The 68,441-nt window shown below is 38.8% G+C and overlaps 3 protein-coding genes across 3 annotated transcripts in view; 1 reads left to right on the top strand and 2 right to left on the bottom strand.

Moving 5' to 3' along the window:
- Positions 1-7,726: 7,726 nt before the first annotated feature.
- On the bottom strand, positions 7,727-30,036 carry LOC139740876 (dynein regulatory complex subunit 7-like). The gene is made up of 14 exons (XM_071651461.1): positions 29,858-30,036; positions 27,378-27,672; positions 26,461-26,655; positions 25,470-25,628; positions 24,539-24,757; positions 24,143-24,262; positions 22,670-22,874; positions 21,747-21,875; positions 20,872-21,095; positions 20,058-20,384; positions 18,756-18,866; positions 17,650-17,844; positions 8,848-8,987; positions 7,727-7,836 (listed from the first exon to the last, which is right to left on the bottom strand). Exons 1-14 carry the CDS (start codon positions 30,034-30,036, stop codon positions 7,755-7,757), a joined length of 2,580 nt encoding a protein of 859 aa, XP_071507562.1. The 3' UTR covers positions 7,727-7,754.
- Positions 30,037-31,675: 1,639 nt separating this feature from the next.
- Positions 31,676-58,166, top strand: LOC139740899 (tetratricopeptide repeat protein 27-like). The gene is made up of 21 exons (XM_071651484.1): positions 31,676-31,760; positions 32,230-32,413; positions 32,927-33,053; positions 34,213-34,353; positions 35,222-35,324; positions 41,554-41,718; positions 45,676-45,812; positions 46,379-46,491; positions 47,210-47,276; positions 49,291-49,404; positions 50,109-50,204; positions 50,839-50,961; positions 51,772-51,999; positions 52,631-52,729; positions 53,159-53,211; positions 53,544-53,622; positions 54,254-54,401; positions 54,970-55,106; positions 56,182-56,293; positions 57,551-57,651; positions 58,044-58,166. Exons 1-21 carry the CDS (start codon positions 31,676-31,678, stop codon positions 58,164-58,166), a joined length of 2,535 nt encoding a protein of 844 aa, XP_071507585.1.
- Positions 58,167-65,327: 7,161 nt separating this feature from the next.
- LOC139740898 (uncharacterized) overlaps positions 65,328-68,441 on the bottom strand; it is a 14,644-nt gene continuing 11,530 nt past the window's right edge. The window contains exons 9-11 of the mRNA XM_071651483.1: positions 66,980-68,266; positions 66,380-66,466; positions 65,328-65,704 (exon numbers count right to left, since the gene is read on the bottom strand). Of these exons, the coding sequence (XP_071507584.1) occupies positions 65,328-65,704; positions 66,380-66,466; positions 66,980-68,266 (1,751 nt within the window). The remainder of the gene's footprint in view (positions 65,705-66,379; positions 66,467-66,979; positions 68,267-68,441) is intronic.

The following is a 68,441-nucleotide window of genomic DNA, read 5'->3' as shown; positions in this document are numbered from 1 at the left end:
TGAGTAGATGAGACTCAAACTCCATCTTATACTTCTTTAAGGCACACGTGGGTGTCAATTTAAGCACTTTAAAATGTTAGGATGGGATTGAGGTAGCAATACAACAGTTTGGCCGTGTCAGGCAGAACATGTGGAGTGGCGGCCATGTCTTGCAAGCGCTGGCAAAGCCTGCCAGCTGCACTTCAAGATGAACAGTGACCGCTGTGTGTGAATGTTTTGCCTGCATGATTGAACATGGCACACTGACGGTGTGGTCGCCTAAAAATGAAAGCTGTACTTCCTTCGAAGGTTGGCACTAAACTGTCCCACCCATGTCCTTTCTCTCTAATCTAGGACCAAAATAAGTCCTTTAAAGCGGCATTAAGGGGCCTGGAGGTGTTATTTGGATTTTTTTATGTACTGCTGCAAGGAGTCATATAGCATACAGAAATGTTACACATGCACGAGAGGCATGGCATTATGAATTACTGTAGAGATCCCAAGGACAGAGGAAATGCTTCGTCAAAACTGGTGCAACAAAGTAGAAGGTCCTCCCACGCTCTTTTGGCGTACGGCAGGAGCAGCGGCAGCTGTCGGAAGTAGAGCTCCTATGGGTTTGTGCATGACAAGCGTCTCGACTGTTTCTCCAATTAAGGAGGTCGCGGAGGGTTGCTGATATTACGGGGAAAGTTACCTCGCAGAGAAAGTTTAATCGAGTGAAAGTATCAGATTTAGGAATGTTTGAGATAAATCGGACAGGTGGTGAGAGGAACGACAGTTTGAATATCAGTAACTCAGTCCGCATGTGGTCTTATGGAAACCCAGAAAGAGCTGTATTTGTCACATCACTGCTGCATCGTTTGTTTAAAATCCACTTCATCATGTCCACAGAAAGACTGAAGATTTTCTTTTTGTACAAAAATTTATGTTTTTTTTCAGAGTTTGTCTCATATTAAGTCAATTGCCTTGATGAGTCTTAAATGAACCCTAACTAGGCCGGGGGGGGGGGGGGGGGGGGGGGGGGGGGGGGGGGGGGCCTCCGAGGCCCCCCCCCCCTCGACGTTCCGCGCGATGTATCACTAACGCGAAAAGCTATCGCCGCGACGTTTCATGACTTTTTTCTTTCGAGTCTCCCGCATCTTTTGATACCAAATTTACGATGCCCAGGCGCAAGGTTCCGAAGTTGCGCATAAATATGTACGTGCATGTCGGACCAAAAATTGCTCAAAAACGTGAATTTGTGTACAATTTCAATGCAAACTGTGCTTACAGGCAAATTTCATAAAAGCATGATTATTTGGGAGTTTTATTGATTAAAAGCAATTGATGACATATTTTCTTGTTCGCAACAATGTCGCGGACAAGTTTCATCAAAAAAACTATGAGAAACATAAAGTTGAAGAAACAAGGAAATACGTAAGAAATTCCAAAAACAATAAAATACTTAAGAAATTTTTTTTAATGTCACAATTTTTTTCTCTTATGTTTGCTCAGGACTCTAAAAAGAATAATTACACAAAAAATGAGCCCATTTTGAGCTTTATTTAGTGATTTATACCAAATTGTCTGATTTCACGCATCATTATGCATAAATTAGCATAATTTAGCATAAACGATAATCTTTTGAAAATTTAACTTTGTGGTACTTTAGATTACATCATAGGCAATGTGTGTGCCAATTTTTGTCGCGATCGCACGGTCGACGGCCGAGATCTGGAGGGGGGGCCTGGGAGGCCCCCCCCCCCGGCTCTATGAACTACCTAAATAACCCGGCCTAGTTAGGGTTAAGCAGAGTAGTGGACAAAATTTACCTTTCGGGTAGTTAGAAAGTTGTGATGTCAGCACTTTGCAAAGATTTGGCCAGTTAGTAACCACTGATCATTTTCTTTGCTTTCGCTTCCTGCATCCCCCTTTCTGGCATGGTTTCCATGAAGCACTTCAAAGTAAACAATTTGTGTTAGCCTCCCTGTTTCCATGTATGGTATCTCCCTGGCAACTGTTGGTAACTGACAATAGACTGGTCTGGAGTCGGACAGCATTGGTTTCATATCAAACCATGGCAGACAGTATAGAATGAAATAGAACCATGTATATTTGTAACATACTCTCTGAAATATTTTGAATGATGTGGGACATGACATATATGATAAATTTTTTTTTTAAACTATGACCCTTCAATTATTTTGGTAAAAGTTGAGGATGATAATTCTTCACAAGATTTGAGTTATACTGAAAGAAATCAAGCTTGTAATTATAGCAAAAACCTTGTAAATCATCATGAAAGAAATTCATGAATGGCTGTTAACTGGATATGTGACCAACAGATATATATTATCTTCTTCACCGTAATAAGACCAAAGAGTCATTTTTAGTTGGCATTTTAATACTTTACTGCCAACTGGTATGAAAATATTAATAACTGCATTGCAGGTTCTGGTTGTGCTATCAACTATCAAAGCATGGAGTCATTTAGATTTGATATGTACACGAGAGCTATGCAAGGGTTATTGTAAATGCTGCTCCTATGTCCAAATCATGCTTTGCTTGCCATTGCAAAGAACACACCAAAGCTAGTTTTCACATACAGGTATTTATAAACAGAAGATACAATAATCATTACAAATCCGAAAGAGAGCTATATCATGCAGTTTTTGGCATTATACATGTGTATGTACATCATAGACAACTACTGTATACGCCATATATTTGGCGAGTCTAAATTTTTGTGAAACGGGAATTCCAGACGATTTCACAAGTGGTTAAATTCGCGATTGTTTAGTCCTGTACTGAACGGAGAAGTGTACACACATACGTCACATTCACATCGGGATCAGAGTCAATATTTTCACGTGTCTTTAATTTCGCGAATAGCACCTGACTCGCAAAATTCGCGAAAATTAAAAACCTCGCGAAATGTTCGGCATATACAGTATTTCATTTGGGTCAGTGCAATCTTATTTAGTATGCAATAAGTCATGTGAGGCTTTGCAACAGCTGTTTGTGACAAGACAGTGTCAGATTTATATTTTTTCTGTTGTGTCGTAAATGTGTTCTATATTGTATTGTGTTATTTAACTCGCTTGTTGTCTGTAAATTATCTTGTTGAGTGATTGTTGGTCTGGTTTCCCTTGGTAATGGGAGCTCTACATGGCACGAGTAGAAAAATTGAAAGTTTTTCTTTTCTTTTTCTTTTAAATACACTATATCTAGTGCAAAGATACGAGGGGCGACTGAAAAGTTTTGAGCCTTCAAGAGATGGTAAGAGGCAGAAGTACTTTATTGCTCTATTTTTCTACATAGTCCCCTTGTGAGTCCACACACTTCCTCCAGCGGTGACGTAGTGCCTCTATGCCACTGCAGTAGAAGTTCTTTGGTTGGTCCTCCAGGTAGGAGTCAACAGCATCAATGACCTCCTCATCAGTGGTGAAGCGTTGTCCAGCCAATTCTTTTTTGAGGTTCGGAAAGAGATGGAAGTCAGATGGGGCTAGATCTGGTGAACATACGGTGGGTGCGGAACTAGTTGGAACCCACAGCCATGAATGGTTGCCATTGCAACCGCTTATGAATGCGCTGGAGCATTGTCCTGGTGAAACAAGACACCTTTTGTGATCATTTTGTCCATTTTTTATGAATCACCTGATACAGAAAGTTCAAGAACATGTAAAATACAGATAAAAATTGTTATGACCAAGAAATTTGGTTGGTAGGATTGAGATATAATGAAGACTTCATGGACCAAATTTGGCCTTCATATCTTAATCCTTTCTATGTTAGGCTCAAAACTTTTCATTCGCCCCTCGTATTTGTTTTGTAATGTCTGGTGAAACTTTCCGTCAGGTTTCTATGTTGGTTTGCTGGTACAGTGATTTTGGGAAATACTATCTCACTTTTGACTATTCTTTTGTGTCGTTTTACAAATGTTAAACAATCCGTCAATTTAATGGCAGTCAATTTATGAATTTCATTTAAAAGTTCCAAGACATGTTCCAAGTTTACAGTCTTTCATAGCAATTTCTACGTGCCCATGTGAAGAAGACGTTTTGAAGGAGGAATATTTTTCTTGCATATTTTTGTACATGAATAAATGTATGCAGTGATACCACATACAATGGAAAATCATTGTCCCATGAGTGTTACCTGTTTTTATTGCAATTTTTTACTGTTCCATAGTATACAAATAATGAATGCTTGAGTGCAGTGGACAGAATATTTCATGAGGTGAAAGATGAAATGATCCATTCAACAAGGTGCAGTTAAATGGATCAAAGATTTCATCTTTCACTGAATGAAATATTCTGTCCATTGCACAAATAAAAAACATTTATTATTTGTTTTATATAACACCTAAAATAGATCATTCTCAATTGATGTTTTATTATTGTAGAAACAAGAGATAATCGGAGATCGAGAGAGTGCTCACCGAGTGCTTTACGCTAGCGCGCTGTCGCATGCACACACAAACGCAAGTGTTTTACACACCGTAGTGTGCCAGGCTCTCAGTGTGCGTGCAGTGGAGAAAATCGTATGGATCCAAAATTGCACGGTAAATGGAGCCACAATTGCACGGATGATGATGTCATAGTGAAATGGGATGACTGATCAATGTTAAACAACCAAATGACAAGGATCTATTTAGGCATTATGTAATACAGGATATGGTATTCAACTGTTTGTGTGTCACGTTCAGGTGCTCGGCTCAGTTGACGTCTTACCAACTTTGCATATTTTTGCTCAACCACACATCACGCATAAACCAATCTGTTTTAAACACTGGCCATTTGCAAGAGAAATAGCCATTTTAACTTTGTCATAAGACATATACCACAAAGCCTGCAATTTCCTCTGCAATTTGATTAATTGTATTTCTAGCATGACCGCTTCTATAAAAGGTTTATATGGCTTTGAAAAACAGCATGTTCTCCAAAAAGCACTCGTGCGTTGCTGTCTCATAATAATGTGGCACGCAGGGGCTTTACACCATGGTACACAAAGACCCAAATTCACAAAGGTGGTACAAATTTAAACCATGGTTTATGCAAATTTCTTCTGAATAAATACGATTGACAGATTGCGTACACCAGCTGACGTCCAGTAACAAACGCGCATTGATACGCACATATCAAAGGTACGCTTATTTCTAAATTTGTACGATGGTCTAGGTTTGAACTAGGTTTAAACCACCTTCATGAATTCAATACGAGTAAATCCTTTGGTACCCACAGGTTGTGTACCAGGTCAAACACTTTAACTGACCAGAGTAGGGTGATACAAGGAGGACATAAACCTAGCCAAAACAACACACATCTTTACACACCTACAGACACGAACACGTACACAAACACCTACATAAGGCAGGGCTGCAGAAAAACCCTTTTTTTTTTCTACTGGTCCAACCTGTCTGTCGGACCAGTAGGTACCCAGTTTTTCAATTTTTTACTGGTCCATTCCTGAAAAAGTTACTGGTCCGACAGTGATTTTAACTGGTCCTGGACCGTCGGACCAGTAGTGCCAGTGTGTAGCGATGCATAAGGGTTGTAGGTGGCTCTGGTGCTATGGAGATACACAGCAGTGTACACAATGTATACATTGGTCAGTAACCTCAAAATTTATTTCATGCCATTCTTCATAGTATACAACATATCCTGACTTTATATATCTCATACAAATACTTTTCGTTTACCATTTTCATAGCACTATGGCTTGTTATGTACATTGATAATATAAAATACAATAGCATGTATGTCTTGCATAATTTAGTATGTGAGTATCAAGGTATTAAGAACTGTGCAGTTTCCCAGCACACCTTAAATGGATAGCATAGTACTTGTGGAGATGAGGATTGGACTTGTAACTTTTTGCAAGATACCAAGAAACCACTTATGAAATGATACAGAGCATACCATTCTAAGAGAAATGCAAAGTTTATTTGATAAAAATTGATTTTGGAATGGCTGAGACATCCAAAAACAAAGTAAAACAAAGTGATAATAATAAAAGGTGGGTCCCACCTTTTATTATGATTGCTCTGTTTGGATATCTCGGCCATTTCAATACCAATTTTCATGAAATAAACATTGAATTCCTCATGGAATTACGTGTTCATTCACATTTCATAAGAGGTTTCTCTTTATCTCATCAAAAAACGTTAGAACCCTGAAGTTAGGTCTCGACCAGAACTACATGTATACAAACCCTTTAACTCCTAGTATATACCTAAGTGGCAGGCTTTGCAAGGCAGTCACTATCGTTCAGAAGCAAGGTTTGACTGGGACATAATGGTTGATGATTCTGAGTCAGTTTCCACATTTGATATCACCAATGAGCAAATCTCTCTCCTTCCCTTTTAAATCAATAATGACAAAGCTCAAATGGGCTTTGGCTTTTATACTCCCTTTATGCTCGGCAAATTTTAGCAAAATACAACCTGGTGCACCCCAACGAATGTCAAAGGTCATATTTTGTTTCTGGTTGTTAACAAATTTTTCACTTTTTTTTTGTTTTTTTTGTCAGTACTGGCATGCACCTTCTTTTGGGAGCAACAAACCAGTATATCAACAATGTCTAGTGTGCAAGAAATAAGCATTTCACACATGCACCCTAAATACATGTATATGCCTGCCTGCTGAAGAGCAGACTGGAGAAATTCAGCCGGGAGTTCAATCACGAGTGTGAAAGAAATTCTTCCCAAGTGTTACCGTTTGATTCCCTGGCAATTCCCTGAGTGACGAGCATGAAAGGGGTATTAGTCAGCTTCTGCGTTTAATGTCATGCAGATCTCCCTTTCTGCTTTAAAGAAACAAAATTCTAGAGTGACAAAGCTCAAAAGAAATTTGTCAAAAAAGGTATTAAGAGAGAAGCAAGCAATCTTGATGTTTACTTCAAACAACCTGTTTGTCTTGATCTTGTTTCCAAGTGAAGGCAATTGTTTATGGGCATTCTGGCACTGACGGGCTGGAAACTTTGAACACCTTTTGACACTTTAAATGTCAAACATAGTATACACATTTTTTCCTTGATAAGTTTTCTTTCCTGATGAAACTCACATAACGCTTTCTGGTCACTTTTACTTCAAAGACTAATAAAGGTTACGTGAAAGACTTACGGAGTTTAGCTACACAGTTTGTATGACAATACACTGGTAGCCAAACTATGGAATAGATACCACAGGTGCATCAAGAGACCACAGTGCTTATCTAGTTCAATATGTCACACATACAGCATTCATCTAAGGAATATGCAGATGTGCTATTTCACATAAACTGACATTTTCCATGACACACAAGTTGACAGTGCTTAGGAATTCAATTTAGGTAAAGCAATGACACACGTTTTTAGTGAATTGCAAGAAATGTAAAAACATTTTCTTGATACCAATGTATTACAGCTATTATTTGAGTGATGTTTTTTTGGTCTTGGCTTCATATCACTTATGTTCTCAAAATACATCCAACAGAAAACTCTTAATAGTTTTTACCAGACATTTTTCCTTTCTGGTTTCCAAAGTACGAAGTAGATGTAATGAATGCCTAGGATCGTCTCTGTCATATCGGATTTATACAGCTCCACATTGTATCACACACTGTTGCAGAGTCTGCCTTGGACGGAACTTATTACACACTGCCAGAGGACCATTTCACAGGAGTTCCTTGACACAAGTCACAGGACCTTCACATTTGAGGAACCCTCAAAGTTCTTGCAAACATTCCCAGATCCCACAGTGACCTGCTCTCCCTGTCACGACTTCTCATCGCCATGGAAACCTCTCACTCCAGTGTTTAGAAGAACTCCGACAGTCTTGGATCCGTCTTGAGTTTCTGGTCCAGAGCCATGTACTTGTGTGGGGCCATTTCTTTGTGCCTGGTTAATGGGTGTGATGATAACAATGGGGAAGAGGAGTAACAGAATACACAATTATTGATATAAAAAGGAAATGGTAGACAAACTAGAAATCAGAGCAAACATATGATTACAAGACATATCACATATTGTTATATTCATGGTCGACAAACTACAAATCAGAACAAACATATGATTTCAAGACTTACCACATATTCTTATATTCCAAAGAAATATGATTTTATTTTTCTGATATAAATGTGTGTGTGATCTTGAGGCTGTGGTTGGAGATACTTTTATTCCTATCAGAGTCATGAAAGGATCAAAATTAGCTCTTACCCCATTGAGCCCTGGGGAGCTTACTGCAGATATCATCCTGCGATTTTTAAATTGGCAACTCTGAATTTCACTGCACATCTTTTACTCAGCAGAATGTGTACTATTTAGCAGTAGTAGTTACAAAGCAACCCCATGTCCATAACTGTAAATTTGTCATTGTCATTCTCATCAACATTATCATCATCATCACCACAATCAACACTGATTATCATTTATCACTCTAAAACAAGTACTACAAATATCAGATCAAAGATATTATTGCTGTGAGCATCATATTAGATATATCATATTAATGACATTTTCTGTTGTCATCTTGTGCAGATCTTACAGCCTGGGTCATATGATCACCAGAAGCAAAAGTCATTATTGAACTGTAAGGGTGGAAATATTCTCTGCATAAAATTTTCGCGAATTGCAGCTGACAGCCTATTTTTGGGAATGAAATTTTTGCAAATTGCCACTGGCATCAATGCATACAGTGTAAACAAGAACTTCAAACTAAAATGCACATGGTAATTTCTTGTTTTACAGTCTGGGTGTGTGTGTAACTGCGTGTGCATTGATGATGGTTGGGGGTGGTAGGGGAGGGGGAGGGGGAGGGGGAGGGGGAGGGGGAGGGGGAGGGGGAGGGGGAGGGGGAGGGGGAGGGGGAGGGGGAGGGGGAGGGGGAGGGGGAGGGGGTGAGAGGCCCACCTGTTTAGTCTCAGCTCCAGGATGTGGATACGGAACATGGCCTCACTGCAGTACTCCAGGTATTCCTCCTCATCCTCTTTCTGCATGTTGATCTGGTTCTGCTGATACCACTGCTGCTTCTTCTGTAGCTCCACCGTTTCCTAGCAACAACAAATAAAATACACACAAAGCAGTGAGTTACATGTCATACAACACACCAACTGTTAAAGTGCAGGCAATGCGGGAACATGGTTTTACATGGTCTTCTTCATCCAGGGTAACCCCTTCAGTGGTAGCATTGCTCTTCCACAGGGCCCTGCCATTATCCTTACCCCAGCATTGGCTGGTACCCATTTTGAGACCTTGATCGAAAGGGACATGGTAGTTGAAAACATTTTGTCCACAAACTCAAGCACTTGGCGGGATTTGAACTTGGGACCTCCACTTTAAAGTCAGCAGTTTAATTCCCTTAACCACAGTGCCCAGACTAAAAATGATAGTACACTGAATTACACAAGCTATCAAGCAAGTAAGCAACAGACCTAATTTAAACTATGGTAATCAAAAAAAAAAAAATGAAACAGAAAACCAACATATAGATGAAGAAGAATAAGAGCAAAGCTAGCTATGACATCAGTTTAGCTTGTTTATCTGGAATATCATCAGTTTTCTTTGTCTGGTACTAACTCAAAATAATCAGTAATGAGCAATACAGCCAATTCCCCAGGATATATTATACATGTATGTAATCCTGTGCAGGATGTTCACACTGGCCTACTAGCTGGCTGATGACTGGGGATTATTACCAGCAGCATGATCTCAATATCAGCTATCCCTACATGGTAGTAACAGTATTCCTCCAAGTAAACAAATTCCTGATCCTTTGGTTGCTCAGATAGTTTTGAAAAATAATGCAGTCTTGAAAACTGCCCCTTATTTTGAAACTGACAAGTGGTGTGACCAAGTCCTGTCATGCCAGACAAATAACTAATTTTTTTTTTGGTAAGTTCTTGCAATAAAAATCAGCTTTATCCAAGTTTTTGAAATAGAACATTAAAACATCAAGTACTTCCTGGGATGTTTATTGCCATGTAAAGTATGCTAAGATTCATGCAGTATAAACAGGAATGGTATGCAACAACACTTAGACTAGACCACTTTTCTTTGCTTTTATCACCTTTTGCTGAAATTTCACAAATTTGATCTCCTGGGGTATGTACACAGTCACTGAGAATATTAACATGGGTGAGCAAATTACATTGTTTACTGCATGTAGATTTGCTTGTTTAGTATACTTTTCCTTTCAACATCACTGCTAGATTACAAAACAATGACCTGATATTTGAAATATGAAAAACCTCTAGAATAAAAGAAAAGTGCTGTAGCAAAATTTAACCCATTCCATACTGAATTCTGACATCCCCATAGACTTAATACACAGGCCACCAGGTTCCCGTAAGCAACGGATTAACAGGGACACAAGCACAATCTGTGACTTGTAAATGTCAAGGTCTTCTGACCTAATAGAGAGGTCTACCATCATTTCCTTTGTCACATTGCTAGTTTGATTCATGTTCCATTCCTTTATACCATCGTGAATCACCACAAAATTGTTTTAAGTCACCGTTATCGGGCAAAATCACACTGCACTATCACATGCTAAGTATGTCACCAACCATGCCAACCACACGTAGGATCTCCATGGTCTCTGTCTTCTGATATCACACAGACATCAATAAACCCACATAATGACCAGTCCCCCCCCCCCCACACACACACACATGTTAAAGAGGGAAAAAAATGTAAACAGACAACCAGGTGAAATCAGTTTTTAGTAGCTGTGTTGAGATTTTACTGAGAGTCAATCTATAGACTCAGACCTGAGTGTTCGTCTCACTTCTTGGCTATACAGCAATGAGTCAGGGAGAGAAAAAAAAAATCCATTGACACAAGCATCATCATGTTGTGAGTGTGTGTGTTTAGACCCCATGTCCTTGAGAAACAACTGGTGCTGTATCGAACACTGCCTGTCAAGGGTGTGTTTCCATCGTTGCTAAAGATGTTAAAGGGGAAGTCCGGACGATTATCAGCCGTTTCGTGTGTAAAGAACAATATTTCATGAACCTATTACCCTTTTCCCGACGAGAAAAGACCATCAGATACATTTACTATGATTTTTTTTTTAAATAAGGTAATTCTTCATGTTCGAATCCGTCGCGAGCTGCCCTTCGTACTATCTGTCCCAGGATGCATTGCGCGTGACATATCGGGCGCAGTTTCCTCAGCTGAGAGCACCGCGAGCGAAGCCCAGCTACGCATCGATCTCCCATTGCACTGCTGACTGCGGGCGGTATCTGCATGTGTGCCTTGTCGGCGCTACTGCAGGAGACCGTACACCGATTTAGGAGTGCTGTTGCCAAACGCTGTACTCCTTTATTCAAATAATCTTCGTTATATATCTATATAAAATCTTCAAAGATTAATGTAAAATAGTTGCAATGCTATAACATTTTCGTTTAAATTGAAATATGTATGTATTATAATACTGCCGTACTTATTAGTGTCCACCCCATCACTTACAATGCATTAGCTGTTGTCGGGCTGTGCAGGCATACATTTACGTCTGCTGCTGCCAAGTGCTATCACAATCCGCGATCGTTTTTTCGACTTCTGAGTGTGAACAATCTGAAATCAGTCTGTCAATGTCAGAATTATTGCCTCTTTTGTTGTCCGAGACTGTTGAAAAGTGTGTCTGACGGTGATAAAATACGACAGTATACATGTAACTTGAACCGAGGAAGAAACGCCAGCGCCAGCTTGGTACCGCCGCCGCGCCGCTCCGGTAACTACGACCAGCAGCCCAATACACACAGCGTAATCGGGCTGCGTGTTGTAGCATTCAGGATCATGTAAAGGTAGTATCGTGGATAGATATCAGGCCCGTAGCCAGGGGGGGTGCGTCGGGTGCGTACGCACCCCCCCAAATTCTGAAAGGTCCACTTTTTCATAATAACGGTTTTTAGCAATTCTCAAGATAACAATCCAAATAAATATAAAGACACATTATATGCTACGTAAATGTGGAAGAGTACGTTTAACAATGTTAAAAATAATTGTACGAAACCCTTTTGTTGTATGAACCATCGGATCGTCCCCATGCACACAAACACAAATGTGTATTAATTTGTGCGAGCTATTATTATATTGGCACTGCATGCCATGGCCCTTGGCGCGTGTGACCGGTGTTTTTTTTTCCACTGGCCGCCCGAGTACGTGCGATTCGTGGATGACATTGAGGTTGACACTTGCATTTTTTCACAGGAACAGAGGTAAGTGGATGAAAATCTAATAGCCTCAAGTTTACATATATGATAAAAATTAAAGAAATTTCCTCGAAATTACTATAATCGAAAACCTGAGACATTTTATATCTACGTCTCACAAAGATATAGTACATAAGTACATGTTGGCATGATAATGCCTGGGGATAGATTATCATGTCAACTATTTTCCATTATGAATGCATGCTCCAATCAAATTGTGAAAAGGTGGTCATGAATTAGCATTTCTTACGAACGATCAGGAGAGACAAAACAAAATGAAAGGCCTGTCTTACTCCAGTTCTCTTGTAACACTCATTGGGCCATTATGCATGCCTAACGAATTATAATAGCTGCTTTTTCTAACCCTTTTGCTAGTACCAACATTCGAGAAAAGATCATCTATCAAGTAACTGTACGATCTTCGTGCATAATCTAATGCTTTTAAACACACTTGCCTACTCGCCTTCAGCTGGCATATGCTTACGGTTCTAACAAAAGAATTCACCCGACCCGTAAGAGGGTATGAGAGAGAATGGAAAGTGCTGAGCTATGAAGTAAAATGGTAAAGTAAAAAGTTTGTCAGATAGTATTACAAAAGAAACTCATTCTTTTTTGTTTGTTTATTTTATCATTATTTACTTATCTCTCTTCTAACTTAAAGGTAGTGGATCTCTTTGCAGCCCAAATTCGAAAATGCCTAGAGACAGCTAGTAACCAAATATGCTACTATAATTTAATAAATAAGAAATAACCATTCCAGTATGTATCTTAGTGTGCACAGTAAGACAGATCAAATCAAATAGGAAAACATCTGAGCACTAAGCCTGAGGTCTGAATTTGCACTCAACTTCTTCCAATGGCTAACGGATGTTTAATTTTTGAATTTCACTGACCTCCAAATTTCACAAAGAAAACCTTCTTAGCATGATGGTTAATATGACATTTGACTGATATTGGAGATGTTTGCGAATCGGATCTACTACCTTATATATTATTAAATCTAAAATGATTATTTGAAAGTTCGGAAATGCTGGAAATATCCTACCACAAGGAGGCAAAATATAAATGGTTCACATTTACAATTCATTTTGTTTTAAAAATTTTCTTATTCATTTTCGTTCTTGACAAACTCGCATACCAACGGCTGATATACAAAGTGAATGTTTCATCTTCCAAACAGCATCCAATGGGATGGAAAACTCCAACTGAAAGGTGGACACCGTGACCATACTCGCTAAAGAAAACGCGTAATAGGGGTCGTTTTTTTCTCACGGATTAGATGGAAAGTGTGATGTACGAGCGTATATAATCAAAGGGTATCAAAAAGGCCGAAATTTGGGAAAATGGTGTATTGTTCAATCATGATGAAGTACTTCTTTAGGGTGCAGGAAACATTTAAGGAATACTTGTTTTTAAGGCCCGAAAAAAATCATATGATCATTACTCGTTTAGGGGCCATTTTGAAAGTCCATGTATGAGCATGGTGTCCACCTTTTAATTGTCGCTACCCCTCCCGGGACAGTATCAAAGGACCGTTTTGTTAATTAACGCAATCCCCCCTTCCTTTAAAAATCCTGGCTTCAGGCCTGCTAACGCGGGTATACAATAGAAAAAATAAAAGTTAAAACAACACCAAGAAAATCACTATTCTCAATTTTGCGGCGCGCTACGCGCGCAGAGTCTCGAACACAATTAAACTTTGCAACTTCCTGGCAAAATGAGTTTTTACTGTTTCCTAGATGAAATACCGTAACGCGATTGCATGCAACAGACAAAAATACAAATTTCCTCGAGACTTTAAAACGTCATTAAAACAGTCAAAATTCACAATTTGCGGCGCGCTTCGCGCGCAAATTATACAACTTTTGTAGTTCGGTCGTCCAAAGAATATATATATATATATATATATATATATATATATATATATATATATATATATATATATATATATAATATTGTGCGTGTGTGCGTGTGTGTGTGTGTGTGTGTGTGTCATCATTGGTATTGGTACCGAAGGTCCGTTTTTTTAGTGACCGCACCCCCCCCCTTGAAAAATCCTGGCTACGGGCCTGGATATCAATTTAAAATCGAAATATTTCTTCAATTTGAAGACTTACTAGTAAAGTTGAAGTATTGACAACACCCTAACACTTGACACATCGGCATTTTTTTAATGAAGCAATAGATCATGCCGCGTGCATCAGCTGAGTGGTCAGAGACTGTTGAGCGGTACGCTACTACCGCTTGCTTGGCCCGTATCACCGTTGCTCAAGCAGGGCTCCCCCGAGCCAGCTGACGCTCCAGGCAAAAAGCAATGTGAGGATGAAACGTCACGCTGTCACGTGATCTTTCTCGCCGGCGTACAGAAATCGAACGGTTACGATTCAAAATTAGTGATGCTAAAAAATCGATTGTGGCGAGTTGGGAGGGTCTTTTTCAATGAAACTTAGTCATTATGGTCCTTTATTTATGTAGATTTTGGTTAATTTTTTTCAAAATCGTCCGGACTTCTCCTTTAAGACTCACACAGAGTACTACACTAGACAAGTCATGAATCTGCAGTCCTGCAAAAAACAACCATTAGCTTGTTGTACCCACTTTTTATCACTTCATGGCAAACTGCAGCCCGAGAAAGTTACACATCTACAGATCATGCACAAAGCTATAACCTGATAGTAAATATCAAATATGACAGAGGATTGAACACCATATCAAAATTGCTACAATATACACTGGAAAACTGACATTTAGTCGCCTGACATGTGAATCCAGACAGTGTTAAAAAGTTGCAGTTTCCATTCACAATTGGTACAAGTTTAACAAATCTTTGAATATATCTATCCATGCACTCATGGATTTAGAATTACGAAAGCACAGATTACAGACCTATTCACAGTTAGCACAAGTTTAACAATCTTTGAATATAATTATAGCATGCACCTGTGGTTTTAGAATTAGGTATCACAGATACATGCAGATACTGTCTACCCCATATATTTCGCGAGTCTAAATTTTCGCGAATCGGGACTTCCCGACAACTTCGCGAGTGGTTAAATTCGCGATCGTGGAGTCCTGTACTGAACAGAGAATGTATGTACGCGTATGTCACATTCATATGGGCATCAGAGTCAATATTTTTGCATATTTTTAATTTCGCGAATAGCAGCTGACTCCAAAATCTGCGAAAATAAAAAACCTCGCGAAATATTTGGCGTATACAGTACCTAACTGCAAAGAAGGCAGTACAGAAATCTTTCCCTTTGTTTGTGATTGGATGGTTTAAGGTCAAATTAGGTAATATCTTCTCTTATGACAACTTCATCTGGAAATGCTACTGCCTTGTAAAACACTGACTGCGTTGAAGCAATTAGTCATTTGAGTTAACATGTATTTTTTTCTCTCTCCCATTAAAAATCTACTTGCTAATTTCGTCTATCATTACTTCTAGTTCTACTAATGATTTTTTTTTGTGTTTTTGGCAGCACTACTTTTCCTTAGTTCCTTCCTCTTATGTCAGATAGAGGCATATCCTGTATGAAAGGAGAATGAGGGGTGGATCTTACTGTCACAATAAATCACTTAACTGCCTCCCCTTGGCACCCCCCCCCCCTTCGAGCAACAGCCATAGAGCTAATTGCATCCTCTGATTTAGGTTCCCTTTCCTCGATGGCAATGCACTATTTTCCTGAATCAGCGAGGGTCACTAGCAAATGGTTCATGCTAAGTTCATGTGAGGAAGTTACACTGAGCGCAGTGCACCAGTCATAGATGTGTAAATGGGGCTAGACAGAGGGAAATCACTCATATTGCACACTTACCTGAAATAGTTGAATAGCTTACTAGTAGTCTATATCTTTCAAAATTAACCTACCCCCTCCCATCATAACACAGGCAGCCCTGCAAAGCTTATGAATAACTAAACCGCGCATGCCCCTTCTCAGTAGCAATGACATAAAGTACTTTCAATATGCCATATAGTACACTTTCACTCTAACCTTCCCACTATTGAGAGAAAAGAAATGACGTCTAATGGTAACTACAGCATTCTCACACTGAGTCATCTGTGCATATAGTCAACATGTCTGTTCTGGGGTCTGTTTAAAATTCACATTATTTTTTCCATTACGTGTAGGTTTGGGACTTCTGCAGCGGGCCCAAACTATCTAGCTCTCAGCACACAGACCCTATCCCCACATAATCCTTCTCATTAACGATTCCTTCCATCTTTAATCTCCTCTAATCCCTGCTGTCGACCACCCAGACATATTTTTTTCTTCAGAGCGCTAAATGTGCACATGATAGCTGGAATGATATGAGATCTCTGGCCTGAAAAATCCATATCCAATGTAACGATGAGGGAATGGCATGATATCTCAAATCTCATACTCTAAATCAAAGTGAGAAATTGATAAAGCTTTGAAAGTGAGTCAATGGTTCACTGTGATGTGAATCTATTTGTTTATAGGCAGGGTTGTGAGAGTACTTGCAGAAAAAGAGTCAGAATAAAATCTGAAACTTACGGGAAAAAAGCCCAAAGTGCCTTAATCTGTACATATTTCAATGCATCTAAACTGCAAAAAAAATCTGAAAAGAGGAGTTTGGGGCAGAGTAAAAAAAGTTTGAAATCATATTAAACTCTGAGCTCTCACAGCCCTGTACAGTGATACAAATGTTTTTTATTTACAAACATACATATCTATATTCATTCCAGCATTGTCCCTCATAATTCAGAAAAATGTCAGGTAATGTACTTCAGATGGTCAATAAAGCACAATAAAAGTAATAATAAAACAATTGAAACAACTATTTTATGAACGACTGCAGCAAAGAAAATGTAGGAAGACGGAGAGCTACACTGGGTTCCATTTCATTTAGCTCATTACAACTGCAACAAGCTAAGACAGCAAATTACTGTAGCATTAGCAGGTAACCATGCAGCTAAAAACTCTTTTGAGTTGTTATGGTAGTAATCATATTATCACTGGAACTCACAAAACTTGTACCCCTGTTCATAAGATGGGCATGAGATTCTATAAATGTCACTATCCTGTTTGTGACATCAATCCAATTGTACGCTGGCTCCACACATTGAAGAATGATGATAGTACAGTCTGTCATACAGACTTCCATGCAGCATCCTACACACTCCTGGTAATAACCTCAAAGTGGGTCTGAATGAGGTTATTGTAGTGTTGCCTATGAGTTTCATATGCTCTTGGTATGTGATAACCTTTTTAAAGCAGGTTTGAGTGAGGTTAGTCTGGCCTACGAGTCTCATACACTCCTGGTACTAACCTTCTCAAAGCGGGCCTGAGTGAGGTTATTAGTCTGGCGTAGAAGTCTCATACACTCCCAGTACTAACCTTCTCAAAGCGGGCCTGAGTGAGGTTATTAGTCTGGCCTACAAGTCTCATACACTCCTGGTACTAACCTTCTCAAAGCGGGGCTAGCTGAGTGAGGTTAGTCTGGCCTACAAGTCTTATACACTCCCAGTACTAACCTTCTCAAAGCGTGCCTGAATGAGGTTGGCCTTGTCGATGAGTCTCATCTTGAGGTCCGCAAGGCAGTCCTCCTTCAGCTTGAGGGCCTGTTGCCGAGTCAGCTTCTCGGGGTCCCCGATCTGGGCCAGGAATGGAGCCAGGTAGTCCAGCTCCATCTCCTCACGACGCTTCTTCTCCTCCATCTGAAGCCGCTCCTGTGTGAACATTAGAGTCAAGATGATGACGATAATGATAGAGAAAATGATGGACATCGGTGACAACAATTGTTCATGATTTTGATGTTCATGACGATTATACAGTCACACCTGTCTACAGCAGCTACCCATGGCAGACAAAAAAGGTGACTATTATAGACAGGTGGCCGCTACAGACATGGTCATTAACATGGCTTCTTCGGGGGGGTGGGGGGATTGTTTTCAGTGGCCATATATGGCAGGTGGTCACTACAGATAGGTGGACGCTAAGGCAGGTGTGACTGTATTATTGCCTCTGCTGCTACTGTCAATAATAATTGCTCATATGGGGGTTATAATGAGAATAATGTTCTTATTGCTGATGACGGCAATAAGGAAATGATGTACGTAATGGTGATACTATTGATAAGCAATAATGATGATGATGGTGGGGGGGGGGGGGTAATCTTGATTATACACTTGCAACTGTCTTGGTCTTGGTTCTATGGCTCCATACCTCTCTGATGCTATGCCAATTGAGATATCGAGCTAATTTGCATGTAATCTGATTTTGCTTTAGATATAAAGCAAATCTAAATTACATTCTATGTTTCTTGCAAAGAAAGCATCTGAGTTTGATAAGTTTGAAATGATACATTTGGACAGAATTGAACAGTGAACACTCGTCAAACAGCAGATGCTACTCTCATTAGCACAGCTTGAAGTTCTGAAGGTTTAATGGAAGTTGATACACCTAAAATATGAAAATAACTCAGTCTAACTTGTATTTAGGCATAAATATATTCTGTAATGGAAGAAAGATAACCTTTGTGATATCTATAAGATGCACAAGAATAATAAAAAAAGATATCAGATATGCTACAATCATTCCTAAGTATAAGCAGGAAGCCTATCATCAATCAGTTGTTTACCCTTTCAATGCGATGTTGCTTGGCCTTCTCATTACGCTCCGTGTCATACACCGATATGTCCAGCTCGGATCGCTCCTCCTCCTCCTTTCTCTCAACGAGGATCTCCTTCACCTAGCAACCGGAATCAACGAGGGAGAAACGTGAGTCAACTGATCCAGCCACTACTCCTCGTAGAGGCCATAGACGGGCTGCTCTCTGATGGAATGGAGCGAGGGACTGATAAACAGGCTTTGAGGCAATCCTCTGGAGCAATACATTTGATACATGCATGGATGTATTTTCAGAGCCCACTGCTTCTGTTTGTGACAGGAGTCAATCAGTAGGTGGATGATTCATCATAGATTTGTACTGTCACTGTCAGGACAGACAATGAGAGACATCTATTGTCATCCTCTCTTGGATGACAAAATCTGTTGCACATTGCACATACTGTCTCTAAATCCATTTTCTCTTTTGCTTTTTTAAATTGAGTCCACATTCCATACAGAAGTAAATCCACAAGAAAAGGAGAGTCCTGGGCCCCATTTCATAAAAAGTTGATATGATAACAACTCTTGCTGGAATGGCAATTGTCATAGTAACGACAAGAATGCAGCTTCCTGATTGGCTGTTGCTATGGAAAGTTGCCATTCCAGCAAGAGTTGCCATCCTAACATCTTTTATGAAATGGGCCCCTGGTATTGCATTTTGAGGAATTAAAGCACTGTGTACAGGCGACTCCCATTATAATGAAGTCCTTGGGACTGGTAGTTTTTCTTTCGTTATATCAAAATTTTGTTACAGCCAACAATTGTTGGCAGTAATTGTTGTTATAGCCTTGTTTGTTATAATGGGAGTGTACTGTGCTTAGTTTGCAAAATCAATAAGGAATGGGTTCTGTCACTATTTGGACTTTAAAGGTTGAGCTCCTGACACATTTAAAATCACATGGTAGAATTTGAAGCATAGACTCTATGAAACTGTCTTGTGTAGGTTGGACTTTTATATCTTGACTTTCAGACATGAAATGTGCTTTATTCATGAAGCCTCCCACACTGAGATACAAAAGTGAGAACTACCTTAAATAGGTGTTGGGACATTCATGCAAATTCGAAGATTCCTATGAGGAATTCTCTATATCATTTCTAAGGGAAAATGCTACATTATTGGTAGGCAACATTTGTATGGAAATACATCCTTCATAATTAACTACAGAAAAACAAAAATCCTGGAATTTTTTCTACCACGACAAGTGAAAGAGAATAAAGTAAAGAATAAGGGTGGGGGAGGGGAGAGAAGGGAAAAGTCATATCAAAATTTCACCTCATCCTCAGAGTCTCTGACACTGTGTACTGTCTTGTCTTCCTTGTCAACCAGTGAGACCAAAAGGTTGTAGATGTAGAGGTCCTTGGGCGGGTCCTTGTGGGGATCCACCCTAAACGTGGAGGTCATGTCGGGGGAAAAGGTCAACACGGCTCCCTTGTCGTTGGCATTGGGCGGCTTGATGAAGTCACGGGTGGATGCTGTGATCTTTTCATCCTGGTGGTGGAACGTCAGCTGGATGCGATCCTCCGAGATGAGATAGATGCACTCTGCAACGTCCTCGTTGGCTGGTTTGGACCGGTTGCGATTGAATCTGTCCACGATTTTCTGGGAAGAGAACAGAATGAGATGAACATGACTGATCTTGCTTTCACTGATCAGCAGTCCTGTAAAGTGTCTCGATTGATCACAAACTTTGTCAACAAATCTAGCGTGTCTACAGAGATTACTCAACTTCAAACAATACCATTTGAAGGCACTCAAATGTAAATGCAAACCTATTACATACACTACTCCATGTTTCACTAACATTTGTAGAAAACATTTAATGACTCAGACATCTCATGCTATCAAATGACACAACATTGGGTACACTGTGAAACTATGATAGCCAGACACAAGTCTCAGTGCTACAAGTGTCTCTGTCATGAAGATATAGGTACATAAGATCTAGCATCATGAATTACACAGTAGCACATTGTGAATCTAGATAGCAATGAAAAGTAAGTAGTAAGGTAAAGATATACAAAAATAAGCATTAGGATATGTAGTTAGTGAATGTACTCCTATATCAGGGAAGAGACTAGCTACACACCAGGATTGGTTTTGGGCCAGAAGTGGATTGGGTCCCAGCTGGCTCAAGCTTCTTTGGTCGCTTGCCAAATACAACGTTTCGGTAGAAGAGAAAGTCATCTCTGTTCTCAAAGTGCTCCGTCATCTCTAGGGCAGTTTCTTCCCGTTTGGTCAGCCCATCCACACGGGCATGGTGGTAGAAGATCATGGTACGCTCACTGTCCGGCCAGGGACTGTAGGTTTGCTCTATGTGCAAAAAAAAAAAAATAGATATTTATATTTATGATTTATTGCTCGTAGCATTATCATAGAAATATAATTAATGCAGATTACAAGTTCCAGTTTGTACATCAGGCAAATTGATTGGGTATGACTTCTGAATTTTCCTAAGACCACTACACCAAAGAACTGTAAGATTGAACTGGTTTCACGGGTGTGAGAAAGCACATTTATTCCTTTTATAAGAAAGTGCTGGCTACAATTGGTATACAGCTGGCAAAAGCAATGGATCAATTTGAAGCTAAAAGAAGTCATTTGTCAAACCCCTTCATGATGTCATAGCATCAATATCACAAAAAAGGCTAAGTTATCCTATACTTTCCCTTAAAGAAAAGTGTTGGACATACATATTATGGTAAGAGCTGAAGCAATCAAATATGTCAGTGACTACATCACCACACTGAAAGCACATAAGCTTAACATCAACATATCCATGGTCTTCAAGATTTTTTGAAGAAAAAAAAAATCCTTGGCAATGAGATAATGTATCTGTGCGCTGGTCAAATACAAAGTGCCAGGTAGACCCTTTTGTATGCTCTATACCAATTATACTACAAAAGACAGAAAACTGCAACATCTATTCTTAAGGGTAAGGATAAATTCTTGGACTACTGGTACCTTTGAGGTGCATTGGTCTGCCCTCTTTGTAGTACTCTGTGATGAGTCCAGTCCTGTGGTTGTGGACTCGGAGGTCCAGCTTGTCTTGGCGATGAGAATACCACTCCTTCACCTGAACCAGCTCCTTCACTACAACGATGCAAGGAAAAGATTGAAAGACTTTACGATCAGAATCATTGGAGTAACTTCATACATTAGACTGATGAGTACAAGACCTTTGTGTAACTGATTGACAAATTGCCCTACATCGACGTAAATAAGCACTGAATTGATCAGTGTTTTAGTAGTAGCCATGATAAAAAAAATCATGGGCGTACATACTCGAGCAGGATTCGAACCTACGACCTCCTGATATCAGGAGGTCATAGGTTCGAATCCTGCTCGAGTATGTACGCCCATGATTTTTTTATCATGGCTACTACTAAAACACTGATCAATTCAGTGCTTATTTACGTCGATGTAGGGCAATTTGTCAATCAGTTGCAATGAAAACATCACGACGGAAGAATTTTCATGAATTTGAAGACCTTTGTGTGTTTTCTAGAAAAATAACAATACCACATATTTGTTATTACTTGGCACACTATAGGTTGGTTGCAAATTCGTGCCTCACCATCAAAGAGTTTGAGCTGACCTGGTGTCAGTTGAAGTTGCATTAAATAGTACAATCTTCAGAGAGAGCCAACAAGCAAAAACAGGAAAAAAAAAACACAGAAAAAAGCAACAACATAACAACCAGCATTCATACATACAAACAAAATATGACTGATTGAAAAAGTGAAAATACTACAGAAGATCATGGGGGAGGAACTGGGGTCTGAGTCATTTCACATCACGATGAAAAGTTTGGTTTCAATGTGCAGAAAATGGGCATTTATTGAAGAGGGGGTTAAAGGAGAAGAAGAAAGAAGGGTCTGACTTACACTCCTTGTCTTTGTAGATAGAGAGTCGAATGATAAGACCATCCTGCATCAGATAGTGGGCATACTTCTCCAGCTTGGCTCTCTTGTACATCAGGGTCTTCTTGCCTTGAGGGCAGCGGGACTGGTACTCCTTGAGGGACAGCTGGAGGGGGTCCACCCAGGATGGGGGCATGTCAAGGTGCTTCTCCTCCTCCTTCTCCTCATCCTGCATCAAGAGACAGACAGACAGACAGAGATGGAGAGATTGTGAGTATGAATCGATATGAATGATACCAATAGAAAATAAGGTGGAGTTTTTTTTTTCACAACAATCATTACATTCCCCCTTAATATTTGTTCGTCATTTGTGCCTCCTTTCACATAAAATCTTCATTGACCCAGGGAAAGGGAAATTAATACTGTATAAGTTGTTATATTGCGAGGGTTTAATATTCACGAATTTTGCAAATTACTGTTAGACCGCGAATTTAACAACACACGAAAATGTTTGCATGCACTATAGGGTAATAGTGCAGTTACGATAGCCTTGGTGTCAATGCACGAAAACAAAATCTCATGAAAATGTCTGTGACCTCCTCATTCCCAAAAATATCTGTACACAAAAACAACAGTTTATACAGTAGTTCATAGGTTTGTTGAATAGTCCACCATTTGAAAGTTGAGTCTACTCTTCACAGACATGCTGGAGAAAAAAAAAAGAAGAAGGAAAGTGATCACAGCAAAATTTAGACAGCTTGGACACCATGGCCCGAATTCATGAAGGTGGTACAAATGAAACCATGGTTTAAACCATGGACACAAACCATGGAGCGCCAAGTGATGCACGTAATATTTCGTTACGAAATTGTTCATTTCGTCGACAAAATGACCGTTTCTTATACACAAACAAAATTATCATTTTGTGGACGAAATGTTCATTTAGTTACAAAATGTTGTCATTTCGTCACAAAATAATCATTTCATCGACGAAATGACTGATTTTGTAACGAAATATTCCATGCGACACTTGGCGCTCCATGGTTTTTGTTCATGGTTTAAACCATGGTTTCATTTGCACCACCTTCGTGAATTCGGGCCCATATGTCACACATGTTGACTTTGAATTATAGTATGATGTTGTTGATACCTGTGAACTATGGAATGCATATGACTGAAAAACCCCTGTGCATTGACACTATTTACTTGCAAATATCTATTACAGTGGAAGACACCTTGCTCTCTCTGTAATACATACCATATATCAGATTAAGAAACATTATACATTATTTTGTTCATATTGGGGCATGTAATATTGCACTCATCATGAGATTCGCCACCAGTCTATTCAATGAGGCGCTATGCGCCTTGTTAAATAGACCAGTGGCTTTACTCACACCTTGTGCAATGTTTGTGCCCAATGCATTCACAGCTCATAAGTAATGCATTCACAGCTCATAAGTTATGTGTATACTTAAAGTCTGGAATTAAACTCACCTCATCATCTTCAAAGTCCAGAGCATCATCCTCCATGTCTGGTACATCCAGCAGTGGCTTCTCATTGCTAGGGAACATGAATTCCCATCTCACACAGTCACCGAGGTCAAAGAGCAAATCCTGTTGGACAGTAAAGTGACATTGTCACGATGGGTATAATGCCAACAAGCTTTCTCTAAAACAAATTAAAACAGTACACATATCACAAGAATAATTCCTTGAATAGAACAATTCAAAACTAAAAACACAATACAAATCAATTATGTTACCAAACTCAAGAGAATACAAGAAAATGTATTTCATTATCCTCACCATGAATTGCTTGTGATGACAATGAATAGCTTGATTGGATTGTACATGAAATCAAGAAACCAATGCTTATATATGTTAACTCACCTTACAGCCATTGGAGCAGTCTTGCATATTAACCCAGTAGTTCTGGTTGTTCCACAGTGACTCAATGCCAAGGTAGGAATCATGCTGAGTGGAGTAGCTGTTCCCAGTCAGGGGCTCAATGAAGAAGTTCTCTGGCACCTCCCGCTTCCCACTCAGGACCAGGACCCAGCTGTGGACTCGCAGACCAAACAGCTCATCCGGAGGTGGTTTCTCCAGCTCCTGATAGTGACAAAACAGAAGCAGTGATAACATTCTCTACTCTAGTGATTCACTGACCCTACTTCACTTCATTCACAAACAAAAAATGTTCTATCGCCTGATAATCCATGAAAATTTCAATCCTTTACAAAGAAGACATACATCATCATCTCGCATGCAAGAAACACCTGCTGGTTGAAAGTAAAAGTCTGTGAACATTTCATTTTAGAGCACCACTACATGTCTAGCCTCGATGAGACTTAAAATAAAGCTCTTACAGTAAACATTCGACATCTGGTATTCCTGGTCATTCACCTAACCTTTGCATGATAAATTAGATTTATATAGAGATGAATGTAAGATGATTCACAAATGATCACAGGGAAAGACAAAATGTGGAATATTTTTCAAGTCATATTTCCAAACCCTGATGTGGCTAAAACTTTGTCACATGACATTCCATTATCAACTGCCATCAACAAAACAAGTGAAAACTGAGATAAGATTTTCAGAAAATACAGATTCCACATAGAACTACACAAAGATCATAGACTTCCTGATACCATGCAAACAGTCCTGCATTCCTGGATCAAGTAGATAATAAAAGAGATAGACAGTCTTGAAAACAATTACTGTGAAAGGTTATGATGATTCCACAAAAATATCAGGTATCCTGCCAACAGCTGCTATCTGGATGAAAAATCTATGATGCGTATATTCCCCATGACTGTACCTCTTGCTTCTGTTCGAGTTCTTTTCTCCTCTGTTCTTCCTCCTTCTTTTGCTCCGCATCTTTCCTGGCTTCCATCTCCAGGATGAACTTGCTTCTCAAATCCTTGGGTGGTTTCACAGTGTACTTTCTCATCTCTTTCTTCTTTTCTTCCTTTTTCACCTTCACAACACATAAAAAAAGGGAAATGTGTGGTAACATACAGTACTGTTGAAAGTAGTCATTTGAATATGGTACTAAGAAATTCTAAAAACAAAGTAGGAAATTTCATTCAGAAAAGTATATATATTTGTTATTTGATGTAATCCTCAATATGAATGTATCATCAACAGAAGAATCTAATTTGTTCATTTGTTAATCATGGTAATGTGAACAGCATCAACATATTCTAACATTCTCATATTTTAATGACAGATGTAAAAGTGAAACTTTATTCATTTTTGGTTCACAGTATTTTTTTACCTCCGCCAAGGGAGGAGGTTATGTTTTCGTTACCGTTTGTTTGTCAGTTAGTTAGTTTGTCTGTGTGCAAAATAACTCAAAAAGTGGTTAACGGATTTAGATGAAACTTACAGGAAAGGTCAAGAATGACACAAGTAACAAATGATTAAATCTTAGTAGTGATCCGAGAATTTTGGGGGAATTTATGAAGGATTTTTGATATTTTGACAGGTAGGGTCAAAGAACTTGGGAGTTCAAGCTGCGCATTTTTAAGGTTTTCAAACGTGCACTAAAGTGTGTGCTCAAAGTTTCTGCCAGGGTGACGCGCGCCGTGCAGCTGAGGGTTTAAGACGTAACAAAGGCTTCTATATTGGGAAATTGGGCGATTTTTCTGCATGTATACCTATGGGTGGAAATCACTGATCTCTATGGAAGAGCCCAAAGAGCTTTTAAAATCTCTTCGGGAAGAGCTAGATCATCGGTGGAAAGTAGCTGCTTGGCAGAGGTCTGCGCTCTCAGAGTGCTTTTCTAGTTTTGATATATACTTTCTTACCTCATTCTTCTTTTTCATGAGGGGGCAGATTTCTCTGGTTTCATCACAGACTGTGATCTCCCTTGATGCATAGCCACAGACCACATAGGCATCGTATCCTGCTCCGAGAAGCAGGGAACAGAGAAGGGTGCTCATCTCAAAGCTATTTCCTCGCTGCCTTCTCAGTACAGTGGTAGGAGACAACAGAGTTTTAGGCTGTGGAAGAACAGGTTAGAATTTCAAGGCTTATGATTACTGTAAATATGATCAAACACATCCATCTACTTGAATAAATCAGATATTTTCATGAAATACCAGTCAAGCAATATCTCAAATACATCATACTAGATTTTATGCAAAACAAATGCACCTGTGAACATTAGCCTAAGTTCAGTATATTGCACTTAGACCTCTGGGGAAAAGGTGAAATAGACTTGCATGAGGGTTAATCATGGAAAAGAAGTGCATATAATCAAAAACAGTGTATGAAAGAATGTACAATATTTGATATAACAGATGAACAGGTGTGTATTCACACCATCAATTCTACACACACACACAAAAAGATCCTATGGTTAGAGTGCATGACCATATAGTAAAATAATGAATGTTACTCTTTGCCAAATCATCCAATCACAAGACACGTAAGAAGTAACTGTTGACCATTATTTTAATATTGACTCTAGTGAAAGGGGTTGTGCTATGATTATTTTCTCTCTCCCTCTTCTTAAAAAAAAAATATATATATATACTTCTAATAACAGTACCAGCCCTTTACCACACATATATTGTTATTTGGCATGATGGGCTTGGATGTTCAGTTGACTTGAACTTTGAACTACATCTAGAAGCACTACACTTTACTGAGCGAAACAAATAGAAATGATGATATCATGATGTACATCAAACTTTAGTATGACCTTGATGCTATTGCTTACCAGGTCTACGGGTGGATCCAGTGGCTCAAAGGTGATGTAATCAGCTACAAATTCGGCACAACCATCGTAGTCATACAGTTCCTGGAAAGGTAGCGTGGTGGGCCTGATTGTGGTGCATACAAACTTTTCCACACTACATTCATTGAGTGGATTCAGCAGGAGTGGTTTGCGGTCCCTGTAGAGGTGGACGTACTGTCGACGGAAGTTTTCGGCGTACGCCAACACCAGCTTCTCTTTGTTGTCATTCTCCTTGTATGAAAGGGGGTAGCTGTCCATAGGCAGATCTGCAGGTGTCCTGACATGTGTGAAATGAGAATGTGGAGAGAGATTATCATCTTTCATATAGCTCCTTCATCGTGTGAAGTATAGACAGTCCAACTTCTTAAGGCTATCTTGGGGTTTCAGTGGTTTAAGTCATTTTGGCTGCTAGAAGCTAAAATACAAATTGTAATTTAATTCCCTATAGCCCATGATAGCCCTTCTCAATCATTTCCAACGTACTGGTGGAATCCCAAAGTTTCATGAACAAAACCCTGGAAAGGCTAAATACTTTTCTCTTTCTGTGATCACACTGCACTGTCCCTGTGTGGTTCTATTGTTTCCTCATTTCGCAGTCAATGATTCAAAATAAAACTGGTCTCCAGTATGGAAAAGTCACAACTCCGAATATTTTCGACTCTCTAATAATGTAAACATTATCATTAGGATATCAATTCAAACTGACATTAACACTACAGGCACACAGCGTGCAGTAGTGACAGCACTAGGTATCTGATCCAATCCAAGGCTTCTTTTAAACAGTTTTAATCTTTGCTGTGTATACTTGGGTGACCCGCACCTCGTCATAGTTAATGTTTGCCCATAATTGAATCACATTTCGCCACTGAAATTCTTTGAAATCCAACTCACATACAGGAAAAATGCTGAAAATTCCAATGGAATCACAAGTTCAGTTCGGGAAACCCACTCACAAGGGGGGCCCCTCCTTATAAGTAACCCGTCCCCCTTATAAGTAACCCCGTCCCCCTTATAAGTAACCCCCGGGGCACCCCTTATAAGGAGTCTCCGCGCTTTTTATCGCAATGCAACGCGAAAATGAAAGGACTGCGGCAATTCGCTTGATTATGTCCATAAAGCTTCACAAGTTTCCTAGTTACTCACGAAATTTGAGCAAAATCGGTTTGAGGCATCATATCTAAAATGATGGATTTAAATGCGATGTCAAACGATCCATGCAAATGCTGAAATGCGAGCGATTACTGGCGTGAGTGTCGCCAGGCGCGGCGGCGCGGCAATGCTTGAGTGCAGACGTGGCGACTCAGTACATGTACTGAGTCGCCACGTCTGCACTCAAGCATTGCCGCGCCGCCGCGCCTGGCGACACTCACGCCAGTAATCGCTCGCATTTCAGCATTCGCATGGGTCGTTTGACATCGCATTTAAATCCATGATTTTAGATATGATGCCTCAAACCGATTTTGCTCAAATTTCGTGAGTAACTAGGAAACTTGTGAAGCTTTATGGACATAATCAAGCGAATTGCCGCAGTCCTTTCATTTTCGCGCTGCATTGCAAAAAAGCGTGGAGACTCCTTATAAGGGGTGCCCCGGGGGTTACTTATAAGGGGGACGGGGTTACTTATAAGGGGGACGGGTTACTTATAAGGAGGGGCCCCCCTTGTGAGTGGGTTTCCCGAACTGAGTTCACTGACTGATATTGAAAATTTGCAGCTATCGTCGTCAAAGGCGAACGATGCGAAAAAGTTGCGCGCTAAGGAAGGGGCCCGCAACTCGTCACCCGCTCTCCCATAGACTTAGCACGTAAAAGACGTGTGCGGGTGACCGTGATGTTCCCATAGACATACACGTAAAAGATGCGTGCGGGTGACATATAACACGTATTCGTATAGCCCTATTAAAATTTCAGATTTTCGCGAAAAAAAACTGTTCGGTTTTCACCACAATTTGCTTGGTTGTGGTAGGTTTCTAGTCCTGCCAAGTTTCAAGCGTACAGAACACAGTCCCGGGCATACATTTTTGTTCAGAGCGCTCAAAACGATTTTAAGCGGGGTGACGGTATTCGGGCCCCTGACGAGGTGCGGGCACCTGGCTATACCTTCTGTTTACCTCAACCTTAGTCATGGAAAAAGGAACAAGCTGTTCCCGTGAAAACTGATTGATATTGATATTGATATGGGAGGACGTAATATTATTATCTATCTGGTATCCCAAGCCATGTTAGACCGATAGTGATGCAATGCCGATGCTGGTATCTGTCTATGATATTACTCATTAGACTATTCAAGTAAAATTTAAATTAGGGCCTAACTGTGTTAATTGTAGTTAAAGATGATAAATTAATAGATGTAAATTTAAACTAGTATTCTAATAGATTAAGACTTCCACAGCAGGGACCATCAATGACTACTTTGATAAACATAAATGAATGATAAACAAATAGGGTCTAGACCTATGTCTTACATATCAATCTTAGGAGGTTCCAAAACAACTTGGTCGAGCTCATCTTTCAATTCTCCAACAGCTTCCAAAGCTTCGGCTGGAATTTCATTTTCTGCAGTTGTCCCCTCCTCTGGAAAAGCTCCTTCGCCGGGATCACCCTCATCAACGACTATAGCTGGACCTTCTCCTACTCCATCCATCTTTAAACCTCCGCTGTAAAAATTGTAGAAGCTTATCAACACAATTCATGCAGATACAGATAGAATCGGTTAGCTCTTTCTCGACACAGCACAGCACTCTATAAAATTTACATTAGACTCTATTCTTGTCTTTCACTACACTACTGGCTAGCTGCTGCAGCACAGTGACTGTCCGAATGCTCGACCGAATCACAACTAACTGTATACAGATGTTCCAAATCCTTAGCAACAGTTACAAATATAGTTCCCACTAAAATCGAATACTTTAACTTCACAAACGACTTGAACAAATTATATTTATATTATATATAATTTGATATATATGAAAATCCATAATTTCCTGGAAAGATTGATTCAAGGGCAAAAATTACTTCACGCATTAATATCATAATTTGCCTGGATGTTGTCAGGTTTATGTCTCATTTTGGACGTTGAGGGCAGCAGAAAATATCATTGCAAGATGGCAGCCCCCATGAGGAAAATGTGATCGTGTTAACCGGTGCAGTGGAGTGGTCCATGGAGGAGACGCTCCATTATTTTGTTTGCTTGACTTAGGCAGTTGTGAACAGTTGACTTTGACTGCTGACATTTTCAGCATCCACCTTCTTCTACGTCGTATGTGATCATACATAATAAACTAAGGTATGGAGAAATCCGCGAGACAGCATGAAACAACATCACTGACTGAATGTGTGCGGAATACCGAAATTGCATTGCTGGGCATTGCGCAATCACACGATCATCACCTGCTCTTTTCGGATGTGTGTAGTCGGCTACTATCCACCGTCAGAAGTGAAATAGGACATGAAGGTAAAGTCACGGCAAAATCGTGAAATAGGCCCCACCGCAGTGCGCGTGCACCCGTGCGTTAGCAAGCAAGGTTAGGTTAGGGTTAGGGTTTAGGGTTAGGTAGCACTGGGTAGGGTTGTATTTATGGTTAAATTGGCCATTAAATTAGTCAAGGGACATTAGGGAGTCCTTCCGAGAACAAAAAGTAGAAGACCAAAGAAAAAAACGGGAGAAAGGGAGGACGAAAGATGCTATGACTGTGGAAATCGGCCCCACCGCCGTATGCATCTCGCGTAAACGCCGTTTGGTGGGGCCGCATTCACGAGTGTTATACTGTGGAAGAAAGCCCCACCGCCGTGCTTATCTACCGATGAACGCCACACGGTGGGGCTGAATTCACGAGTATAAACAGGCGAGCCGCCGTAGTATTTGTACGGACACGCAGTGGTGGGGCCTATTTCACGAGTATGCCAAAGTCACTTAATTATCAATGTTTATTGAACTTGGGAGAGTTCTAGCTCCAGATCAGTCTATTCGTGGGGCATGGGGGGGGGGGGGGGTGGTGGGGGTGGGGGGGGGGAAGGAATTGGGCCGTGGGTTTGACAATTTTTTTTATGGTGCATACCTTTTTCAAGAGTTCAAACTTCACCACACAAAATTTTACCTTTTTTCCTTTCCATTTTTTCTTTGGATCAACATGATATGTGTTTATCGTGTTTGAGTGTTTGAGTTGATAGAATTGGGATAAATGCATGAGTCTTGCACTGATTGTGTGAGAGTAGATCACTCTGAGGAGAAACTAATCAATCATATTGAATATTAACAGGATTGATTCCCAAGTGTTGTCTGCATGTGGAACGCCCTACCTCCAACAGTGGTTGCTGCTCCGTCTCTCGAGTTATTCCGGAGCCGTCGTCTGACACCACTCACCCTCTGTTTGTCCCAAATTGCACTCTTATTTTGCGTGTTTCTGTGACTGCGCTTTTGCCTGCCAAGTACGACAATAATCTTATCAGAGGGATGTACTTATCGGAAGAAGAAGAAGAAGAACTGAGTTGTGTAGAAACAATAATAAAACCCTAAAACGACAATAATAAAAATTACACACATACACACACACACACACACAATTGATTTGTCCACATTATTTTACTATAGAAAGTGGATGAAAATGAGGATTCCAAATTTCATGAAAATGTTAGGGGAAATGGCATCCTGTATTTGAGAATATTTTTTGTTTTATGTTATCACAATTGGTTTTGAATATGATGTTCATGTTTGTCTTATTAGACATTTACTAGATAGCATCCCTTATAAAATAGCAAATTTGCGATACAGGCAAATGTCAATGCCTTTTTGCACTCTTGAATTAATATCTCTTTATATGTGTCTGTCTATTTGCAGATGTTAAAGAAGCTCTCAATGCAATGGCTGAAGGAGACTTTGGAAAGGTTCTCCATTTATCTATAGCCAGACTTATTTTGGGATGGAAAAGTGCAGATGCCAGTGTTTCTCTTGCAGACCTTATAAAGGAAGGCATTTCTTCCTTTGTTAGCCAAGCTGGAAATCCAGAGGATGCCATTCTAAGGTTTGTTTGGACCACATTCTTTTTTTTTTTTATGAATGTCTATGATGAAAAAATAGGAATCACATTAACAGTATGTACAATTTATGAAATGTTGTTGTAAGTAAAACTTTATTTCAAGGAAGTGAGGTTTATGGTCCATTCAATTAATAAGATCTGAAGGAATGCCTAACAGCCTCATTTACTTAAGATTATCATTCAGATTATACATTGTGTTTGAATGTCATCAAGTGCTTAATTGTGCTGTCAGATTGGCCTGTTCAAGTGAATTATATATGACACACAAAGTTAATATGTCACACACACGCAAAGATGTATTCAATTTCATTCCAATTAATACTGTACACAGAGCAAGTTACCTCTCTATTCGGATGAAGTGGTCTTTGTTTTGTAGAAGCAATAATTGCTTTTGTTGGTCAGCTCTCATTTACAACGTGCTTGCTTCAAATCATGTCAATGACATTGTTTTGTCATCTCATTTGTTGTTGTTGTTGTTCTTGTTTTGTTTCTCTGCAGACAGCTACTGACATTGTGTGTCGGCATTGCAAGTCTTCAGTTGTTTGTACAAAACAACTGGACAGGTCCAATCTCAAATCACAAGGCATCTGAGTTTCTTCCACAATGTTTTCAATCTACAGAAAAGGTATTTGATGTACTATTATGATTCCTGGCAAAAGTGGTCAAGTAATTTTGTATATGATAGGGAAAAGACAATGAACAAAACTGAAGAACACCTCACATACATGTGTAGTAATGGTAGTATTTTTCTCCTGCAAATGACACATATTCAAATCTGCGTAAATTACTCTTTGTCAGTCACTGTATCATGTTGATATTGGAATCATGATAGTTGAATTAAACAAGCAAAGATGAGATGCTCACTTGTAACTGCTCTATCTTTACTATCCAGTCAATTGATTAAAAACATCTCTCCTTGGAGTGTTGATATGTAACCAAGCTTTGATTAAATATGCATATTTCTTATTGCTTATTTTGAGTATGCTGGTGGTGTGAATTTTTTAATGACGCAAATTTTGCTTGAATTTTTATTTTACCTTGTCAGACTGTAGCATATCACAATTGTTAATTGTAATAGAAAACTGTAACTTCTTAACCTAAAATCGACATTCATCAAAGAAAACTTGTGTAAATTGATGTTCCAAGCAAAATATCAATGATGTTGGTATATCATACACATTGTATATCATATCACACAATCTAAATCTGTATTCATCAGTCTATCTATCTATCTATCTATCTATCTACATATGTATGTATCTACCTACCTACATGTATGTATGTACAGTGCATGTGTGTATGTATGTATATATGTATGTATCTATGTATGTATGTATGTATGTATCTATCTATCTATCTATCTGTCTATCTATCTGTCTATCTATCTATCTATCTATCTATCTATCTATCTATCTATCTATCTATCTGTCTTTCTATCTACCAGTCTGTCTGTCTATCTTTCTATCTATCCATCTCTGTGTTCATCTACTGTAAAAATGGATATTTTGCAAGACTAATTTTTCGCACTCTGCCGGGTAAGAACAGTTTTGTATGTTTTTAATTCCATGGAATCAAGACATCAACTACTGACACATATGGCAAGCAAAAATATTTGTGTGCTCTTATTTTCGTGCTGGTTTCTGGTTGCACGAAATGTGCGAAAATTTCAACACCGCAAAAATTTCCACTTTTACAGTAATTCTCTCTATGTGTTAGTCTGTTTACCTCTGCACTCACAAATGTATGTTTTTTATCTTCCTACTACACATATTCTATGAATACAGGAGAAGGAAGTGCATGACTTTGCCAAATCATCCCTCAGCCCTACCGATACAACAATCTACTCTCTGGTGTGTATACCACAGCTTCTCCTCACAGCAAAATGCATCCTGGTAGATTCCAGTTGTCATTTACAACTCTGCAAGGTAGATATCCACCTTTACTTCTTGCTTAGTATGCGAGGAATAGTTCAGTTTGCTTCTTTGATCTCTAGGATATTTTTTTTGTTGTAAAATTTATGTGAAATGATCAGTGGAACATGTTGGTAATGCAAGATATAAACTGTGTTCACTCAAGTCCCTGTGTATGATTGGACTTTGGTTGTATTGATCATTGGGCACATACAGATATATCGACAATATTGCTTTAGCTGGAAACAATGGGCACAGCAAATAGTATGATATTGTTAGCTCAACTATGTTGTAAGATCCAATAAATTTGACTTTCTGCTAAGATCGTATTTTACACAAACTTTCAAATGCAGTGAAAATGCAGTTTGGGTTGTCATAGAGCTTAATATTTTAACAGTTTGTAGTTATTCGTTAAAATTAAATAGCACCCACTCTAAATCATGAGATGTTTTAAGGCTATGACTGTCAGCCAATAAACACCAAACAAATAAATTTTACGTGTATACAAACTAGCTCCTGCACACATATGTTGTTGTTTTTTTTTAATATATATTGAAAGAGATCAAATTCCTGATTATGTTTTGGTCTTAAAAAAAAAAAATACCTGCGGGTAAAAGTTTCACCACACACTTTGTAGGTCATGGTGAAGTGATTTCATATATACCAGTGTATATTATTATCATTATTAATAAAGGTTATCAATTACTAATTGTGAAATGATTATTCTTCATTATTGGATGATCATTATTATTTTTTTATTAATTTTAATAAAATACATGAGATTTAAAAAAATTGAACTGAATGTACCAAACATCCACATAGTAATATATGTATATGATGATATAATGTGTATGCATTATGGCATATATTGTGGCTTGTTCAGACGGCAGACTGGTGGAGGTTACGCTGTCTGTGGATTCAGCAGCAGCTCCTTGATGAGAGAAGTCCAGAGATCTATGCTGCCATCATGCCTCTCATTGAATCATGTAAGAACCAAAGTTTCTAACAGTTATAATGGTACTGATAACTGATAATGGTGATTTGTATCATAGGCCATGGGGTGAGCTGGTTTTTTCGCTTGTTTCGTTCCGACAACTGCGGCACTAAAATTTCTCCACAGCTACGTGTAAACAAATAACCAAAAAGGCTACAGGAAAAAGTTCGACACAAACCCTCCTGTAGTATTTTGGTAATTTAGGGGGAAACAGTGAACTTTTTTGTCACTGAGGAGCTGAATATGTACACTTTGCCGTGTACGATATTCATTCGCGAACGATCATGTGATGTATGTTATCCAATCCGAATCGAGAATTATCGTTTACGAGTCAAAATGGCCGCCCCCTGTGAGCCTGTCGACGCGTCTACGTCGTCTGCTCTGCCGAAACTTTTAAGATGCGTTATTATGCATGTAACATCGATGAAGTTTGAAAATTTCACGGCCATGACAAACCTAAGATAGACGAAACCTATTTTGTGTGCCAAAGAGTGGATCAAATTGAGTGGGGGAGACCGTGAAATCGCAGACCAGAACGAAGTGATTCAGCTGCTCGGGGGACTGACTGCAACCTACGTAGGATAATTTACAGGTTAGTTTACGTGCGTACAGTCGTAGCAGTCGACACTGCAGTGCAGTCTCTCTCATGTTATATGCGTAATGTTAATGACCATGATGACTACAAGTACAACGTTAGCTATGTTATGAACGTTGCTTAGTGTGTATGTTATAATGGGCGCTAATGCAGTAGCTTAGCCATTAGCGTGTCTGTTACATTTGAGATAAATTATCTTGAATTTCACCTTGGCATGGCATAGCGCCGTTATAATGTAGCCTAGATGTAATTTTACATGTTGTTCTATGTACAGCCCAGGTTAGGTTGATGTGGCTGATCGGTGATATTGTTTTGTAAAAATCTTGACACACAGGACTGGATTGAAAAAGGTCTAAACTGCATGTAAATTTATATTTTCATAATCATGGCCATGGAGTATTGATATTAAAAATCCATCCTGTTTCTCTCACCCCGAAATTGGCGAATCCCCCCTCAAAACACACATTTAGCATCTCATTAAATTAACTTATTAATATTTGATATAAATAGGTCTAAAAAACCAACAATGACAAGAACATAATTTCAACAATTAAACTCCCTAAAACATATGATTACCATTATGTTGTGCCAAACTATAAAGCAGTGGGTGGTGGCGATAGTGAAAGGCCAAGGATTACTAGTATTAATGATGATAAGGCAGTTGTATTCATAATTATGATAATTGATATTGCATGTGATCAGGTGCTGAAAGCTGTAGATGTAATTTAAAATCAGTAATTGGACTGCAAGTACAAGTTGAAGTAGTTGATGATGACAATGATCATGAGGTGTTAATGATTACCTGGCATAGTACTAGGGCCTATTGGTAATTACAAGATTCAAATATTGGCAGTCAATAGTCTATCGTACATTTAATGATATATTGAGTGTAATGTTCAACCCCTCCCTCTAGCGTTTAGCCTTTTTTTCCCCCTAACAAAATCCAACGGCTAATCATTGCTGTTCATTTCTCCATTGTATTGAATAGGATTCCATGAAACGTGCTACAAGAGGTTTATAGATAGCAAACGCCTGAATCTCGCTAGGAAACGAAAGCTGAAGGAGGAGCCTGGTCCGTCAGCAGGAGCATCTGTTTCCTCCCCTAAGACGCTCACATCAAGATCAAGATTTTCTTCTGGAAGCTCTTCAGGTTCTGCTGTGTTGCCTGTAAAATGCATCATTTGCAACAGAGTCAACCTGCTCATTACTTGCCAAGGGAAATAGGTTAATATGATTGATATTGAAGCATGAAAACATTGTCATGTTACTATAAGTTGTCCTTGATAAAATGGAGCAATACACCACTGAAACATTCACACACATACACAAAGAACTTCAGTGCAAAGTTCAGAAACAACAGAATGTACTGTATATGCACCAGTGCTTTGGTCAATGTGATTGATATTCAAGAATTTACATCTTACCAAAGTTGTGCATGATAAAATGTCTTTGTAATACAGATTGCTTCCTGTATTTTGAATGCCAATGTTTATGCAACATGTTTTGACTCCTTGCCTCAGTATGTGATTGTTCGCCCTTTAGCAAACATTTCTGCCCACTATGATGATTTGATTAGGGTTGAATTATTCTAAGAACAAAGATGTTTTCCTAAGTGTGGTTTTTTTCATAAAACTGAATGACTACAATTAAAATTTGTTTCTCCCACTCTGGGAAAAAGAATATGTAAATATTATTAATACTGAAACAGAATGTTCATGTAGAAAGGTCAGTACAATGTAGGTGTGAGTACAAAATCAGTTTGCTAAAACTAATACACACCAGCCAAATGAAAATTGTGCATAAGTTTAGTCAGGTTTGCACAGATCCTCTGATACTGGAAGTTAATTGCAATGTTATCATAATTTTTAATGCCAAACCTGTTTTATTCTCTCCAAGATTTTCAGGTACACATTGCCTCCAATACAGAATCCAACAGTTTTCACTCATGAATGGGTAAACTATAATTTTGCCTTTATTTTATATATTGGCATTTTTCAAAACTTTTACACCCTTTCAAGGATATTTGGACCATGGAATGTTCCAGGAAATTTATTAAAACTAGAAAATTTGACTGATTATCATTTTGAGCTATCTTACATGAAAGGAGGTAGTGTCCCACCATGCTGTAACCTAATGATAGCAATGAAAACTTCAAGAAATTTTATGAAGATTAAATTTTCTAAAGTACTGTATAATATTTCATGAACAATGTGATTGCTATGTGATCTAAGTATATTAAAGCTTCTTAAGAAGAAGAAGAAGAAGAAGAAAAGAAAAACATGTTTACTGATAAACAATATGATCTGTTTAATAGTAATGTCTCATGTGTGTAAATGAGTTTGTATGTGTGCGTGTGAGTGTAATATGTCGGCGTTTTTATGCACCTGTGTATGTCGTGTAATGCACTGATCAATACATGTATTATATCATTGTGTGTGTTCATGTTTATGATCATCTTTTTTATGATGCTGATGTGATACAGTGTAAATGGCCAAGGCATGTAGAATAATATTTTAATACACTTGGGTATATTGAATCATCATAACTATGTGTGTGCGTATGTGTGTGTGTGTGTGTGTGTACAAGAAGATTCTCCCACATGCACGCGGACACACACACAAACAAACGCACTGAATTTTTTCTTTTTTTTTGCCTTGAATGATTAGTCATTTGATTAATAACATGTCTTTGAACAGAATATAAGGCATTTGCCTTGACCTCTGACGGTCAGTCAGTGCTCTCTCTCTCTTATGGTCTCGAACCACTTTGCTCTTGTCTTCCTTTGCATAGCCAGCATCAGGAAAAGCTGAAACATGAGATATAATGCAACTATTAAACCAAAACTTCACTTTTTTTTTCTAGGTATATGGCTAGAAGCAGTGCTTTACAAATGTGTATATGTATTTCAGCTTAGAAACACCATGGGAACTATACTGCGGCTAGCAGCCCCATACGCATAACTGCGGCCAGCAGCCCCATACGCATAGCGTCATGGGGCTGCGAACTGTAGCATACAGGATCATGACGGAAGTTATATCGCGGACAAATATCAACTTAAAATCGGGAAAAAATCTTCAATTTGAAGACTTATTAATGATTTTGAAGTATTGATAACAGAGTTCGTGCAAGGGTTGCTTCTGCAAATAGTTCCTTTCTGTTCAAATTGATGACTAAATGGGACTCGGTCGAGAGGAAACTGGGAGAACTACACTGAATTGACGGCCAGCGCATGCACACACAGACAGCTTAATATCCAGTCAATGGATTCGAAATTTGTGCGCAGTGATGTGTGCGCCTGCGCTGACCGTCAATTCAGCGTAGTTCTCCCAGTTTCCTCTCGACCGAGTCACATTTAGTCATCAATTTGAACAGAAAGGAACTATTTGCAGAAGCAAACCTTGCACGAACTCTGTTATCAATACTTCAAATTTATCAATAAGTCTTCAAATTGAAGATTTTTTCCCGATTTTAAGTTGATATTTGTCCGCGATAAAACCTCCGTCATGATCCTGTATGCTACAGTTCACAGCCCCATTACGATATGTGTATTGGGCTGCTGGTCGCAGTTTATAAAATATGGATTTTCGCAAAAACTACAGGATATTTCGAGGAGAACTTTTTACAGTATATTTAGGATGTACAAAACATCACATTTCCGCATTCAGAAAGTAGTGCCAGTGTTGCTGGAACGAAACCCATTTTCTAAGCCTCTTTTTCAGCTTCACCCCATGGCCTATCAGAGTGTTATCATTTCAACATTGTTGGTAGTCATCTGTTATTGTCATGATAATGATGATGATGATGATGATGATGATGATTGATATCGTCACCATCACCATCACCATCATCATTATAGTTACTGTTGCCATCGTCATTGTTACCATAGTACCTATCAACACTATCATAGATCTTTTAATAAAAAGAATTGCACAGTTTAAACACATGAGTTTAATATAAATCATGACTGTGCAATAATATTTCTTTGAAGTCTTTTAAAGATAATACTAATGATATTCCCTGCTAATAAAAGAACAACAAAATTAACTCATGTTTGAGACATTGCTAATGCTTGAAAACTATAAGAATAATGTAGTAAGCAAATAATCAACGTTGGTGAAGGTGATGGGACAAACTATCACTTCCGAGGCAATCTGGATGTAGCTATCTTTCCGAAGCGCAGCTGAGGAAAGATAGCGTACACATTCAGATCGCCGAGGAAGTGACAATTTGTCTCATTGCCTGAAACTAAAAGTTGATTATTTGCTTTATATTCCACATCTAGGGTCCTAGAAATTCCCATTTTATTCCACATCTGAAACCGTTTTAGCTGTCTTTAGGTATCCTTAGGGCTTAGGCTACGTGTGCGCGTAGATGACAAAACAATGAATTTGCTGCGCGCATCGCGCGGCACCGAAGTGCAAAGTGCGTTGCACTGTGTACTATCAAGTGACCTAGGTCACATGATAGTCCACAGTGCAACGTACTTTTATTTCGCGCGTACTCATCTTGCGTTAGGACTGTGTGGACTGTGTGGAGAACCAAAACAAAAAGGACTATCAACATAGAGTGTAACGAACTTTTCTTCCCAGGTGATGTGATGGGCAAAACTACGCTTGATCACGTGATCAGCTCTGGACCAATCCTATTGCAACATTCTTAGTACAGTACTCTCCGCGTAATCGGGTATCGCTTAAACGGATACTCCGTTTAATTGGGCAGTAATGTAAAAATCAGTTCCAATGCACGTTAAAATTACCTGATAATCGGGTTGCCTCTCCGCATAAATGGGTAAATAATTTCTTCTAGTCTAATTTCCATCCACATTTTATCGCAAATATAAGACTTTAAGAAAACAAGAATGTCAAATTTTCCTCGGCTAATTGCAGTCTCTGCTTAATTTGCAAAGAAGACCGATCATTTGGGGAGTGATTAAACATGAAATCGCAATAAGAGTTATGTATCATACAGTACCGACTTGCCACACGTAAACGAACATTGCACATGTAGCTGGCACTCACAATTGAATAGACAGACGGGAGTTGAACACACTTGCGCTCCTCCCTTGCTCCGCAACAGCGTTCACAATACGGAAGTTTGCATAGAAAATCAGGCCATGCACCAGCTAAATAATTTTGTTTTTCCCCAGTCACTTCTTGAAAAGTAACCCGACGTTCTACGTGACTAGTGCACGCAAATAGACGTGTTCCTTTTGGAAAAAGTCTGCGTGGTAGCGAGCAGTCTCTAGTCAAACGACAAAGTTTTCTGAAGACATATTTGTCCATAATAGAGTGTAAATCATTGCTCTTGACTGATCAATTGTACGGTTTGTATAATGGACCGTGCAAGCACGCGTGTTAAGCATGTGATTACAGTGTAGGTGTTTGGTGCAGTGTACAATGCATGTACATACACATTGTGTGTGTCAATATTATGAATGAGACGTGTTCTTCTGTTAATCGGGTACTCCGCTTAATCGGGTAAGAAACGCTCTGCCCTAGCCCACCCGATTATGCGGAGAGTACTGTATGTGGAATATAATACATACTATTATTCAGTTATGATATTATTCATTGGAGAACATGATGTGTTGGTCATGGACACTTTTTTCCCCTGCATCTTCTCTCAGTCAAGGAAAATGAAATACTGATGTCGTCCGAGGAGACCTCAGCCCTTCCCATCATGCTCCACCTCGAGTGCTGTCACATCTTTGCCTACTACTATGAGTACAAACTGGCTACCAACAGCATCACCTCTGCACAAAAACTGAGTGGACTAGAAGTCGCTCTTTCAGGTAGGGAAGATTCGAAATGGATTTGTCACATTTGATACCAGTTTTGTCTTTTAGATAGATTCCATTCAGCTGGCTGTAGAGATTGATATTCAAAAGAGAATGCAAGTTAAACATTTATATGTGGATGAAGAACGCAGCAATATTGGTGCAAAGTTATGAATTTATTGAGTTTAAGTACAACCATCACTGGTTGACCAGACTACAATATTTTGTGTTGTCACATTTGGACAACAACATAAAAAAAAGTATTGATAAACTTCAACATATTTTCACCTTTGTATCATTATTAAAGCGCACTTGACTTTCCTCTTTCAGAAGGCAGGGGGAATGATATTACCATTGACGTATGTCAGTAACAAGCCAATGGAATTTGTGTTTTTCACAAAGAATAAGATATTGTAGAATTCTCTTATATTCTTTATGTAGTTGTCCATGTTTTAGATCAGAGACTGTTGTAGTCTTCTCATCCAGTGATGATGGCACTGAAACTTTAAAAAATCCCAACTCTTGAATAGATTGTCTGATTTTCCTCAAACATTGCTGATGTGTTTTGATGTTGATTGCATTCAGTCAATCCAAATTTGGGTTTCATTCTCTGTTGATATTTGCAGTTTGAGCAAAATTAATCTCTTACTCTGCCTTTTCTCTCTGTACAATATGTATATCATTTGCACTATTATATTTTGTGTTTTACATATGAGCACAGCAAAGGTGATATACCAGTATGTTACATTCTTTCTTTTTATGCCTCTGCCACGAAGTGGTGCCGGAGGCATTATGTTTTCGGGTTGTCCGTCCGTCCGTCCGTCCGTCCTTCCGTCCGTCCGTCCGTCCGTCCTTCCGTCCGTCCGTCCTTCCGTCCGTCCGTCCTTCCGTCCGTCCGTAATGAATTTTGTGGACAAGGTAACTTTCAAAACCACTTGAGGTATCCTAGTGAAACTTGGCATGTATATATATTAGGGGGTGAAGTTGTGCCTATCAACTTTTGGGTGCACATGCTCAAGGTCAAAGGTCAAAAGGTCAAGGTCAAATACAGAAAATATCACTATTTCCACCATATCTATTAAATGCCAGAAGAGATTTTCTTGAAACTTAGTGTATACATGTATTACCCAATGAAGATTCTCTGGTGAAAGTTTGGGTCATGAGGTCAAAGGTCAAAGGTCAAAAGGTCAGGGTCAAATACATAAAATTTCATTATTTCCACCATATCTATTGAATGCCTGAAGATATTTTCTTGAAACTTAGTGTATACATGTATTACCCAATTAAGATTTTCTGGTGAAAGTTTGGGTCATGAGGTCAAAGGTCAAAGGTCAAAAGGTCAAGTAAAAATATTAAAACTTCTTTGTTTTCTCCGTACCTTGGTACGGAGGTATGAAGGTATCTTCATGGAACATAGTATATACATGTACTGACTGGAAGTGATTATCTAGAGAATGTAGGGTTCATGGGGTCAAAGGTCAGGGGTCAAAGGTCAAGTGCAACACTTCAAAAATTTTACTATTTCCCTCATATTTATGCAATGCCAGCAGGGGTATTTTTTTTTTTACACTTGGTGTATGCATGTGTAACCTAATAGAAATTCTCTGGAAAGTTTTTTTTTCTTCTTTTTTTTTGCCTCAAAGGTCAAAAGGTCAAAGATCAAGTGAAAGTGCTGAACTAACTTTTTCCTCCATATCTCGGAAGTGGCTCATGTTATCTTGAAACTAAGTACATTTATTATGCATGTTTTACCTGAAAGTGATTATCTTATGAATTTTAGGGTCAAAGGCCAGATGAAAATGGTAACAATTTACTATTCAATTCAGAAATTGCATTTTTTCTCCATACCGGTACCTTGAAAATTACTCAATGCATAAATGTATGAATGGGTCAAAGTCAAGTTAAAGTCCTTAAATCCCCAAATACATGCTCTCCTATTCATCCAATTAAACCTAGGTCAAGGAAGGTGAACATCGAACACATTTGTGACAAACTTGTCTTTTCAATATTTTGCCAATTTTGTGAAAATGTAATCACACATTGTCCACATGTACTATCTAGACCTATTGGGAAAATCATGCATTATGGCGGAGGCATACCAGTCGCCAAAGCGACATTTCTAGTTTTCATATGTTTCTTCTTAAAGCCACCAGAAGGTAAGAAAAGTGGACAGGTGATCATCACCCTATGAAATGTGTAGAGATTGACTAATGAAGATATGAGTATCATTGTGCCATTGATTTTACTTGCCAAACATTCTTTTCAAATTCACAAAATTCTTCCGTTGAGATGTGTTCATTGCAACTGATTGACAAATTGCCCTACATTGACGTGAATAAGCACTGAATTGATCAGTGATCAATTCAGTGCTTATTTACGCCGACGTAGGCAATTTGTCAATCAGTTGCAAACATTCATTTTCTGTTTATCCAAATGAAGATTGTTTGTTTCTTACTGAAGCATGAGTTTTCTAAACATTGATTTAGCATGTCTTACATGTGCAGTTTCTTAATTTTGCCAAATTACAGCGATTTTCTTCAGACTGTTTTTATGCCTCCGCCACGAAGTGGTGCCGGAGGCATTATGTTTTCGGGTTGTCCGTCCGTCCGTCCGTCCGTCCGTCCTTCCGTCCGTCCGTCCGTCCGTCCGTCCGTCCTTCCGTCCGTCCGTAATAAATTTTGTGGACAGGGTAACTATCAAAACCTTTTAAGGTATCCTAATGAAACTTGGCATGTGTGTGTATTAGGGGGTGAAGTTGTGCCCATCAACTTTTGGGTGCACATGGTCAAGGTCAAAGGTCAAAGGGTCAAGGTCAAATACGTTAAATTTCACTATTTCCTCCATATCTATGCAATGCCTGAAGATATTTTCTTGAAACTTAGTGTATACATGTATTATCCAATTAAGATTCTCCGGTGAAAGTTTTAGGTCATGAGTTCAAAGGTCAAAGGTCAAAAGGTCAAGTTAAAATATTAAAACTTCACTTTTTTTCTCCGTACCTTGGAAATTGTTCAAGGTATCTTCATGGAACATAGTATATAAACATGTACTGACTGGCAGTTATTATCTAGAGAATCTAGGGTTCATAGGGTCAAAGGTCAGGGGTCAAAGGTCAAGTGCAACACTTCAAATTGTTACTATTTCCCTCATATTTATGTAATGCCAGCAATTTTTTTTTTTACACTTGGTGTATGCATGTATAACCTAGATTATCTGGAAAGTTTCTTTTTCTCTTTTTTTTTTTTTGGGGGGGGGGGGGTTTGCCTCAAAGGTCAAAAGGTCAAAGATCAAGGGAAAGTGCTGAACTAACTTTTTCCTCCATATCTCAGAAGTGGCTCAAGTTATCTTGAAACTTACTACATATTTATGCATGTTCTGCCTGACAGTGATTATCCAATGAATTTTAGGGTCAAAGGCCAAAAGAAAATGGTAACAGTGTACTTTTCAATACAGAAATTACACTTTTTCTCCATACCTTGAAAATTACAGTATTCATACACTTATGAATGGGTCAAAGTCAAGTTAAAGTCCTTGAATCCCCAAATACATGCTCTCCTATTCATCTAATTAAACCTAGGTAAAGGAAGGTGAACATTCAACACATTTGTGACAAACATGTAATTTCAATATTTTGCCAATATTGTGAAAATGTAATTATGCATTGTCCACATGTACTATAGACCTATTAGGAGAGTCATGCATTATGGCGGAGGCATAGCAGTCGCCCTAGCGACATTTCTAGTTGTTTATTCGTTTGTTGTACTGTGTGTGCATGATTTTTACTCAAATTGTAATTCTCATGTGTTGCAGGACCCCTTTGCAGAGTAGTTCCAAGTGAGCTGAAAGGGCTACCCTGCTGAAAGAAAACTGATTTAATAGATAAACATATTATGTTGTTACTTCTGCATAGATCAGCAGCAATGCATATTACAATTGTACTTTGGACTGATTAGTGAACTCTTGCAATGACAGGGGCCCTCGGAAAGAGGACTCGATTCCAGGAGGAGGACCGGGCCCAGTTGGTGCTGAGGGTGAGGAGGGAAGGAGATGGAGGTGGAGAGCAGAAATCTGAGAAAATTTTGGAGAATGTTCCAGAAGGCTTGCCAAAGGTATGACGAGCAGGGCTGAGGAAGATGAGCAGTAGCAGCAGGTTACGTTTGTCATGATTTAGGGGAAAAAATGAAAAAAGAATATTTAGGAGTTAGAGAAATATGATGACACATGTAACTGTTACACAAGTTTTTCAATAGAATCGGAATATAAATTTCTAAGAATTACTAACATATGCATTATGATGTTCTAGTAATCATTCCCATAGTAGCAAGTCCATCTTGACCTAAGAGCTGAATGTGTGACAGAGATAATAGGCCCCTACTGATAATAGGTTTATATGATTTCATTTCTTTTGAGCCTCTTGCTGTAATCAGAAAATACTGAGTGTCATATCTGTTTTTGTGAAATAAGCTGTGATTAAGAGATTCTTTTTGAACGGGGGAGGTTTGATGCCAGATGCAAGCAAGAATGTGTTCATTCCATACCTCATTATTCAGTGATAGAACATCAAAATGTCATCATCAATATAGTATCCCCATCTTCATTCAAATTATTAGAATGTTAGATTATCATGTTCACAAGCATTTATTATCCCATTCCTGATGTCTTTTCTCTTTGACAGAGTCTCAGTCTTGATGATGACACCGTGTTGGATGCCATCAACTTCCAGGATGAAGGGTCCGTTAGACTGCCTGGCCTGTCAGGCTTAGAGCAAGCTGTCATCCTTGGAGTCTGGTGAGCCTCTTACTTTAATAGATGGTCCTTGAAAATTACCACCACCACCAATAACAACAACACCAACACCAACACTACCCCCAGCACCACCAGCACCACCACCACCAACACCACCACCACCTACACCACCACCACCACCAACACCACCACCACCTACACCACCACCACCATCACCACCAATACCACCACCAACACCTACACCACCACCAACAGTACCTACACCACCACCACCACCTACACCACCAACACCTACACCACCTACACCATCAACACCAACACCAACACCAATACCAACACCAACACCAACACCTACACCACCACCAACAACTATATCTCTATGATAGACTACCACTTGAGGTTGTTTGCTGTTGGTTTCTGTTTGTGTGTGTGTGTGTGGGGGGGGGGGGGGTGGCTGTCTGTATCATTGATTATCTGGTGCTTGATTTGTCAGTTTTCTTTTTCTTGTATGGTCTGATAGCGGCATCACAATATCCTCTGTTTGCCTGTCTTCTTTTGACAGCTAGACACATACATCAGCAAAAACCACTGCCATCTACAATGACACAAGTACCCTTGGTCATGAGCTTGTATGTCAATGACATTCCGCCCCCCCCCCCCCTCCCCCTAGACAATTTCTCAAGCACTGATCTTATGGTAGCACTAATTAATAGAATCTCTTTTAGAAATGACAGAACATTGTTCTATTTCCTCTCCACAGCATGGAGCACAAGAGGTCGAGAGCAAAAGACTTGCTCCTCGCTGAAGAAGTGATTTCCTACCTTGTGGTAAGCATGGCATATTTTGGTTATCTACTCGTACTTTGAGATGCTGTATCAATTGTTACCAACTTTTATTACAATGAGAATGCAGATGGTGAAGCTGAAATGTACTGCACTGTAATTTTGAGGTCTGTAATTTTGCGTATATGCAATATTAAAATGGTCCAAGTTTCCTCAGTCAGTATTGTGTTTCATATTTCTAAAAGTCCACTGAAGGATTGAACTCATGAAAGCTTTCTTGAAAGATCATTTGAAAGAGCAATTGATTTCTTCTTACCACCTTTAGCTTGTGTTTTTGCTTTGATTGTGCTTAAATGTAATTGTGAAAGCTTATTTAAATGACTTAATGAAAGAATCAGTCAGTCCTACAATTTCTGCTCACAGTAAAAATGATGATTGCCCACTACCTTATCTTTATTTTCCTATATATATTGTGATGACATAATGTTGCATACCAATCTATCACTTTGAAGTGATGGAAGTGGTCACATTAGTAAATTTGCTATCGTTCAGTGACCTATTTCAAATTCTAGTATACAAACATGTATCACAATGACAAACTAAGAAAATATGTGATATAGCTTTGAAAGCAACAAAAGATAGGTAAAATGTGCTTATGGAATGATAACAAGATGATAATATGAATGATTGTATAAACACTTACACAGTATTGTTCAGATTGCAGCCATTGACAGTGGTATTTTTCACTTTTTGTTTGAAAGGCTCTGAGAATTGATTCAAGTGCAAAAGAATTTGATATAGCTGAAATATATAGTTCTCGCAATTCAAAGATTATTCACGACTGCATTAGGGTTTGTTTGTTTGTGTAATTTTTTATATTTGTCCCCGCCGAACGAGTTCGAGCAGGGAACTATGAAACGGGCTCCGTACGTGTGTGTGTCCGTGTGTCCATCCGTGTGTCCGTCCGTGTGTGCGTCCATGTGTGATCAAAATCTTCAATTTGCTACTTCTCTGTCATTTATGAGCCAATTTTGATTCTGTTTGCTTTATATGATAGCACTACATGGGAGCTTTGAAACTTCTACACAGAATTTCAGTCGTGACCTTTGACCTTGACCTTTGACCTTGACCTTTGACCTATATTGTACATTTTGCTACAAAATGCTGCTCCTTCGCCATTTCTAACCCGATTTCGATTCCGTTTGCTTTATGTGATGGCACTAGGTGAGGGCTTCAAAACTTCTACACAGAATTTTGACCTTTGACTTCTTTGAACTTTGACCTTGATTTTTGACCTGTATTGTACATTTTGCTACAAAATGCTACTCCTTCGCCATTTCTTCCCCGATTTCGATTCCGTTTGCTTTATGTGATGGCACTAGGTTAGGGCTTCAAAACTTGTACACAGAATTTTGACCTTTGACTTCTTTGACTTTTGACCTTGATTTTTGACCCATATTGTACATTGGCTACAAAATGCTACTCCTTCGCCATTTCTAACCCGATTTCGATTCTGTTTGCTTTATGTGATGGCACTAGGTGAGGGCTTCAAAACTTGTACACAGAATTTTGACCTTTGACTTCTTTGACCTTTGACCTTGATTTTTGACCTGTATTGTACATTTTGCCACAAAATGCTACTCATTTGCCATTTCTTCCCCGATTTCGATTCTGTTTGCTTTATGTGATAGCACTAGGTGAGGGCTTCAAAACTTCTACACAGAATTTTGACCTTTGACTTCTTTGACCTTTGACCTTAATTTTTGACCTACATTTTGTTGTACATTTTGCTACAAAATGCTACTCCTTCGCCATTTCTAACCCGTCGATTCCGTTTGCTTTATGTGATGGCACTAGGTGAGCGCTTCAAAACTTCTTCACAGAATTTTGACCTTTGACTTCTTTGACCTTTGACCTTGATTTTTGACCTATATTGTACATTTTGCTACAAAATGCTACTTCCGGCGGGGACATATATTACGCACCGCGTAATTTCTACTTTTCCTTGTTTTTTTTTCTTTCAAGAAATTTGAATTTGAATTTTAACTTTTTCAACCAGGGCATACTGCAGCAGCCACAGGACTGGTCCGTCCAGACCCTAGCCCTGAGGGTTCGCTGTCAGATGGAGAAGAGCAAGTCAAGGAAGAGGGAGAGAGCCATGATGCAGATGCAAGTAGGAGATACTTACTCCCAGATTACGATTTCTTCTTGTCCCACTATATATCCTAGCTCAAAATCTTGTAGCATTTCAGCATAATTTATCAGGAATGTGAAGGGTATGTGTGTATGTTGTTGTTGTTGTTGTTGTTGTTGTTGTTGTTGTTGTTGTTGTAATGAAAAGATATACAAAATCATTGATCACCATGTTACGCACTTATCCATCATGTGTCAGGTTGCTGCTATGTATTAGCCCTCTCCCCATCACATATCTGTGTAACTTTTAAAGCATATTTCTATGACATATTTCTATAACTAGTTTTCTTATAGCAAAGATTTTGCCTTCTCTTTGATCGTAATGATGTCTTCATCACAACTTCATTCAATTGCAAGTTTCGCTCATCATGAAATGTCAAATTATCATTCAAATTTAAATGTCTTGACAAACTTCGCATTCTTCTGTTCTGCGTCATTGATTTCCATATTTCCAATCACAAAGCTGGCCAGGCATTTTTGAGGGCACATGCCAGATGGTCTGAAAAGGAAATCAGCCTGAGTAGTTTTCCCTCTTGTTTATTGGTGGCATGGGTGTACTCAAATAGTGCATTTGTGAATATCAAACAGCACAAAATACTGCATTCAAAGTAGATTCAACCCATTGTAGATTTTGTTGTTGCATTGCTTTCATGTTTCATGTTCATCCCATACATTTACATGCAGGTTCTGGTGGACCAAATTTCCAGTGCAACTTGTTCTGCCCCGGACAGGTTGAAGCTCTTCTACTGTGTCAACTTACCTCCAAGGTGGACTCTTGAGGTATGTGGAAAATGCATGTCAGTGATACATGAATATTATAATTTGTTAAACAGTTTATCAAATTATGAATATTTATGTTTTACAGTTTTATGTACAGAAGACCCTTACAATCCCAGGTGGATATTTGGAAACCAGACAAAAACACTTCAGGCAAAGTTTCGTTTTGATTTGCAATCAATTTGAAGAAAGCATTAACTGAGTACTATGAGTTACAGTGTGAACAGGAACAGGTGCAAATTTGTCTTTGTTTTGTGTTTTTCCTGTAGCAAAATTTATGAGTATTAATGTCATCTGGCTTGCTACCCAGATTTCATGTGCCCTCAAGAGTCCTCTTATCACATTGCAAAAGTATTCAGGTCATGACATTTGTGTGAACCTACTTTGATTTGACAAGTTTTATGTCTGTAACAAATGAGCAAATAACTATTAGCCCCGTTGAAGAAGAGTTCCGAGTATACTCGGGCAGGTGTCTATGGGAAATGCGTGTTGTAGCAGAATCAGTCCGTCCTCAACGGGTTAAACACATTCTGCATCTTCATTAAGTTAGGGAATATGCATAGTGATATTTCAGTTATTTCATTTTGTCCTGTTTCACACTTAATCTGGTAGATTACTCAATATTCTTTTCCTACAGGGTGAGCTAGCTGAGCTACTGATTAGCCTTGGCTGTGTCAGCGCTGCATTAGAGATTTACGTCAGACTACAGCTGTGGGAAGATGTTGTGTCTTGCTATAGAAGCCTTGGAAAACCAGACAAGGTTTGCAATGTATTCATCTTTCTTTTATTTTCTTTTTTTTTTGTGAGCTCTGAATGACTTTTTAAGTATCTTCTTTCTCTCTCTCAAATTCTCCCAGTTTCCTCTGAATTTCCATCAGCATTTGACACAGGTTGTCAGATATACTGGTGTCAAATTGTTCACTGCTTTGAGTGTGATTTCAACATAGTGATCCGTTTTGTCATACCTCAAATGTTTGCCAAATGATAAAATACAATTGATATACAGGAAAATACATCATGCATGTATGACAAAAGATCGGTAAGATACAACGTCGGAAGAGAGGACAGTGTATTGATGGCCAGGTCCCTTGAATGTTTCTTACTCATTGTGTGAGTGTACTATTCATTTTTCTCACTTTCATTGCAGAAGCAGTGAAAAACAAACATATTCCACAATCTGACATGAACAAATGTGTTTCTTCTTATTTCAAACAGTAAACTTATCAAGCTCAGATGATTGTGTGTCAATGTCAGTCAGTGTGATGATAAGAGATGGGGGTATGTGAGATTCTTTCATGTCGTGGGGAGTGGTCGATGCAGTGACAAAGTAAACCAAAAGCAATGGTCACAGGCGCAGCATTCAACATCCTTCATTTACTTTTATTTGCCTGAAATGATTGGTTTCATGTAGGTTCAGGGATTCAGAGTTTTTACTTGCTCGTGACATCAAACTTAGAAGAAGTAAATTGTCCATTAAATTGTTTCAATTCCATATGTAGTTGCTGCTGGGGGAAAAAGAATATCTGAAAAGAATCAATATTGTTCAACTCTTGATTTTTTTTTTGAACAGGCAATCCATGTTATTGAAGAGCAGCTGGCGGTAAAGGAGAGTGCCCTCATGTGGTGCCTCCTGGGAGACGTGACCCAGGAGAAGAAGTACTACGAGAAGGCCTGGGAGGTGTCGGGTCAAAGGTCAAACAGGGCACAGAGGTCACTGGGCATTAGATACCTCCATGACAAGGAGTACGAGAAGGCTATCGAGTGTCTGGAGCTCTCCTTGGAAAGAAACTTTCTGCAGGTGAGTGTTTCACTTTCTCAGTGGAAAGGGAAATTAAATCACGGGAGAAAATTATGTGAATCCATGCAGAAAGAAGAAAACAAGGAGGAAGAATTGAGAAAAGTTTGTTACTGAAAAGCAAAGATGATCAAGACTGTTAAAGTGCAGGCACCTGATGAGATGTGAAGTCTTTTTTTGGAACCCTGTAACTTTTTACAGATCATTCTCAAGAATACTCAGGCAGGTGTCAAAAGGAAATGTAGGTTCAAAGTGAAATCAGCTCGTCCTTAATGGGTTATAGATGGCAGCAGAATCATCAGGTTATTTAGTATTACCTTTGTTGTGCTGCCCATCTGTTCAGCAAACACCAAGACCAAATATGTGATGATTGTAAAGTTTATGCAAATGGAACAACATGCTCTTGATCAGTTCTTTATAAATATGCTCTTTATGTTTGAACAATGTCTCTGTGATACATCTTGAATAGACTCATGAAGAGATGTCTCTTCATAATATAATTGTAGAATGATGACGTACTACCTTCGTAGAAAAGAAATGCAAACACTTTCATGATTATATGTTGTTGTCATTGTTGTCATGCATGGAAAGTTGTGCCTTATTTGTTTGTTTGTTTGTTTGTTTATAATGTCAGTATGGAGCTTGGTTCAGCCTGGGCTATGCTGCATTCCAGTGCGAAAGGTACGACACAGCGGCCAAGGCCTACCGTCGATGTGTTCTGTTGGAAGCAGATGTGAGTACCGATAAAATCTAAGTGTTCGTTGATGACACTGAGGATGAAGATAATGATGGATAATGATGGATGGTTGATATGATGGTTGGTGAAGAAGATGATAATGGTGATGGTGATGATGATGATGATGATGATGATAACGATGACAATAATGATAAAGATGATGATGACAAAGTGGATGATCATGATGATAATAACAATGATAGTGATGATAATGATTATGATGATGTTAATGATGATGATGATAATGATGGTGGTGGTGGTGGTGGTGATGATGTTGGTGATGATGTCGATGGAGGATGAGAAGGAAATAAGACGATTAGTTCTGTAAATCTCTGATGAAATTGTAAGTTGCATCTTTAGTTCAAGCAAACCATTCTGTTCATGTCTATCCTTACTTGTTCAGGTATTGCCGTTTCTTCTCCACAGAATTCCCAGTCGTGGAATAATCTGGCAACTGCGTATGTCAAACTGAATGAGAAGTAAGTTTCATACACACACTTTGTTTTCCAGAGTTAAAGGGGCAAGTTACCCCCTCCCCCTGTAAATGGCATACTTTCCTTACAGGTCAGCTATGAAACATCAAGAACATAAGAATATCAGTAGAGAGGAAAAACTGTTTGTGGGCGCCAACTATTCCAGTCACCTATGGAGGCATTTATTTATTTACATCTGTATTATCCTTTCTTCAGGGCACTTGTTATGTTTTTGTTCATTCATCATAGTTGAGTCTTATGTGTCACTCTGGCTTTGCTGCAATATTGTTTACGGTGCTTCATAGCAACTGACAGTGTATTTTGTCATCTCTCGACAGGGGCAAAGCCTTCAGAACACTGCAAGAGGCTCTCAAGCGTGACTATGAGAACTGGAAAATATGGGACAACTTTCTTGGGGTAAGGATGCAAATAAGAAGGAGTGCAGCTATCCAAGAATGAGGGAAGTACACAACATTAAAAAACCTTGATATTGAGTTGGAAATGGGCAACAGGCAAAAGTTATTTGTAATGTCAGCATGTGTTTCATATCTCTCCACATGCTGATGTAAAACAAAGGCTCACAAGCATCAATCTACACAGTCGGTGGACACTGTAACATAGATGTGTGTCATGTGAGCAATGAATGAATATTGATGTTCCTATACAGACACTAAAAAGTGGGCAGTGTGTCTACATCATTGCTGTCCTTGTCCATGACAAATTACATCACCTTCAAAAAGATTTCTGATAATCTAACACAATCTTTGTTGCCGGGGAATACCAATAAATTTCTTTGCTTTATGTGACATGTCAGGAATGTTAACATATTATAACTTGATATCTTTTTTTTTTCATTGGTTTGTCAAATTCTGCAGTGTTTACTGTACTTTCTCTTGCTTGTTTGACCACGTCTACAAATCAGAGTCTGTATGATCTTAGATTATCTGAGAAAACATGTATGGCTCAGTTGACACTCCACAGGAGATTGTTTGAATTCAGAGAACATGTAATTAAATGATGATGACTGTTACCATGGTTACGCCACCAGGTGAGCATGGATGTTGGCGAGTTTGAGGAGGGCATCAGGGCATACAGCCGGCTGCTTGACCTGAGGGAGAAACACGTGGATGAGGCGGTGCTTGGAGTCATGGTGCGCGTTGTGATGGAGGACGTTATGGATAATACTGGGAGACCAGGTTAGTCATGTAACCTTTAAGGGGAAATCCACCCAAAAAATAAATACACTCCAATAGAGAGAAAAAAGATTTTTGTCATTTCTGTATATGAAATCGAATAAGAAATTGTGAGAGCATGACATCATCAACTTACTGATTTTAATATTCATAATGACTGGTCTCGAGGTGTTTTCCGAAAAATGTTGAAATTTCAGAATGTCATAACATCCTTATTTCATATCCTATATTGATGATTTTTGCACAGTTCTGCAGGGAATTTTTTTCCTCTTTCTTATGAAATGGACAAAAATTTTGGAGTGGATTTCTCCTTTAAAGATAGGAGTCTGTGTCAGACAAAAGATGGCTCACGAGGGTTAGAAATGATCTTGTGGACACTTAGTCGTACTGTTACACTTGAGTATGAGGTAACTTGTAGTTTTGCTTCAAGTTACAGAAAGTGAAAAGGTTTGGGGAGGAGGGTAATCTCAGAATATATCTTGATGAATCAAAAAATTGATCATGCTGATCATGCCTGAAATAAACAGATATTTTCCATGCTCTGGATGTCTTTGACCCTTTCACATAACAGGAAGTGTACTAAAGCCGAAGCTGGTGGAGCTATTTGGGAGACTAACGTCACAAGTCACAAACAACTCTGTGGTCTGGAGTCTGTATGGGAGACTACTTGGGGGATGCCTGACAGACAATGCCATTGAGAATGATAAGGTGGATAGTTTGCATCCTTGTGACAGTATTTTACCTTCCATGTGAGGTCTTGTTGGTGACGTGTCTGTAACTGAGTGTAGACAGGAGATGATTGTTTTTCATGAAGTGTAACCCTATCTTGAAGTTGCGATGAAAAGAGTGAAGTAAAACGGAAATTTTGTAAAAATCATATACCGGTATGTAAGTGAATAAAAGTTACAATAATTGTTATCATCTTTCTTTAACAAACCAATTAGTGAATTGTTAGGTGTATTAGATAACTGGTATGCATATGTTGTGAACCCAAAATTTCCATAAATATCTTATTCAATGTCAAGTTTCAACCCATTGTGGATAGGCTGACTTTGCTACAACATGCATTTCCTACAGATCTAGACCCCTGCCGGAGTCTACTCAGGACTCATCTTCAGTGGGTTAATAATACCCTCACAGTTCTGTTTGATGTACTACTGTAAAAGTGGTTTCTTTCGTTGTGGTTTTATTTTCGCGCTTTGAGGTTGAACCACGAATTTAACATCACGCAAAAATGTTTTGAAAAGTCGCGCGAAATTAACCACGCAAGGAAATGTTTTGGACTCGCCGCTTGTTACAACGCTATTGCGCACATGCACACACGAAGATTCCGTGCATTGAGTGTATTGATGGTCAACACACACACAGCGATACCGCACAATGTAGGTACAAGCATGTTATAAAGTACTCGAGAGACAGGATTTCAGGTAAGCCTGCATTTAATTTTGATTTCTATTTAATAGATAAAAGAATGATTGGATTATAGTTTGGGTTTTTGTGTGCAAAATAAAACAGTTTTTGCCGACTGTGAATTCACAGATTTTGCCTACCGCGAATTTAAACACACGCGAAAAAGTCGGCACTGATGGAAACCGAGAAAGTATCTGTACGCGAAAGAAAACACTTTTACAGTAGTCAATTTTGTAGAGTCAACTTTTAAGTGGTGCAGTTCAAGTAAAATTTATTGTGGATGAATTTTTTTGCGTAAGTCATGAAGTCTATCTTGAGGGATATTTCATTCAGTCTTGAAGTGAATGTTTGTGTGTTTGTTTGTTTCTTCCAGGCCTTACAGTGCCTTGTGAGGTCACATCGTCTGGTCACTCAAGACCAGCGATGGCACTCAGAGGTCAGCAGTGTCCAGGAGGTTATCCAGGCGTCACAGACTCTAACTGAGGGTCAGTGTCTCAGTCCCACTCATAACAATTCCTGGGTGCTGATTATGATAATGGAAGTAGAGGTCATAGTGGGAGGGGCCTCTTTGGGGCAATGCTAATGCCAAGGACATATGACCACATGAGAAGTAGTGTAGTGGGCTATAATTTAGTCTCTTGTTACTGATAGGTATTACTCTGACAGACTGACTGACAGACTGACTGAAGGTATTGTGACACACCTCCTGGTGTTTGTCGCTCACAGAGAGTCGGGATTTCCAAACTTACTGAATGCAGTCTGCAAGAAGAGAGGATTTGCTTGCTCTGGCCTGTCAGTGATCAGCCCTTCTTTTTACTAGTTTTGTGACCATTAAGATTATGAAAGCTAAACAATTGGGGAGAATATTACACTTAATGTGTCTTGTAGGTCACACAGACTCTATTTGGTTTTGGTATTTGGTTTCTTTCAGTCTTATGAAAGTTTTCAGTCTGTAGTCTGTTTTTAACATACATTATAAGCTCAATATTTAAAAATCTAAACTTTTTTTTCAAGATGTGTGCTGATATATCAAAATTTTGATTTTAATTTGTTGAGATTGGCTTTCAAAGTTTTTTTCACGAGTTTACACTATTGTAAGGAATGTTATTGGACCATTTCTACCTGTAGTCGGTAGTCTTTCAAAGAATCCTTTGCCTCAACTTTGTAGTTGTTCTGATAGTTACCTTGCAATGATCACTTTTCCTTTGGGAAAGGGTTGGGGTTTCTGAATAATTAACCAAAAGCATGACCATCATATTCTTATGAATATAAAACCAATACAAGGTTTGTGAGTTAATTGTGTCATCACCTCAGTGATTTGCATTAAGTATTTGCCACCAATGTTACTGCTTGATGAATGCTTGTGAAACCTTTTAAAGAGTCTATATCTGTGGTATTTTATGTCCAATTTTGATCAAACCTCTACCACTCATCCGCTGAATTCAAACTCTATGTTAAAACCAACCTAGTGTGGTGTGGAATTACACTTGCATTTACAGCCACATGCAGAATACTCCCCAAAGAAGTGGACCTTTAGTGCATGGAATTTGTATATTCAAGGTGCTGGTTTGATTCCAATGACCAGGGTAATAATTATGTTGTCCTTTGCTTTGTGCACCACCATTTGGTTAAAAGGTGTTAATATTTAAAAACAATTAGATAAATGAGCAAACCAAACCAAAACAAAACAAACAGAGATAACATTACTTTCATAATTATTATTTTCATGTGCATTATGACAGCATACCTACATTGCAGCAAAGAGAAACAAGCCACAGCCCAAGCCATCCAGCTACTTTCCTCTGCCAAGCTGATGTTAAAGTCTGTCATCTCAAAGATTAAGGTATAGTGGCTGGGGATAATGACCTGGTACACGTCTCTGCCTTTCAGATTCTTTCACTAATGTTTCCTCGTTTTAACAAACTAAACATCTCTGTATTAGAATTGAGGATTTCATTTCGTGATTTTATCAGCTTATGTCCAGTCGCAGCCTATCTGTGCAAAATGTTTCAGTCTGAAATGTTTTTAGATTTGATATGAGAGCCACACTTTTGGTGACAGATCAAATATATTATTATGATCTATCTCTATGTCAATATGTATAAGAGATCTGCCACAATATTGCCACGGATAAAGCCTTTACTTCTGAATCTGCCTTCACTTTCAAATTAAAACAAAAATGCTAAACAAATACAAACTTGTTCCCATTCTCTCTCTTCCTTTACCTTTTCACAGCAAGAGTACTATGACCCTGTGTCTCCACCCGAGAGCTGGAAGGACCTTAGCAATCCTGTGTCTGGATTGGAGACTAAGCTTCAAGAAGTGATGGATAGAATAGCTCAGCTGAAAGCAGCCTAGCATCCTCTTTAAAATGACTCTAACTTGTAGGATAATGACAGTGGTAATAAGAAATATGCACAAAGGTCAGAAATGTCTACGGTGTGAAGAGAAAAATGTTTAGGGCTGTTTATCATTATTATTATTATTATTATTGTTAGTCCAAACCCAGCAAGGATCCTCCTGTATCTGTCCAAAATCATGTCAGTAATAATGTCAAGTGACATTGCATGATCATGACCACTGGTGATTTTAACACTTTGGTGTCTGATATTTTTGTGTTTAATTTTGGGTATATTTTTACAATTTGAGAATCTTGGTCTGTTCTAATCCACACCTCCCCATTTGCTGCTACGCTTACTGACGTTTCATTGATTTCCTTCTGAGATGATAATTTTTTGTCATTACATCACATGATAAATGATAACCATTATCAAATTTAACGCATGAAGAGTGCAAATTGATTCATTTTCAGGTCAGTTTTACTGATAGCGACAATGTATTTTGGAGATAGATGATGATATGATGGTGATGATGGTGATGATGGTGATGGTGAAGAAGAAGAAGAAGATTAGGATAATTGAGGATGATGCTGAAGGAGGATGATTGTTTTACAATGTTTATCATGGTAATGAGGATTCTAGTGATTCATTCCATTTGAGGCTATAAAAGCATTTATGAATTAAGTTAAAGATCCGCTCATCAGGTATCACCATGAGTACAGACCAAGGTATTACTGAAGGTATATTATGGCAGAGGTTCAGAAAATCTTATCTTGATTTCTCAGTCTCTTTTGATTTTATCTACCCTGTGAGACTATCTTCATGAAAATAAAAAGTGTGGATTAATGTATGGTCGGTAACATTAAATGCCTATGTTCAGGTTTACCTGGTGTATGAACAAATGACCCCCCAAACACACACACACAAACACACATACCTACAAGTGAATTCCCCGGAAAAACATTCCTTCGTTGTTGCATAGCAAAAATATTCTGCATAATACCAGGCATGCACCTTTTTCTTTTTCTTTTTTTACGCTCTGTAGAAATTCACTATGTTTAGATCACTGCTAGCATCATACAGTCTAGATGATGTATGCTGCTGATAGGCACTATCTTATGTGATGTGTACAGAGTCTAGCCAGATGATAAGATTATTTCATGATGCACATTAATACACTCTGCTATTTTCATAGACGAATGGTTTAAGCATGATTATTCAAAGAGAATATTGTAGACCATATCACTGCATTTTGCCCACATGAGCTGTTGGTAATTTTTAAATGGAGAACTTCATTAAGATTGGTGACATAAGAAAAGTTATTTGGTTCAAGGAGGAAATGTTGACAAACAGTAGTTCATATATTTTTAGCTGTTAGGAAGTCAAGATGTTACTATGAAAGAATTTCAGTGCTACTGTAATTCTGCTTGTGAAAAACTCCATTTTGAGTTTGAACACAACAGACACACAAGAGTCACTTTGAGATTTTTGTTACAGTCAAAAGAAGTGGTGTCCTTCTTGGCGGAAAATGTAGCATCTGATACGAGTTGCGAGGATGATATTTCGTATAAAAATGTTCAAATAAATGGCAACATTTCATGTTCTTGAAATTTTACCACGAAACTGTGCCTGGACTTGCTTGTCTTGTGTAGCTACAATGGAGTTATGTCACAATACGTGAAACAGAATGAGGAATATGTGTCAGTTTGTAAAAAAAAACTTTTGAGCCCTGCATAATATTAGATCTTATTGTAGCCTGTCCTCACTTACAGCACCTTCAAATTTCTGCAAAGTTTTGTCTATTAACAACATACAAATGACTCCAGGATAATAATGGATGAGGTAAAAGACCTATTTTCACTGCAATTGTCTCATGTCCAAATCATTCAAGCTGATACATACCATTATATGTAAATCTTTAATATAGTGGAGAACATTATGTACTTTGTATATCATATTGCAAGCATTTATTCACATCAAACAATATATCTTAAGCTGAGATTCACACAATACTTACAATAATCATGTACCACAAAGAAAAGCAAATAAAATCTTGCATCTGAGATACACCTCATGAAAATACAGTATTATGATATGAGCAAAGTACATTAAGTACATGTACATATTCTTCTCTACTATTGTAGTCACTGCTGTTATGTATTAAGGGTGTGTTTGATATAATGTTGATAAATTGATTGGGGTGAATTTATTTTCTTTCCATGTTAAAATGAGTACAGTGCACTCCCATTATAACGATCACGGTTATAACAAAATTCACATTAATACAACAAAGTAAAATTCAGGCCACATCATTTGCTCTATGCTTTTCTATCATGTATTTGTTCAGCTTTAGAAACATTTCAATTTAACGAAAGAAAACTGCCAGCTCAAGGACTTTGTTATAATGGGAGTTCACTTATCTTGGATACATTTTTATTTTCAAAATGCCAAACTTCAAATTTTATTTCTACAATATATATGTTTATTCACAAGATATTTATTTTACCAAGGAGGTTCAAAAGAATGGAGTCACAACTGTTTTAATTCCTTTGTACTTATGTTCGAGGCCGTCACTCTATATTTGCTTCTTTTTTCTTTTCTTTTTTTAATGCATGTGCCCAAACGGATCTGCCATGCAGACAGGAAGACAATTGACTCGTGTCTCATTGCATAATCACCAGCCACTTTCTAATGAAGATATGTCTTTGTGATGGTAATTACTTTTCGCCATCCCTACTTCTAAAAGATAGGTGATATATAGTGGTAAAAATATTGGGATGCAGCAATAGAAATTGCATAAAAATAAAGAAAAATAAAAATGAAAATTACTCAACTGGGCATGCCCCGGCACTAATCTGATATATCTTTCAATAAAGAATATACTTAAAGGTTGTTCCATATCAGTTTCATTTGTCAGAATTATGTGAAAAAGGTGATCAAAATGGCTTTCTAGGGTGGTGCAGTTAAAAACATTTGCACATGATACAGCTCTGATTTACACTTTTGCACATATTTCTGAAAGGGATTGACTTTTGTTTAATATGCTTTATCATCATAAAGTAAGATTTCATTTCTCTAAATAAATAAACAAGCAAATTTCAGCCAACATTCTGTTAGCATTCAAAGTGAATCTTCTGATTAATCTTCAGATCACTCAGCAAGATGGTGGCACCGAACACTGATCATCAATGGCACTAATGCACCTGTGGATTTCTTTTGTTCATAACAGAAAACTGACTACTGCTTGAATAATAACAGCCAGTTGGAACTCCATCTCTTGAATCTCCTTCACCAAGATGCTTACAGCATAATCTTCAGACAAAACATGAAAACCCTGTGGGCATTAAATTTGATGCACAAGACAACCCGTGTTACAGCCATTTGCAAGCATGTTTTGAACATGCAATGTCCACAACACAAAAGGAAACATGATATAGAATTGGCCGTAAAAAGGCAAGTAATGGCAATATGTAAATGTGCCAGAACTTGCTAAATTCAAAGACATTTATGCACAACAACACTGACTTCTCTACAAAGATTCTGAGTACAAAATACATACTTCTGCATTCCGTTTACAAAATACATACTTCTACATTCCGTTGGTAGTGTTGTAGACTACCAATTAAGCATTACATGTCGGCCTTGGCCATAGTACAATAATTTCATTTTCCTATTAACATAATGATTTTAAAAAATCCCAAGTAAAATAAATGAATAAATGATTCCAATGATGAAACTAATATATATTTTCAAAAGACTAAGATGCACTTCGACACGATGGACACCACATTTTATATCATGCTACATGTACATACAAAATGTTGTATGTACTAAACAAGTGATGAAATAGACTCGTGATAAACAAAAGACCCGTTCACCATCCAGGCATTCTACTGCCTTTGATAGAAGAACACAGCATACTGGGAAGCTTTGGGGGACTTCCATGAGGGCTTGGTGTCCATTGGTATATTCTATCACAATTGCAACAATTTGCCCATGCATTTTCAAAAAGAAGATCAAAATGTGAAAACTGGCCCTTAGTTTGGTCCAGCTCCAAGGGGGCCACCCCCAGATCTGCCATACCGTATGTCCCCCCCCCCCCAAAATTACAACACGGCCCTCCGCAATGATATCTTTAAAAATATTGCATCAATCTATATACAAATTCAGGGTATAAAACTATAACCCATTGCCCACATCTTACAGAAAACCCCATTCGATTTGCTTCAGCGGTCAAAGAGAAATACGGAATTTTGAAGAGGATGTCGGGAATCCCTTCCCTCCATGTTTTGTCTATTGTATTCACACACAAGATCATCAAAGTGCTAAACTTGGAAGAATCAGACACATGACATGCTCTACAACAATCTACATTTCTCTGTGACTGCTTAACCAAATCGAACGGGGGTTTCTGCAAAATAGAACTAAAATGATATATTTTAAGACCCTGAAGTAGCATTTTAAAAATTTAATCATACTGGGTGTTATCAATGCGAAAATCTGATTGTAATTTTTTGGGGGACATACTGCAGTATGTCCCCCAAAGATTACAATCAGATTTTCAAATTGATAACACCCAATATGATTGACCTGTCTAAGTGCTACTTCAGGGTCTTAAAATATAACATCTTAGCTCTATTTTGCAGAAAACTCCATTCAATTTGGTTAAGCGGTCACAGAGAAATGTAGATTGTTGTAAAGCATGTCATGAATCTGATTCTTCCAATTTTAGCAATTCATTGCTCTTGTGTGTGAATAATAGAACTTGGAGGGAAGAGATTCCCGACATCCTCTTCAAAATTCCTCATTTCTCTTTGACCACTGAAGCAAATTGAATGGGGTTTTCTGTAAGATGTGGGCAATGAGTGATAGTTTCATACCCTGAATTTGTATGTAGATTGATTCGCTATTTTTAAAGATATCATTGCGGAGGGTCCCGTTGTTAATTTTTTGGGACATACTGTACACAAACTTTAAAGAGTACACTCACTGCGGGGGAGTGAATGTATTTGCACAAAGTTTTTATGACTCTATACTTAAAAAAACCATAATTATAATAAAAAACTTCTAATCAGGGGTTGGGCATGGCGCTGATTGCGCTGATTACAGCTGTATATACTCTATCACCATTACAAAAATAGCTGCCAAATATGGTGACAAATTTGACTATGCAAGAACAAGATGTTAATGGCAAAATTTTACCCATAACAGATGCCTGACAACAAATGAGCCAGTGAAGCTGCACTGTATCATCATTATCACAGCACAGTGATTAGCAAGAAAGCTCTCTGTATATCCAATTTACACAATTTAAAACACCTCATGTGCAATATGAGGAGCAGCTCAAAGATACTGTGAATTGGATCTTTATACAGGTGTACATCACGCATCTCCAAATGGCCGTCACATCCAAAATATCTACTTGTTCCAATTTCTGCCACTGCAATATCTACTAATACTCACGTTGACAATCACATCAAACAGCATGTTGTGTGATCATAATGATGAGAAAATATTGTTGTAGTAATTGATGAGCAGATAGACTTCCCCAGCAGGTAGCCTCCTTTGTCATGATCCAAAATGTATTACAGTCTGACCACCGTTATCCTGCCATCACTTTTTCACATCTCTCTATTATCCACACATGGACTGGCACAGACTTGTCCCTGAATTTTCAGTGCACAATACAATGAATCATTGTAGTGTATATTACATTAGCAATGCGGTACGTATACTCCAATACACCTTGCTTAAAAGTATCATGATTGAGGGTATCACACTTATCCGGCAGTATAACTTGTCCAGGTGGGCTCCAGTCCCAAAATAGCTAGATAATTGAGGTTGCACCACTATATAAAATGCTTCTTTTTTTTTGAGAGTGCCATTTTGATATACACGTGCTCATATCATTAACCTCACTTTTGCTTCATTTTGCGCTCAAGACAGACAGAAAAAAAAAAAAAATGGAACCCTGAACACACAAGGAAGATTCTTCCATACACACATCAATCAATTATTACATAAAATTAAACAATAGGCTTCAAGCTTCCTTTATGTATGCTTGCATGTACACAAGTTCATGTCGGTTCCAAAACAAATAATAAATCTGAACAAAAATTAATCTAAAATGCTGTACTGGCTATATACACAGAACAAACCGTAAAGTCTTTGATCTTGAAGGGAAACCATATACTTCTACACATTCAAAAATGGTCTATGAATTATAATGAGAGGGATACCTATATGCTCTTCCTCTTCAAGCACTGTAGCAGTAATAATTCTATTTCAAGATAATGGTACAAAAAAGGATAAATATCCACATTTTTTTCATAAAGATAATCTAAACAGCAAGACAAGAGAAAGCAAAATAAAATCACAACAATATGGCAGCGAAGATTCAAGCTTACCGAACAATCATGCATACAGGAATGTAAGGCTAGTACGACTACTCTTTTTGCAATAAGTTTTATCAGATGCCAGTAGTTTGAATGCCAAATACATGTATTGCCTTCACTGAAAATTTCTGTTGTCCTATGAAAGATATTTTTGATGACATTATTCACTGTCATAAGTACCAATAGTTATAATAAAAAAAAAAGACATCACATCTTTTTTTTTACACAACAAAATGTATCATCATCACAAAAACAATCACCTGGAGAATATTCAGTGGAAAATAAATAGCAAATATGTGATGTAAGCTAGGAATAACTTCTTCCATTTCTCTCTACAGTTTTGCAAACATGAAAGTTGAGGCATTTTACACCCTTATCTATATGGTTACAATCGCTATCTCTAGGCCTGTAATCCTAAGATGACAGATAACTGATGCTATCCTTTGATTATCTTATGCAATAGACATCTTCTACGACATCTTCCAATTTCAACCAGGGCCATGACACAAGCACCATGAACAAATTTAGCAGATAAAAGGTCATTCCCACCAGCAATGAACCATCTTCTATTCTCAATCCCCCAAAAATGTATAATGCCTCCTTCGACACCTCATGGCAGAAGCTTAACCTGTTGAGGACAGGCTAATTTTACCACAACACGTGTTTCTCCCAAGACACTTGTCCGAATATACTCGGGACTCATCCTCAACGGGTTAAGAAAGAAAGGGGGAATGGTCTTGCAAGGATGATCATCCTAAACAAAGTGCACGATAGCATATTCCCCCTCAATACCCAAATTTTTCCATTTTGCGGACAACATCCATACGTTGGAAATGTTTAATGACAAGTTTCAACTCTCTGCATGTCTCCAGCGGCCGTTTTTGGCTGATCCAAGTCAGCAGCTCTTCCGTGTGGTCCTCTTTTTTGTGTTCCATGTACCTGATCATGATAGTGTCCATCCCGTAGTGGTGAGCTATGTCTTTCCAGTTCATACCAGTCACACAGTCTGGGTCGAGCAGAACCGTCAGTAACTTCCTACACTTATGGTTCATCTCAGCGATGGTGCAATCTGCAGGTTCTTTCTTCTTCTCCTCTTCCAGATCGATGGTGTCACGTGACAACAAGATTTTCCTCTCTGATGCTCTGAATGACTGTTCATAGCCTTTAATTTGAATAGAGAGATGATATGTATTAAAGCATGAATTATAGTCCAGTATGAACAGCACAATACATCATATCATAAGTGTGGGACTGGGAGTAATTTGTTACAAAGACTATCATACGCACCGTGGGAAGATACTGCAGAGATTCAATGCACACTAACTGTAAAGCATTATCAGTCAATGTATTCAAATCACCCAAACATAACATATACCTAAGAGCATTTACAGGTTGAACCGAACTTTATAAAATATCTTCTTGCAGCACTGAATGCCGTGGCTCTAATTGCACTTGATTACTGTAAAACAAGAAATGTTCATACAAATTACGCATTCAAATTTTGCAGATTTCGCCAGAGCCAAGATTCAAGAAATTAACATGCAGGCAAAAGTTTCTGTCTACACATGTCTATGCATTGAATGTTAGAGGCAACTTGCGAAAATTTCATGCCACGAAAAATTGAGTTTTATAGTATAGACATCAATTATGCACATACAGTTTACATGTTAGAAGTTCCTGGGCACCTGAAGGTCACCGTAATATTTATGCCCCTTTCAGACACTTCACTTGTGGTCTCTGGGAGTGGTGATATCTGCATGAACAAACAGGAGTGCTCCTGGGCCCACCTGTGTGTATAAACGGGGTATAACAAGGTTCTTTTTATCTTGTAACTTACCCATTCCATCCCTGTTCTTCACACTTGTTCCAGCTGGCCGAGACCTGAAGTTTGAAGCCACTTCCTGATTGGGGAGACTCTGGAAATCTGGAGAAAAGTGACAGAAGGGATAGACTACTTGTCAAATCTGGTCCTTGAAATCATATTCGAAGGTTTGATGATGTGTCTCCTTGTTATATATTCTGATACCCATCGCCAATGATTCATAAAGCATTAGAAAAAAAAAAATTGTCATTTGAACCTTGCCTAAGTCATTAATTACCATTATTAATTTCAGTTGCAAATATTAAAATCTTCAATCTCTGAATTTACTACTGATCGTAACATTGGCAATGAGCATAAATGAATTAATAAAATGCCTCTAAAGATAATATCTCCACACTATGACCAGTGTTGTGAGGGTTTCAAGTCACATTTCATAAATGACAACCTGTTACTACACTGGAGACAATGAGAAACTGAATAGTTACTGCAAATACAAGTAGCACAGCTATACTATAACTCTTTTTATTTTCTTTGTGGACACCAACATTATCTCCTTGTAATGTCCAAGAAAGAAATTCTGAAATTGGCAAGCAGAAAATTTGCAGTAATAGTTACCTCTGCGGTCCTCTTGGGCGAAAGCATTGACGCTTGGTGTATTGATGGCATAGTGTGGCTGGTGGTCATTGCTGATGTTATAGGACTCAGATGAGCACTGTACAATCGGAGGGTCCCTAGAGCCTGACAATCTATTTGTGGCTATCGACTCCAAACCAGAGAAGTGAATCTGCTGATCACCGATAGATGCACCTGCAGTGACAGTAGGCAACGACATTGGGAACTGGCTAGAAGTTGTGGAGGACGGGAAGGGAACAGCACAATCCTTGGCCTGACTGCCATACGAGAGCATCTGGGAGGAGGGACCACTAACAGCTGATGACACATTGTCCATGTTATCTCTTCGTGGGAACTTACAGGCAGTTGGCCTCTGGTTCTGGCCTTCTGGGTCAATAGACATGCTCCTCTGTGGGGCGGAGGTTAGGTAGCTGCGGTCTGATCCTAAATGAGATGCCATTTGGTGCTCTGAAGGAAGAGAGTGGAAACCCTCCTGATTGGTGATCCTTGCTGTGTTGTTGAGGTTATATCCTGCCACAGGTTCAACAGTCAGATCTGTTTGGCGTGTTACGGGCTCGTGAGAACCAAAAGGCCGCACAGAAGAAGAAGGGAGTGAGGTCATAGAGAGGGAAACATTGTCGGCAACATACCTAGAGCGGCCCAGAGATGACTGAGCTGAGGTTGCCTGCCTGTACATCATCCCAGACCCATTGGGAGAATCACCAACTCCTGTCAGTGCAGGATTTCCTCCAGGATGGATCATCTGTTGTGGAAAGGAACCTCCAGGTGATCCTCCATTCCCAAGGGTTTGACCTTGCTGCATCATCCGCTCAATGAGTGAGTCACTGTTGGGAGCAAACTCGGCTGGACCACCACTCCAGGATCCCCCATCGTTGGTGATCACCTTTGACCTTCCCTCTCCAGAGCTACACATCCCGCTTGACGCCCCGGCTGCCTGGGTGGGCAGAATTGGTGCTCCTGGACTCTTTGCTCCGTGATACTGCAAACTGTGGGAGTGAAACCCCGAGGGCAAGAGGCGTCCGCCTTGCTCGTTCTGGTTGCAAGGGTTTCCAACAATGGTACCCACGGGCCCCTGGCCCAGATCTTGGTACTGACGCCGACATCCTTCTTCTGATGCCAAAGCCCTCGGCTCACTGATGTGGGATGATCTTCGATCAGCAGAACTCTGTCTCTCTTCGCCTTCATCTTGACAGGCTTTGGGAGATGGCTGCTGGTCTCCTGCATCTGAATATAGTGCTACAGGCTTTGTTGGGACTTTCACTGGCATACCTGTAGTGGAAAAAAAAAAGTGTGTAGTTCATAACACCAGTCTCCTCTTTCTTTTTAATCAATAAACAGAGACTCAACTCTTGATAAAGATGCAGCAATCTGTACGAATGCATATCCAACAGAAATATATACTGTTATTCAATCAAGAATGGAATGCTGCATTAGCCAATGAATT

Source organism: Diadema antillarum, unplaced genomic scaffold (genome assembly GCF_040938485.1).
Source record: "Diadema antillarum isolate AM-2024a unplaced genomic scaffold, OU_Dant_1.0 seq00000889_RagTag, whole genome shotgun sequence".
NCBI lineage: Eukaryota > Metazoa > Echinodermata > Echinoidea > Diadematoida > Diadematidae > Diadema > Diadema antillarum.
The sequence above is the reverse complement of the archived record's forward strand: the minus strand, read 5'-3'. Positions and strand labels throughout refer to the sequence as shown.

What these genes read in the sequence shown, in the direction of transcription:
- LOC139740899 (XM_071651484.1), top strand. Translation starts at nt 31,676, where the DNA reads ATGTGGAACGCCCTACCTCCAACAGTGGTTGCTGCTCCGTCTCTCGAG. An exon ending in GTTTTCAATCTACAGAAAAG is followed by an intron (nt 33,054 to 34,212) that starts GTATTTGATGTA and finishes CTATGAATACAG; the next exon opens with GAGAAGGAAGTGCATGACTT. An exon ending in AAGTGATTTCCTACCTTGTG is followed by an intron (nt 47,277 to 49,290) that starts GTAAGCATGGCA and finishes TTTTTCAACCAG; the next exon opens with GGCATACTGCAGCAGCCACA.
- LOC139740876 (XM_071651461.1), bottom strand. Translation starts at nt 30,036, where the DNA reads ATGGATGGAGTAGGAGAAGGTCCAGCTATAGTCGTTGATGAGGGTGAT. An exon ending in AACTCGAACAGAAGCAAGAG is followed by an intron (nt 24,758 to 25,469) that starts GTACAGTCATGG and finishes TGTCACTATCAG; the next exon opens with GAGCTGGAGAAACCACCTCC. An exon ending in ACTGCTCCAATGGCTGTAAG is followed by an intron (nt 24,263 to 24,538) that starts GTGAGTTAACAT and finishes ACTGTCCAACAG; the next exon opens with GATTTGCTCTTTGACCTCGG.